The sequence below is a fragment of the Cnephaeus nilssonii genome, assembly GCF_951640355.1.
Source record: "Cnephaeus nilssonii genome assembly, chromosome: 12".
In the NCBI taxonomy this organism is placed as follows: Eukaryota; Metazoa; Chordata; class Mammalia; order Chiroptera; family Vespertilionidae; genus Cnephaeus; species Cnephaeus nilssonii.
In genome coordinates, this window is record NC_137083.1 from 54938945 (window position 1) to 55005778 (window position 66834).

The window sequence follows — 66834 nt, forward strand, 5'->3', positions numbered from 1 at the left end:
CAACTGTTAACATTTCTTTTCTTTCTTTTCACTCATTTTCTCTGCAGAGGTTCCTCTTGTCTATCCTTCATGATTTTTACTTTGCATATACAATGTGAATTCTTTACTTTTCATGTGAAATAAAATAATGCATTTTAACAGAGTTTTCATTCTGTGAAAAGGATCGTTCATCTAAAGAATGCACATATAAGATGTGGCTCCTCTTACAAATAGTCAGAAATAACATGTGCTAAAATGGATGTGTTTATAAATGAGTCCTTGTTCAGAACAGAACCTTTTTCGAATTTAGTGAAGACATTTGGTTATCATTACTCATTTCAGCTCTCTTCCCAATGGCAAAGAGAATGGCTTTTGGCAGCTCAGTTTGTAATATACTGCCAATCACCAGAGGCAATGCCTGACAATGAGAAAATCTCATTGCTTTTGACTCAGAAAAGGAAAGGGATACTTCCCAGTTTATAAATATTTGGCTTATTATTGCATGGGAAACAGAAAACAGATTTTGTGAGGAGGTATTATTTATGTCAAATACATTCTTAGGATGGTGAACAGACATCTTCTGTCTATAGATCAGTGATAGTTACAGCAGACATCTCTTAGGTACAGGCGGCTGTTAAGGTCATTGTATCTACAACTAATTCAAGCATTGACTTGGGCATTTACATTTGTTCTGAACCTTAGTCCAGAGAGGAGTCACTCACTCCATCATGCATTTCCCTTCAAAGAAGTCTAGCCTCCCTGGAGAAAGCCTGCTGTGGAAGGTGTGGCCTTCTCAAACATCAGGGCAAGGAGACTGCTTTGTGCAGCCATGATCATTGATGCACAACAAGTAAAATTAATGCAACTAACCCAAATTATTACTTATTTCTGGCACTGGAATTCCCTTCCCAGAAGTAGAGACCCTGACTCTGTGAAGAATGACAAGTACATCATTTCAAAGCAAAACTCACAATGTACACAAAGCACTGCTTTAGATAAAAGATGGCAGCTGCAGAGGGGAATGGTAGCTGGTTGCCATGGTTACCAAGGCTCTAATTCAGCTCTCATATGCCACCTGGTGTTCTCAGCCTGAAAAAGCAGTTCTGTGGTGTCCTAGTTTGGAGATGGAGTTTTGACCATAGTTCCCCAGGGGAACAGTACTGGCCTTAGGTGTGAGGCAATATTTTTGCTATTTTACCTGGTGATAGAAGATTATGGAGCTACAGCCTTATCAGTTGGGGAAAGGAAACAGATACTCCTCTCCCCTTTTAAAAATTATTTTTCCCCATAGAAACACTGCTATATGAGCATTCATTCTCAAAGGTCATTCTTTACCCTGTTTTCAGGTCAAATTTGCTACCCAAATATGTTAGGTCATGCAATATTACAATAGCAACAAACTCAAAATGTTGGGTACAGTGTTTCAGAATCTTATATTATACCAATGCTCAGGCATCCAGAGTCTTGAGTACTTTTATCTCCCTCTAAAGTACTATATGGCAAGTGACAGCAGTATGGCTTTATTTTAATATTGAATTGTGTCCACATTTAAATATGGATTACAAATCTATATTTTTATACTGTTCCACAATGGAAAATATAGGTTCTGGGCACTTGCCTTGGGATCCTTGAGAATGTTCATAGTCATTTGGTTGTTGTCATTATGCAGAGGTAAGTAAATATACAGCATATCATATATGATATCATAAAAATTTTATTTCTTACTGTATTTTTGGGGACTCCATGTTTTATTTTTATATTTCTGGTAAAGATACCAATGAGGTTTAGATATTGCTAGTGATTCAACTTTGAAATAAACACTTCATGTTACCATTCTCTCCAATTTTGAGAGATATTAAAAAAGTGATGACTGATTTTATACTAATGATTTTGGCATTCAAAATTATATATATGTTATTTTGCTGTCATTTTTAACAGTGCTGAGAAAATAATTATCCACATTAAATAAATAAGCTGGTTAAAATATATGAAAATAATTGTTACTCTTGACAACTATTCCAGTATTGTGTCAGAATTTTTAATATTGTACAATTAAAAATAAATCTGATCTAGAGATTTCTATAATACAGGATGGGGCAAAATAGGTTTACAGTTGTGAGTATACAAAACAGTTTATTCTTATATTATTATTTAATAATCGTTTTATTATTTTTCATACAAGTAACTGTAAACCTACTTTTAGCCCACACTGTATTGAGTATTTTTAATTTTGGTGTTCATCAAGACAGCTTCATTGTCCTAATAATTGACTTTGTAATAAGTAAATGTTACAAATTTGAATCTGTAAACTGCATTATGTCAATTGATATTTCTCTTATATATCGGGGTCCCAAATGCAATTTTTTTGCCAAATGAGTTCTGGTGCTAAAAACAAATCTGAGAATCACCAGACTTGATAACGTCAGGCCCCTGGTCAAATACCTTTATGAAAAGAATTGACACAGTCTCTGTAGACAAATCAATTGAAGGAATTTCAAGAAATTTAGCCTCCCTTCAGAGCCAGATAGAAGTACCAGTAGTTTTAATCACCCCAAAAGAAAATCCATTAGGATTCACTTCCCATTTCCCCCAATCTCCTAACCACCAATGTGCTTTCTGTCTTTGTGAATTTGCCAATTCTGGATATTTCCTATAAATGGAATCACACAATATATGGTATTTTGGGAGTAGCTCCAAAGCACAATGTTTTTGTTTTTAAATATATTTTTATTTATTTCAGAGAGGAAGGGAGAGGGAGAAAGAGATAGAGACATCAATGATGAGAGAGAATCATTGATTGACTGCCTCCTCAAGCCCACAATCCAGGCATGTGCCCTGAACAGGAATGGAAACGTGACCTCCTGGTTCATAGGTTGATGCTCAAGCACTGAGTGAGCTACTCCAGCTGGGCACTTTAAGTCTTTTAAAAAGGAGCCGAAATGGGTTAGTTTTCAGTATTATGCAACAAGATAAGATTGTGACATTAGGAAAACGCACATTTTCATTTTTTCAAGAAAGACTTGCCCTGCCTGGTGTGGCTTAATTGGAGTGTTGTTCCATGTCCTGAAGAGTCTTGGTTGTACTCCTGGTCAGGCACATATCCAGGTTGCAGATTCCATCCCTGGTCAGGGCGCATGTGGGAGGCAACTGATAGATGTTTCTTTCTCACATCCATGTTTCTCTCTCTCTCTCTCTCTCTCTCTCTCAAGAAAGAAAGACTTGTGTTAGCAGAGTTTATTGACACTTTGGCCCAGACGATAACTCTTTGTTGTGGGAGCTGTCCTATGTAGATTTTTAGCATTATTCCTGCATTCCTGCCCTCTACCCAAGTGTCAGTATCACCTCCCCCACCTCCCACTAGTTATGACAACCCAAATGTACCCTGGGGGAGGGTAGGACAGAATGGCCCCAGTTAAGAACCACTGTTTAAAGATTGAACCTCTCACCCAAAAAAGCTGTTCTAATATTAGATGATAAAAGTTTATAACACAGAATCGTAAGTCCATTATATCCAACTCAGTACTTTAAAGTAGAATGTGTCTTGTCACAATCCCAGGAAATACTAAAAACATTGATGCTATCTGAGATCGGCATGGTTAAAAGTAGAATATAAAAGCTAGGGGCGGGGGGGGGGGGGGAAAGCTCCAACACTAAAAATTAAAATAAGACAGCAACTCTTGTAAAAGGCGAAAGATTTATGCGATCTGAAGAGAAACCGGAATATAGCAACTCTTGTAAATAAGTATTAATCAAAGAAGAAAGCAAAACCAAAATTGAGAATGTCTAGAAAATAACAAAATTTGTTTGTGAAACAGTGCTCAGAAGAAAATTTATTATAATCAAGGTATTTATTATATCCTTAAGAAAAAAGAAAGCAAACATCAGTGGCATAGACATTAAAACTAAGAAGTTAGAAGTCTGTAGAAAAACTAAGAAAAATAGACAAGAAATAAGTAAAAGAAAATAAGATATTAATGATTTAGGAAACAGAAAGACAGCAGAACTAATCAATGATTTTTCCTCCCTTTGGGAAATTTGTTGTAAGTGAAATCCAGAAACAAGCAAAAATGACTTACTAAACCACTAATTAATTAACAGGAAAAACAACAAATAGACTTATAAAATAGGAATGAAAGGGGGGAAATAACCACAGGTTTAGGAAAATTAAAGCAATCACAAGAGTACAAGCATATAGGAGAGCTTAGAGACTTTCGTTTACTGATATATCCCAACTGCCTAGGACAGAGCCTAGCAGAGTGGCACACACACAAAAAAACACATGTTGACTAAATGAACAAATATATTTACATTTCCTAAACTATATGATATTGATAAATTTCAAGAAGCTAAATTTGAAAAATTGATCCTAGATGAGATGGAAAGTGTACCGGCTCCCCATGGACAGAGATGAAATTCTCAGGTAAATTCCACCAACACTTTAAAAAACAAATGATTTAAATTTAATTTGTTCTAGAGTGGAGAGAGTGAAAGAGAATATTGCTCTCTCGTTTTAATAATGGAATGAGCACAATTTGATAATGAAGAAAACTACAGAATAGTCTTATATATAAATATTAATACAAAAAATGCTCTGCGGAGCATTATCAAATAGCAGCACAGTTAAAAAATATGTGCAATTATTTCTGTGTGCTCCTGGAAAGGCTGTTCCTCCCTGACCTCTTGTGGCCCTCAGCAAGTCTTAAAGGGAGGTGCACCCAGCCCCCAGTCTTCTGGCAACTTTATTTCTTCCTGACCATGCACACATGCTCCTAAGGATCCCACATAGCCTTGAAGATTTGTCTACATAGGTCCATGTATTTGCTATTCCCTGCCACCATACTCTGCATCTCAGCTCTCAAACTGATTAAAACCCCAGTGCCCATGAGGAGTTTATAATAAAAGTGATTATCTATTCTTCCCAACCCCATGCCTCAACCAAGAGAAGTGAGAACTTGGGGATTTGGTACATGGAGGTAGAAATGTGAAGTCTACAGTTCAGATCCAGGGAGAGTTCAAGGACCAGAGCTCCACAAGGCATCCAGATTTAGTTACTAGTCTACAACTACCAGAAATGGGAGCACCAGCAGAAGCCTGAAATTGCTAGGGAATTCCAGAGAAATACTGAGCCTGAGAAATGATTTTGCTCATCCTTTATTAATTCCCAGACTGTGGTCATAAAGTATGCACATCTCAAAGTGTTGAAGGCTGCAGGCATGGGGTCATTGTTTATGTCCCTCTCATGGCCTCTTCCACTGTCCGCAGTGTCATTGCCTATGGAAGACAGTGCCCAAGAGAGGTGCCCTAGGAGAATAGCCAGGAGTAGGCAAATCAAGAAACATTCTGTGGGCTGGAGCTGGAAGTCCTTGCTGCTCATGTCCCTGTGTTTTTGTGGATCAATGAGCACCATGTGCTTTTGGCCTCTTCTCCTTTTCCAGGCAGCTAATGTCACTATTGACATATCTTACTCCACAGCACATCAGAGGCCTCTGATTAGACTGGAGTTTGCTTTGGGTTAATAAACATCTCTGGGGTTACAAAAGTCCCCAGGAGGGTCAAAAGTATTGGTCAGCAATGCCTGAGCTCAGCAAAGCTTTGACTAAGTCAGGTGATTTTTATCACTGACTTCAGTTGGAGAGTCTGGAAATCTTGACAGAGGGATGGTATTAGTTTGCTAGGGCTGCTGTAATAAAGTGCCACAGATTTGGAGACATACACAACAGAAATTTATTTATTTTAAAATATGTTTTATTGATTTTTTAGAGAGAAATGGGGGAGAGAGAGAGATACATCAAAGTGAGAGAGAGCATTGATCGGTTGCCTCTTGCATTCACCCCGACTTGGGATTGAGCCCACAACCTGGCCATGTGTCCTGACCAGGAATCAAACTGGCAATCTTTTGGTGCACAGGATGATGCTCAACTGAGCCATACATTAAAAAAAATTATTATCTCACAATTCTGGAGGGCAGATGTCCTGCAGAGTTAATTCTTTCTAAGGGCTCTGAGGGAGAATCTGGTCCATGCCTTTTACTGAGTTTCTTGTAGGTTGCTGTAAATCTCTGAGGTTCCTTTATTGTAAAAGCATCACCCAGATCTCTGCCTTTATCTGCACATGGCATTCTTCCTGTTTGAGTATCTGTGTCCAAATTTCCCCTTTTTATAAAGATACCAGTCATATTGGATTAGGGTCTACCCTAACAACCTCATCATCTGCAATGACCTTATTTTGAAATAAGGTCACATTCTGAGGTGCTGGGAGCTAGGACTTCAATATATAACTTTTGGGGATACAAGTCACCCCAAAATAAATGGAAGCTTGAGAGGACTGAGAGTGGAGGGAGAAGTGACATGCAGAAGCACATATCAGACCTTCAGTCTTTCCTGACTTACCTGTTTTCTGTCCCCAGCATCTCTGTTATGACTGAGGATTCCCCTCTTCCAATCTTTAGAAATTTATATTTTTTCCCTGAGTAATGGTGGGGATATTTTTCCAATGCCTGTTTTTAAAAAAATGGTTTGAGTCCTGGCTGGTATGGCTCAGTTGGTTGAGCTTTGTCCCTTGAACAAGAGGTCATCAGTTCAATTCTCTGTTGGGGCACATGCTCTGGTCACGGGCTTTATCCCAAATTAGGGGGCATGTAGGAGGCAGCTGATCAATGTTTCATTCTCACACTGATGTTTCTCTCTCTCTCTCCCCCTCTCCCATCCTCTCTAGAAATTAATTTAAAAAAATGATTTGTTAGGTATGGTCCATCCCCCACCCCAGACCCCTCAAAATACTTTGAGGTGATTTGACAATAGAGATCAGGACTCAAATTTCTGTTCTTTTATTTTCATTTCTGTTCTCCTTTTTCATCCCTCTCTTCCCAGTGCTAAATGTGCAATAGGAACTTGATCAAGGTTTTTTCAGTTGAATTGAATTCAGATGTTTAGTCCCCTACCCCCATAACAAAATGGAGACCCATATGGTGGAGCAAATCATCAGTTTATTAATTTTTGTGAACAAAATATTTTCTAGTGGACAGCATTATAAGTATTAATATTGGAATTAGTGGCAATAATGAATAAAGATCAATTTTTTAAAAAAGGATAACTTCTCAGAAGTGTATATTTTCAGGTCATTGATGATAATCTATAAGCAATTGTTTTGAACAAATACTTTTTAAAGACCTCTCTTGCTCTGTGAAAGTGACCCAATATGAATGAGTAAAATGTATTGCTTTAGTTGAATTGAAAACAGATATATTTCTCTTGCAGAATTCTAATAATCTTCTTATTCACTTCAAAAAACTTAGAGTAAAATTACCAGTGATCTTTGGAACTTGATACGTTGAATTTGACACAATTATCCCAGTAACACTTTAAAAATTTTATAAACCTTTCTTTAGTATATTTCTGAAAGCTTGCTTTTAAAATAATTATCTTTGGACCATCTTATAATACAGGGTTTTATTTGTGTATGTTGATAGTCTCAAGCCATTTTGCATAATGCTAGTTGTATGAAACATGGGAGCAGGAGTGATAGGCAGTAAGTGTGGATCAACAGTTATGTTGAAGCTCAGGCTCTTTAAAGTGTGCAAGAGGAAACTAGCAGTTATCCATCCCTAAAGCTGGGTAAAATGAATAAAAAATGATGGAAACACACAACCACCAAATCATTATGGCTTTGCTGACAATTTAATTATTTAATTCCAAACTATTATTTCAATAGATGTAAACATTTTTTTTCTTCAACATAGCTAAGTCAAAGTCACTTATACAGAAGTGAAGCCCATCACCACTTCATCTGAGGATAGTAAAACCCTTTTCCCTTCCACATGTGGGGGAAGCAACCAGCCAAAGGTCATGGTACACACACAGGGAAAAATAAGTGCAGGAGCTCTCTGAAGTCAGTATTCATCATGGAATGGGTATTCGGGATGATCAGACCACCTGCCAAAACAAGGGAAAACCTTTCATTCCAAAGTCGCACAGCTGTATGTGTTACTGGCATCTTCTGACAATTTCACCGACCACTCCCTCTCTCTCTTAATCATTCCTTAGGTTTCTTACCCACCTCCTCCCAGTTTTCATTAAGCCAGCACTTTTACTAAAGCCCTGGAGAGCACCTGCGTTTCAGTGTGTGTGTTTGGGCATGGCGGGGGCTGGCTGCCTCTACACCAGCATTTTGCTCAGAACAAAAACACAGGAGGTGAGTGAAGCCTGCCTCTTTCCAACTCCTCCCTCCCTTCTGCTGTCCTGATAGAGGCTGCCTCCTGTGTCAATGAACCATAGGCACTTCTCTTCACAGCTCTGTCACCAATCAAGGTCACCCCCTTCTCCGCACAGTGCTTCCTTGCCCTTCTCATTAGGCCTCCTGAGAGTTGATAGTTTGAGATCTAGAAGGTGATGACCAGCAAAGGAAGTTTCTGCTATAATGATGACAGTGATGATGATGAACCTATCTCTTAAATAGCAATGGCGAAACAGTCTTTAAAAGGATTGGAGTGTGTGTGTGTGTGTGTGTGTGTGTGTGTGTGTGGCACCTGTCATAGAGCACATCTAAGACTTAGTTCTTAGAGCTTTCAATTAAAATATACTAGTACATGTGCACAGACAGTAGAGTAGTGATGGGCTGGGATGGGGCCTGAGGGCAGGCTGGAAGGAGTTAATGGCGGAGAAAGGGGACATATATAATACTTTTCACAATAAAGATTTAATTAAAAAATTAAAATAAAATATAAATTAAAAGAGAAAAAGGCTGTGAAATCTAGTCAAGGATTAACTGGATAAAAAACCAAAAAGGAATCATAGCCCAAAGTGCCTAAATAACAGGCACATTTTTTTTTTTACTCATGAGGCCTAATTTTTGTTTCTCGATAATTTTTCTATTCCTGGTATGATGAGTTACTTTTTCAGTGTTTCTAGAACTCGGTATTAAGTATGTCAAATGTCAAACAAAGTATTACCAACTAACTGTCTGAAAAAAACATCAGTACATTGGTAGACTGACTACATCCTACTATCTCTTAATTTAATGATATTTATTCAATAGAAATCATTTATCTTCATATTTATATGTTTTTTATTTCCAAGTTTGTGTTTACTCTTTCATTCTTAAGATTAGATGGTACTTTTTGATGTCGATAATTTTTCCCCTGGAAAATTCACATTAGCAAGCTGTTTTATTCCTTCAGAAATGGATTCAGACTTTTGACATTAACACAGTCACAACAGTTTCTGACTCTTGAAATAAAGTGGGGCCCAAAGTGTCCAAACTTTAGGAACTATTTTAATGAGCATTTATCAATGCTCACTTAAAGAGAGGATTGAAAAAAGAAGATGACTATCCAGGTGATCTGAAGAACTGGAAATACTAATAAAGAATGATACAACATGCGTGTGTATTCTCTTTTTATTTTCAAGGACCCATAATATCTGGAGAATAAAGAGCTACCTCATGAATTAGCTGAATTTGGCAACATTTGAAGGAGTGAAGGAATTTTATTTGTGGATGGATGGAGCTAGAATGGTGGAGCTAGAAGCTTCAAATTTTATAGGTGAGCATTCATCTAAAACTAATTTCTTGAGGTGAAGGGATTAGTCAAAGAATATATATACATAACCCATGGATACAGAAAACAGTGTGGTGATGGCCAGAGGGAGGGGGGGCGGTCTGGGGCTGGGTGGGTAAAAGGGGTATAGGGGTATCTCTAATAGTGTCAACAATAAATAAAATAAAATAAAACTAGTTTCTTGGCTCTCAACTTGATGCTCTTTCTACTACACTCCCATGTCTCTGACCCAGGAATTGTCTTTTGTTGATAACTTTGCTCTAATTCCTGCATTACTTTGATTTTTGTAAAGAAATACAAATGATATGTGAATAATTGTGGTGCAATTGGATTAATTTGAATCGTATTATTTGTACACTATTACTAAATTCTTCTTAAGGTCTTTAGCCTGCTATGCCTTAACTTGTCATGGGATGTGATATAAATGCCAGAAATCTTCTTTTAAATAAACATGTAGATTTGCAGGGAGTTCCTAGAATGAATGTACTAGTAATTTACCCAGACCAATTTAATATTCAGAATATGCTGCCCAGTGGCCTTTAGCCTTGTGCTTTCTGTGAATATAGGTCCAGGTTCATAAGAGCCCTCTTGGTGACACTTGACAATCTAACACCACACTGGGTGGTACCCGATTAAGGATCCCCAAGAACTCACAAGAGCAGATCCACTAAGCGGACATCTTTATTCAAGGCTTCGATGCTCTTCATTTCTTCTTCAGTAAGAGAAAAGTCAAAGATCTGAAATAACAGAAATAAAAGATAGACATTTATAATGATAGAAAATGGGTCAAACTTGGGATCAGGGAGTGGGGACAGCAGTTGGAATCCTTCAAAGATTTATGAACATCTCTGCAAATGTCTAAGAGGAGTTGAATTAGCACTTGGGGTCCACCTAATGGATGTGGAGCAGGAATTCTTTTCTGCGCTTTGGACATCTTGCAAGAAATTCCAAATGCTGTGAAAACATGTTTAGGACATCTGAAATTCCAAGATTGAAGAATTCTTATTATTTCTGGATAAGATGCTGAACTTTTGATTCTGGACTGGAGCTTGTGTACACTTAAAAAATAATCCCTTGTCTCCAAATTTGCTTTTGTACTTTTAAAAAACTTTTAATTTGCTTTGTTTTGTCCTCTCAATCATTTCTCTCATCATTAAAAAATATATATTTTTATTGATTTCAGAGAGGAATGATGACAGAGATAGAAACATCAATTATGAGAGAGAATCATTGATCGGCTGCCTCCTGCATGCCCCCTACTTGGGATCATGCCCAAAACCCCAGGCATGAGCCCCGACCAGGAATTGAGCCATGACCTCCTGGTTCATAGGTCAACGCTCAACCACTGAGCCATACTGGCCAGCCTGAACAGTAGAATTTTGAATACATGCACACATTTGTTTTAGGTACTTCAAAATTTGTTGTTTTAAAAAAATTTTTTGATGAGTCTACACATTAGTCATTCAGTGACTCTCTTTTTCTCCTTAGATGGCTGAAAACAGTGTCAAAGACTTTTTTACTATGAGGTATTTTTGGTAAGTTAAAATACTGTCAGTAATTGATATAACTGTCTAGCATTCTTTCCTCTCTTTGCTAATAACAGAATCCCTTTTTTTCCTTTTATGAACTTCCCTTCCACCACCTAGTAAGGCTGTTTGTCACATGAACCTCAACTCCAGCATGAGAATAGGGAAGACTCTCTTCTTAGGGGTTAATGCAGTTGGTGACTTTAAGTTGAAGCAAATGCTCAATTTGCCATTCTGAAAAATTAGAATTTTAAGAATTATGCTAAATAAACAACAAAGCTGGGATGACAGCATATTTGTTTACAACATGATTTGCTAAATGTTTTGAGCCCACTGTTGACATCTGTTCAGAAAAACAATAAATTTATTTCAAAATATGACAGTGTTACCCAGTCACTCAAGAACTCTGATGGAGATGTACAGTGATATTAATGTTTTCAGGCCTGCTAACACAACATCCATTCTGCAGCTTATGGGTCCAGGAGTAATTTTGACTTTCAAATCTTATTATTTGAGAAATATATTTAAGCCCTAGCTGGTTTGGTTCAGTAGATAGAGTGTCGGCTTGCAGACTAAAGGGTCCCAGGTTCAATTTCGGTCAGGGCACATGCCAAGGTTGCTGGCTTGAGCCCCAGTGTGGGGCATGCAGGAGACAGCCTATCAATTATTCCCTCTCATCATTGATGTTTCTATCTCTCTTTCACTCTCCTTTCTTCTCTGAAACCAATACAAATATATTTTAAAAAATAAATATATCTTATAAGGCAATAGCTGGCATCAGTAGGGATTCTTCTGATGGATCTGGGCAAAGTAAATAGAAAACCTTCTGGAAAGGATTCACATTCTAGATGCCATTAAGAACATTCTTGATTCATGAGAAGAGGGTGAAATATCAACATTACAGGAGTTTGGAAGAAATTGATTCCAACCCTTATTGATAACTTTGAGGGGTTCAAGACTTCAGTGGAGGAAGTAATCACAAATGTGGTGGAAATAGCAAGAGAACTAGAATCGGAAGTGGAGCCTGAATTGCTTATGAAAAAATTGAATGAACGAGGAGTTGCTTTTTATGGATGAGCAAAGAAAGTGGTATCTTGATATGAAACCTACTGCTGGCGAATATGCTGTCAATATTGTTGAAATGACAACAAAGGATTTAGACTATTACATAAAGTTAGTTGATAAAGCAGGGCCTTAGAGGATTAACTCCAATTTGAAAGAAGGTCTAAGGTAAAAGGTTATCAAACAGCATCACTTGTGACAGAGAAATTGTTTATGAAAGGAAGAGTTAACCATTGTTAAACAAGCAAATATCATTGTTTTCTTATTTTAAGAAATTGCCACAGCCACCCCAACCTTCAGCAACCACCAGCAGCCCATCAACATTGAGGCAAGATCCTCCACCAGCAAAAAGATGGCGACTCGCTGAAAGTGCCAATGATCGTTAGCACTTTTTAGCAATAAAGTATTTTTAAAGTATGTACACTTTTTAGATATAATGCTATTGTACACTTAATAGACTGCAGTGTAGTGTAAACAAAACTTTTATATGTACTGGGAAAGCAAAACATTTGTGTAACTTTATTGCAATTCATGCTTTATTGTGGTAGTCTAGAATAGTACCCACAATACTGTATCTCTGAAGTACGTGTATAATAAAATCAGCAAAGCAATCCCCAAAGTGCTAGCAATTGTCTCAAATTCAGCTAAAATAAAATGCAGACATGGGCAGGGTGGGTCAGAGAGCTGATATAAAATAAAATATGAAGGTATTACAAGTTTCTTACTAATCTAAACAGAAAATTCTTTAAATAAAAAATACTCTACATTTTACATTTTTCAGAAGCAGTTCTCTTACCTGAAAGTTTTCTTTGATCCTCTTAGGGTTAAAGCTTTTAGGAATGACAACTATCCCTCGCTGGATGTTGAAACGTAAAGCAACCTGAGCTGCAGTCTTATTGTACTTTTCCCCCAATGAGTTTAGAAGTTCATCATTTAACAAAGGTGGGAAAGATACATTCACCCTTAAAAAAATAAAAACATGCGTGATATTTAGCTAGAATAGATAGATGAGAAGCAGTGGTTAATCACTCCTCCTCATCCTCTGTCTTCCCATTCACCTGGTAACCTACCAGGACATTTCAGTCATCTGTAAGCAATTTCTGTGATTGCTGAGTCCTCAATGAAGAGTTGTTCTTAGTGTGGGAAGATCAAGAGAGGCAAATTTATATTGCTGCCTTTTTGAGAAAGTAAATACGTTTTGATGTGTCTTATAGAGAGGGCTGGGCTGAAAGAAGGCGTATGTGAGAAGGCAGGAAGCCTGAAGTGGAAGAAATAGAGGTACAACTCTTGGAATCATATTAGAGTAGAAAAATTTCCACTTTGGTCTGTGGAACACATCACAGTAAAAGTGTCGCCATTGAATATAGAAATCAAAAAATTCTAAAATTTCGGAATATGGCCATAGAGATTCTATCAAATAATACCTAAACTAACATTTATGGAGCATCTCTGTGTTTTAGGCACTGTTAGGTAATTTCATACATCCTATATAATAAAAGGCTAATATGCAAATCAACCAAACGGCAGAACGACCAGTCTCTATGACACACACTGACCATCAGGGGGCAGACGCTCAGTGCAGGAGCTGCCCCCTGGTGGTCAGTGAGCTCCCACTGGGGGAGTACTGCTTAGCCAGAAGCTGGGCTCATGGCTGGCTAGTGCAGTGGTGGTGGCAGGAGCCTCTCCTGCCTCTGTGGCAGCACTAAGCTGTCAGTTGGACATCCCCCAAGGGTGCAGGCCGGGCTGAGGGACACCCTTCCAGTGCACAAATTTCATGCACTGAGCCTCTAGTCCTATATAATAAAGAGGTAATATGCAAATTGACTGTCATGCCCTCACAAGATGGCAGTGCCCACAGTGGGGGTGAGGCCAGCTGCTCCGCGCACCTGCCACCGGAGTCCCCTCAGTCCCGTCAGGGGCCTTGGGTCCTCCTGCACCCCCCACTGACTGACAACTTGCCCAGGCTCCTCCAATGAGCTGCCCATCCCTCTCTTCCTCCCTCCCCCAAAGCTGAAGCCTGACTGTGGTGTCCAACAAATTGGAAGTTGTAACTCATGTCATTGAGAGTATCCTCCATTCCTCAGCTGGGGCCGGCTGCTCCGGATGCCTACCGTCGAAGTCCCTCAGCCCCGCTGGGGGCCTCGGATCCTCCTGCTCCCCACACTGACTGAGGCTCAGGCAAGCAGGGCTGGCTGAGGTGCAAGCCTCAGATGGCAGCTGCCCAGCCGCCCAGGGCTGGCCCAAGGCACAGGCAAGCCTTGGATGGTGGCTACCCAGCCTACCAGGGCTAGCCTGAGGCTCAGGTAACCAGGGCCAGCTGAGGTTTGCACTGCTGGCAATGGCAGCAGCAGAGGTGTGATGGGGGCGTTGCCTTGCCCTGATCACTGGGTCACCTCCTGCCCCTGAGGGCTCCTGGACTGTGAGAGGGGGCAGGCTGGGCTGAGGGGACCCCCCTCCAGTGCATGAATTAGGTATAGTATAATCAATTCTTATAACATCTAAGTGAGGAAGGTTTTGTTAGCTCAATTTGGATATATGGAGAATGACCTGAAGAGTTTAAGTAACTTTTTTAAAGATTACACAGTGCAATAGAGTCATTTCAATCAAATAATTCACATTCGCTTTATACTCTACATCAAAGGAAACACTTCCAGCATACTTACCACAATGGATTCCTAGCGGTCCCCAAAGGGCTATATGCAACAATGACAATGTCATGTTGTTGGCAAAATTCCAGGAGTTTCCTCTGGGTGAAATATGGATGGCACTCCACCTATGTGGTTGCATTGGAGAGCAGAGCACAAAATTAAGACCTTGAATGCAATTTTATGTAGTTTTTAAAAAATCCTGAAATGAAATTCATTTAAAAGTATTATGGATAATGAGATGAATCCTAAATATTTTTACTAACAAAGAAACTTAACACTGTTTAAATACTAGTGAGGTTAATTACAAAAAAGTTAGTGAGGGCACCATCTGTGGGTTAATCCTAAAATAATTGAGAAACAAATTCAATTTTGTGTCCCTATCATAGTTTCAAACTTGAAGTGAACAGACTCAGTTTTCCTATATAATAAAAGGCTAATATGCAAATGACCAAACAGCAGAATGATCGGTCACTCTGAGGTGCACTGACCACCAGGGGTAAGACACTCAATGCAGGAGCTGCCCCCTGGTGGTCAGTGTGCTCCCACAGATGGAGTGCCACTCAGCCAGAAGCCAGGCTCACGGCTAGCAAGCATAGTGGCAGTGGCGGGAGCCTCTCCCGTCTCTGCGGCAACTCTAAGGATGTCTTACTGCCGGCTTAGGCCCGCTCCCTGGAAGAGGGCCTATGCCATCAGTCAGACATCCCCTGAGGGCCTCTCGCAGGCTGGACTGAGGAACCTCCACCCCCGAGTACATGAATTTCGTGCACCAGGCCTCTAGTTTATAATAAACATCCTAGCAAATACAATTTCCATAACTAACAGTTTCAGTGTTCAGATTATAGTCTTAGTAAGTAGAAGCAACATGTTACTAGCTATCAAACATCTAAGAATATTTTCACAAGAGGAAGAACATGTATAAAACTAAATTTAAAGATGAATTTTATTTTCTTGGATGAAAGTTCTACTTATTTTTTTACATTCAGCATTGAAAACAACAAGTGTACAGAGAGGACAGAGGCAGAATCTCTGGGAGCATCACTGTGGATGCTGCAAACTGTTGAAGATGGCGCTTCAGAAGGGCTGCAGTACTGGTAAGCCATCTTTGCAGTATTGCTATGCTCTGCTTTCAGACAACCTGCAACCCATGAATAGGCTCAGACTGTGATCTTCCAACATGTCTTGCCTCCCTCGTCAGATATATTTGTGAAGCTGATCAACATTCTTGTGCCAGCAGATTAGGGTATTTACTCAGTAGCATGAGGAGACACATTGTCAAATTTTTACTCTCTTTTTCATTCTGAGATAAAACGTTACCATCTTTCTCTGTATATTTGTGAGAAACTTATTGTCATTTCAACATTTAAATGACAAAATATTATTCTTGGGGGTGTAAGAAGGAGATGTGCTGGTGAGGGAAAAAGGAGGAATAAGGGGATGGGTTGAGGTCAGCTAGGAAGTCAAAGGTTGCTCCTCTATGTACCTGAGAGCATATTGTATTATGTTAGCTTAGGTGTCAGTTTGGAGTTGGTACTTGTAAAATAGCAACACTTCTATTTTAGCTGTGGGCTATAGTCATGACGTAGGTAATAATTTATTCTTTCTGTCATGGACTCATGCCAGACTTTTTAAGTTACTAAAAACACTGATTTCTCAATGAGCCAAACCAGAGAAAAGGGGGCTTTGGAAAAAACTCTCAGCAAAGTGGGAAGAGAGGGAGTATATTAGTTTCAGGGGGTTAGCCCAGGTTGAGCTGCCGCTGGCCATTGCAAGTCTCATGGGGTGCCTTAGAGTTTAGGAGATGCACACCTGAGAGGGAAGAAGAGGGGGAAGGGAAATGCGCTGGCATGATCCCAGGAGGGAGAGCATGTCATCACACTTAAATTTCAATTTCTGTAATTACTAGTACAATTACACATTTTCATGTGTTTACCAATCTTGCAATTTGTGTTATGCAAATTTCTATTCATTACTTTTGCCCATTTTCCTGTTGAGCCTTAGTATTTTTTCTCACTAATTTTTTTCATTGATTTTTAAAAATTGTATCATTGTTGTTCAAAGTATTACATATGTTCCCCTTTTTCCCCCATTGGTTCCCTCTAGTCTGCCCCTGCTACTCACCCCAGGCCTTCACCATCCTATTGTCTGTGTCCATGGGTTATGCATATATGCATACAAGTTCCTTGGTTGATCTCTTTCCACCCACCCACCCTCCCCTGCCTTACCTCTGAGATTAAACAGTCCATTTCATGCTTCTATCTGTGTAGCCATTTTGTTAAACAGTTTATATTGTTCATTAGATTCCACATATGAGTGAGATCATGTAATACTTGTCTTTCTTTGACTGGCTTATTTTGCTTAGCATAATACTCTCTAGGTCCCTCCATGCTATCTCAAAGGGTAAGAGATGCTACTTTTTTATTGCTGTATAGTATTCCATGTATAAAAGTACCAAGATATTTTATCTGCTCATCTACTGATGTGCACTTGGGCTAGTTCCAGATCTTAGCTATTGTAAATTGTGCTGTTTTGAACATAGGGGCTTATACATCCTTTCTCATTGGTGTTTCGGGTTTCTTAGGATATATTCCTAGAGTGGGATCACTGGGTCAAATGGAAGTTCCACATTTTTTTTAGGAAACTCCATACTGTTTTCCATAATGGCTTTATCAATCTGCGTTCCCACCAGCAGTGTACTAGGATTCCCTTTTCTCCACATCTTTGCCAGCACCTGTCATTTGTTGATTTGTTGATGGTAGCCATTCCGATAGGTGTGAGGTGGTACCTCATTGTCATTTTAATTTGCATCTCTGATGACCAGTGACTTTGAGCATTTTTTTATACGTCTCTTGGCCATTTGTAAGACCACTTTGCAGAAGTGTCTATGTAGGTACTTTGCCCATTTTTAAAAAATTGGATTGTTTGTCTTCCTTTTGTTAAGTAGTATGAGTCCCTAAATATTTGGATATTAACCCTTTATGAAATGTATCATTGCAAAATATGTTCTTTGATACTGTGGGTTCCCTTTTCATTTTGTTGATGGTTTCTTTTGCTGTGCAGAAGCTTTTTATTTTGATGTAGTCCTATTTGTTTATTTTCTCCTTAGTTTCCTTTGCCCTAGGAGATGTATCCAAAAATATATTGCTACAAGATATGTCTAGTTTTGCTGCCTATGGTTTCTTCTAGGATTTTTATGGTTTCATCACTTACATTTAAGTCTTTTATCCATTTTGAGTTTATTCTTATGTATGGTGGTGGTCTAGTTTCATTTTTTTTGCATGTATCTGTCCAATTTTCTCAACACCATTTATTGAAGAGACTGTCTTGACTCCATTGTATATTCCTGCATACTTTGTCAAATATTAATTGAGTGTAATGTCTTGGGTAGATTTCTAGGGTCTCTGTTCTGTTTTGTTGATCTATATGCCTGTTCTTGTGCCAGTACCTGGCTGTTTTGATTTCAGTGACTTTGTAGGATAGCTTGATATCTGGTATTGTGATCCCTCCAACTTTGTTTTTTTTTTCTTTTGCAGCTATTCGGGGTCTTTTTGGTTCCATATAAATTTGGAGTATTTGCTTCAGATCTGTGACATATGCTATTGTATTTTAATAGGGATTGCATTGAATCTGTAGTTAAGGTTTTAATTATGTTAATTCTACCAACCCATGTACATGGTATATTCTTCCACTTGTTTATATCTTCCTCTATCTCTTTTTTCAATGTCCTTTAGTTTTCTGAGTACAAGTCTTTTACCTCCTTGGTTAAGTTTATTCTGAAGTATCTTAACTTTTTTGTTGCAAAGTAAATGAAATTGTTTGTTTAGTTTCTCTTTCTGAGAATTCATTATTGGTGTATAAAAATGCCATCGATTTCTGGGTATTAATTTTGTATCCAGCTACATTGCCAAATTCATATATTAAATCTAGTAGTTAGTAGTTTTCAGTGGAGTCTTTAGGGTTTTCTATGTACAATAGCATGTCATCTGCAAATAATGAGAATCCTGTTTGGATGCCTTTTATTTCTTCTTCTTGTCTTATCGCTATGGTTAGGACTTCCAGTACTATGTTTAATAAGAGTGAAAAGTGTACATTATTCATGTTCTTAGGGCAATTGGTTTTCATTTATGCCCATTGAGTATGATTTTCTCTGTAGGTTTGTAATATATGGCCTTTATCATGTTGAGAAATACTCCCTCTATTCCCACTTTGCTGAGAGTTTTTTTCAAAAATGGGTGTTGGGGTTTTGTTGAATGCTTTTTCTATGTCTGTTGATATGATCATGTGATTTTTTGTTGTTCAATTTGTTTATGTGATATAATACATTTATCAATTTGCGAATATTATACCAGCCTTGCATCTTGGAATAAATCCCCCTTGGTCATGGTGTATGATCTTTTTAAGGTATTTCTGGATTCAACTTGCTAATATTTTGTTGAGGATTTTGGCATCTATGTTCATCAGTGATATTGACTTGTAATTCTCTTAGTCGAATCTTTATCTGGTTTTTGAATTAGAATAATGCTGGCCTCATAGAAAGAACTTAGAAGTAGTCCTTCCTCTTGGATTTTTTTGAATATTTTGATGAGTATAGTTGTTAGTTCTTTGAATGATTGGTAAAACTCCCCTGTGAAGCCATCTGGACCTGGGCTTTAATTTGCTGGGAGTTTTTATTTTTTTTTTTATTACTGTGCCTATTTCATCAGTTGTTATTGGCCTATTCAAGTTTTCTGTTTCTTCCTGATTCAGTTTTGCAAGATTGTATTTTTTAGGAATTTGCCCATTTCATCCACATTGTCTAGGTTGTTGGCATATAGTTGTTCATAGTATTCTCTTACAATCCCTTGTATTTCTTTGGCGTCAGTTATTACATCTTTGTTTTAGTTTTTTACTTTTATTTATTTGTGTCCTCTCCCTTTGTTTCTTAATGATTCTGGCTACAGATCATCCATCTTGTTCATCTTTTCAAAGAACTAGCTTTTGGTTATATTGGGGGTTTTTTGTATTATTTTTTTAGTCTCTAAGTTATTTATTTCTGCTCTATCTTTATTTCCCTCTCTCTACTTAATATGGGCTTTTTGTTGTTGTTCTCTTTCTAATTCTTTAAGTTATAGTGCTAAATAGTTCATTATTAATTTTTATTATTTTTTTAAGGTAGACCTGATTGTGCTGTGAACTTCCCTATCAGGACTACTTTTGCTGTGTCCCAGAGATTTTGGGTTGTTGTGTGTTCATTTTCACTTGTTTCCAGGAATTATTTTATTTCTTTCTTGATAACCCATTCATTTGTTTAATAACATGCTATTTAGCCTCCATGTGTTTGAGTGTTTTTACTATAGCTGATTACTAATTTCATTCCATTATGATCTGAGAAGATGCTGGATATGATTTCAATCTTCTTGAACTTGTAGAGACTTGTTTTGTGTCCTAACATGTGGTCTATCTTTGAGAATGATCCATATGCACTTGAGAAGAATGGATATTCGGCAGTTTTGAGATGAAATGTTCTATAAATGTTAATTATATCTATGTGATCTAGTGTGTCATTTAGAGTCACTGTTTCCTTGTTAATTTGTCTGAAAGATCTATCCAGTGAAGTCAACAGGGAATTAAAGTCCCCTACTATGCCTGTATTACTGTCTATCTCTCCTTTAAAGTTCTCTAGAAGTTTTTAATATATTTAGGTGCTCTTATATTGAGCGCATATATGTTTACCAGGGTTATATCCTCTTATTGGATTGATCCCTTTAGTAGTATGTAGTGAGCTTTGTTGTCTCTTATGATGGCCTTCATTTTGAAGTCTATTTTGTCAGATATGAGTATTGCTACTCCAGCTTTATTTTCGTTTCCATTTGCATGGGAAAACTTTTTCCATCCCTTCATTCTCATCCTCTGTGATTCTTTTGTTCTGAGATGGGTCATGGAACATGACCCAAAACATGACCCAATTATATGCTTGTAGACAGCATATAATTGGGTCATGTTTTTGTATCCATTCAGCTACCCTTTGTCTTTTGATTGGAGCATTTAATCCTTTTACATTTAAGGTTATTGTTGACAGGTACTTTTTTATTATTTAAAAAAATATTTTAAAAATACATATTTTATTTTAAAATATATTTTTATTGATTTCAGAGAGGAAGGGGGAGAGAGAGAGAGACAGATAGAAACATCAATGATGAGAGAGAATCATTGGTTGGCTTCCTCCTGCACCTCCCCCCCCCCCCCGGCCCCGGGGATCAAGCCCAAAACCAAGGCATGTGCCCTTCACTGGAATCAAACCTGGGACCCTTCAGTCTGCAGGCTGATGCTCTATCCACTGAGCCAAACCAGCTAGGGTGATAGGTACTTATTTATTGCCATTTTAATTCTGTATGCTTATGTTTCTCTATATATTTCTTTATATGTCTTCTTCTAATTACAGCAGTTCCTTTAACATTTCTTTTATTGCTGGTTTGGTGGTGATAAACTCTCTTAGTCTTTTTTTTTTTGTCTGGGAAGCTCTTTGTTTCACATCTCTTTTCAATGCTAGCCTTGCTGGATATAGTCATCTTGCTTTACTTTTTCTTGAATACTTCATGCCATTCCCTTCTGGCCTGTAGAGTTTCTGATGGCAAATCAGTTGACAGCTTTATGGGAGTTTCCTTTGTAGGTAACAAATTTCTTTCTCTTGCTACCTTTAAGATTCTCTCTTTGTCTTTAATTTTTGGCATTTTAATTTTGATGTGTCTGGGCAAGGGCCTGTTTCTTCCTGCTTGGGACTCTCTGCAGCTGCTGGACTTGTGTGACTTTTTCCTTCACCAGGTTAGGGAAGTTTTCTGTCATTATTTCTTCAAACATATTCTCTATCTCTTGGTCACTTTCTTCTCCTTCCAGCTCATCTATTATGCAAATATTGTTATGTTCTAAGTTGTCCTTCAACTCCCTTAAGCTGTCCTCCTGTTTTTGAAATATTTTTTCTTTTTGTTTCTCTGATTGAGTGATTTTTTTCTATCCCATCTTCTAATTCAATGATCTTGATCCTCAGTTTTCCCTAATCTGCTGTGTATTCCTTCCAGTGTGTTCTTTATTTGTGCTATGCCATTCTGTATTTGCTACTGGGTCTTTTTTCATAGTTACTATATCTTTTCTCATGCTGTTGAGCATCCTTGCCATCATTATTCTAAACTCTACATCTGATAAATTTCTCATCTCCATTTCATTTAGCTCTTCTTCTTGGAGTATTCTCTTGTCCTTTCATTTTAGGGTAGTATTTTTGTCTCACCATTTGGGCTGCCTATTTGAGTTTGTGTCTATGTATTAGGTATATCTGCTATGACTCCCAATCTCTAGTGTGGGACAATGTCAGATGCTGTTTCTTACTGGCCCCGAGTCTCCTATTTGAAGCTGTCAGCAATCCATAGCTTGCGGCTCCCTCTGCTGGGGCTTGGTGCCTTTGAAAAGGACCAAGTTGTGAGCCAAGTTCTGATTTTCCTAGTGTTGGGCCCAGAAATATATCACTTAAAGCCTCTAGAGACCCACCTCTGCCTGCAGTCTGATTGTTATTCTCAGTCTTAATTTGCCTCAGGCTATAGACCACAAGGTAGGGTGAGAGATCTTTCAACAGGCTTGGATAACTGCCTTCCCTCTAAACTGCCTGTATAGCAAAGGTATATAGAAGAAAGATGTCCTCTGCAGTGTGAGGGAATGACTCAGCACAGGAGACCGGGGTGGCTGATCTCTGAGTTCCAACCCAGAGCTCCCAACCGTAGACTCTCCTTACATAGCTCCAGCCCACTCTGCCCTCCCTCTGTCATAGCCCAAGGTAATTGGCTGCACACGAAATTTTGTGTGTTGGCCCTTTAAGATGTTGCCTGCATTTCCAGCCATCTCTGGCTGGCAGGCAGACAGGAGCCCTGCTGCTTTTCATAGCCAGATGTTTTGTGGGCACCTTTCTCAGTTCTGGTTCTCTGGGCTGGGGGGCCCAGCTTGGTGTTTAGACCCCAGAGTTCTCAGTGGGAACTCCCCCACAGCTGAGATAGCCCTCCAGACCTTCAGCTACTGTCTGTAGGAACCCAGCCAGCCCTTTTCGCCTTCGCACTTCCTACCAGTCTCTATGAGGTCTCCACTTGCAGTCCTTGGTTATCAGGGGTCTCTCCTGCTTGTCTTCAGTTGATTTTTCATGGTGGTGGTTCTGTATTTTAGTTGTATTTCCAGGTTGGTCCTGGGAAAGTGTCAGTGCAGCTTCTATTTACTCTGCCGCCATTTTTTTTTTTATCAATACAAAAGTTTATTTAATAAAAGCTCAATGCGAAAATGAACAGGACTCTATTTTTATACTGTAGTAAAACAGGTGCTGTGGAGAGGGGACATGTGGAAGCCGTTGATTTCTCTGGTAACTACAGCCATTCTTTATACTTGTTCCAAGGCTTCTAACATGATGATACTATTTCCTTGTATTAACTACCATTCCAATACTGTTCTGTTGCCCACCAGCTGCCATCTCCACATATTCATCTATCACAAGATTCATAAAGGGATCAAATCGCCACAATATTCCTTGGACATGTCTGCCACCATTTAATTTCAATAACTTCTGGCCCATAAACTTTTAACCCGGGAGGGTGAGCTTTGCTCATAGTGTCCAAGCGAGCTCAAAGATACTTCCCTCTACTGCCATTTTTAATCTCTCATTTTTATTAGACTTTTAATTTACAAGCATATAAACTTTTTCTATTATATTTTAAAATATAATTATGTATATTTTCTTGCTCTTTGCTTCTGATATTTTTAAATTTAACTTTTTTATACTAATAAATTTAACATTTTCTTTATAAATTGTCCATGGCTTCCATTTCTGTCCATAGCTTCAGAAAACTGAAATTCTTGTGTAGTCTTACAATGACTTCCTTTTTCTCTTTAACTCAAGACCATAGGGACATTCCTTTTGGAGTATGATATGAGGCAAAGCACTATGTTGTTTCCACATAACTAGGCATTTCCCCCCACACCATTTACTAAAAAAACCCATCCTTTGGCCATTTGTTTGTGCTACTTTATTTTACATCAAGTTTTTATTATACTTGGGCCCGATAGTTATTTTCTAATTATCTGTATTATTGGTTCTTGCACTAATCTTACATTATTGTAAATACTCTATATGTCTTAATATCTGGCAAGTCTTGTTCCTCTCATTATTTTTCTTCAAAAACTTTGGGGGATTATTTTTGTTTTTATTTAATCTTTCAAAACTTTTTTTTTTTTTTGCCTGACCAGAGTGGTTGAGCATCGACCTATGAACCAGGAGGTCACGGTTCCATTCCTGGTCAGTGCACATGCCCGGGTTTCAGGCTTGATCCCTAGTGTGGGGCTTGCAGGAGGCAGCCGATCAATGATTCTCTCTCATCATTGATGTTTCTCTCTTTCCCTCCCTCCTTCCCTCCCTCCCTCTCTCCCTCCCTCCCTCCCTCCCTCCCTCCCTCCCTCCCTCCCTCCCTTCCTCCCTGCCTCCCTCCCTTCCTCCCTGCCTCTCTGGGATCAATAAAAATATATTTGAAAAGAGACATAAGTTGAAAGAAGTTAAAAGACTTACCCAAGGTCTTATATAGAGTGACCACAAAACTTTCTGAATCTTCATGTTAAGTAACTATTGTAATCCCTTGCCACATCCCACCCTCTTGTCAGACTGTACCTGGTTGGAGACTGGCTTATATTTGAGTCCTGGTTTGTTTAGTATTAGCTCCAGCTGCCTTCGGTTAAAATTGGATACGCCAAGAGATTTCACCAAGCCAGCATCTTTGCAAGCTTCCAAAGCCTGTAGAGTAAATGCCAATGAATCAAGACGAAAGCCTCAAAACAAGTAAGAATGAATGTTTATAGGGTTAGTATAAATTATTTAAAAAGGAAAGTCCATGGGTATGTCAATAGTCATTCTGTGAAGAAAAAAAAGTGGGGGAGACAAGCAGGAATCATGTGATTGAGTTTGAGGAGCATTGTATAACATATCTTCCCTCCTGTAATGTATATAACAATCTTATTTCTTGAAATTTGTTGAGGCTTTCTTTATGTTATGGTACCTAATCAAGTTTCGTTAAGTGTCTGATATGTGTAAAAATGTATATTCTCCTATTTTGGGATGCAAATCTCTCTCCTCTGTCTCTGTCTCTCTCTCATACATATATGGATGTGTACACACACATATACACACACATTATATATAACATTAGGTCTAGCTTTTCCTGGCTTCTCAATAATTTAAAGGAATACGTCGGAAATTTCCCACTATGATAGTGGATTTATAATGTTTTCATGTATTCCTTTTTAAATGTTTTCCAAATTTTTGCTTTATATATTTTGCAGATATTTTATTGGGTACATATTTGTTTAAAGTTGATACATCTTGCCCAGCTGACATGGCTCAGTGGTTGAGCCTGGACATATAAACCAGGAGATCACAGTTTGATTCCTGATCAGGGCATATGCCAGGGTTGTGGACTTGATCCCCATTAGGGGGCCGCAGGAGGCAGCTGACCAATGATTCTCTCTTATCACTGATGTTTCTCTCTCTCTTTCCCTTTCCCTCTCCCTCTCCTTTCTTTTCTGAAATCAATAAAAATATATTAAAAAGTAACATTCTAAAAAAAAATAGTAAATTGGTATATCTTCTTGGTAAATTTAATCTTTTATCATGATATGGGATCTTTCCATCCCTAATAATGCTTTTGGTTCTTAAGACTATGTTGCCTGCCTAGCCTGTGTGGCTCAGTGGTTGAGCACTGACCCATAAAACATGGTTTGATTCCCAGTCAGGCCACATGCCCAGATTGTGGGCTCAGTCCCACATAGGGGACATGCAGGACAATTCTCTCTCATTATTGATTTCTCTCTCTCTCTCTCTTTCTCTCTCTCTCTCTTTCTCTCTCTCTCTCTCTCTCTCTCTCTCTCTCTCTCTCTCTCTCTCTCTCTCTCCCCCCCATCTTCTCTCTGAAATCAATTTAAAAATAAATAAAAATAAATGTGCTCTTGGGTAAAGATTAAAAAAATAAAACAAAAAGACTATGTTGTCAGATATTAATATAACTATACAACTCTTTCTGGTAAGTATCAGACTGATAAGATTTTCCCCATCCTTTAAATTTTAACTTTCACATGTCTTTATGCTTAGATGTGTCTAATTTTAATCTGTAAATCTTTGTATTTAGTAGTGAATTTAGTCCATACTTATTGCAACTATAAATATATTTGTACTGTTTCTACCATCTTAATTTCTTATTTCAATTTTTCCCACTTTTGTTTCTTTTTAATACTTTCTTTTCAAAAAAAATTTGTATCTATATCTTTCCTTTAATAAAGACAAGAACTTACATGCTCCCATATTTCTTGATTTACCCCGCCCCTAACATCTATGATGTTAATAGTCTATGTAGAATTTAACTTCCTATTATTATAGGTATATTTTTCTCTTTTTATTTAATATTAGATAATTTTATAGGTAATAAAAACTATATCAAGTTTGATTTGATCACTTTCACTTTGTACACTTTTTGGAGCATCTTTTAAATTTTTGTTCCTCTTATTTAGTAACTAGAGGGCCCTTGCACGAAATTCGTGTGCAGGTACAGTCCCTAGGCCTGTCCTATGATCAGAGCTATCTTCCCAGGCTGCCTGCAGCCAGCCCCACCCCCAACCCCCAATTCTCTGTTCACCATTGGGTGATCGGAGCCTGCTGGCAGAATCGAGAGTTTGGCCGTTCTGCCCGCTCGCCGGCCCCGCCTCCACCGCGGGTTGCCCTCTGTGTGTGGGGTGACTGGTAGGGCAGGGTCCTTGGCCTGACGCCACCTTCGTCCCCTGACACCCACCCCTGGTTCTCCGTTCACCATCGGGCAATCAGAGCCTGCTGGCCAGGGAAAGGGACCAAGAGGTGGTCAGTGCACCTCATAGTGACTGGCTGAACAGTTGTTCTCGTCATTCCGCCATTAGGGTCAATTTGCATATTACCCTTTTATTATATAGGATAGAGGCCTGGTGCATGGGTGGGGGCTGGCCAGACTGGTCTGATGGGGCCCTGGATCAGGATGGGGGTTCCAGCTGGGTGGTGGGGTCGGCCGGGGCAAAGGGCTGAGGTTGTTCTTGTCTCTGGTCATTCTGATCATTCCGCTGTTTCAGTTGCTGGACTTTTATTATATAGGATAGTTTTCAATGTTGGTCTTTATGTGAGCCGTGTGTGGATTAGACAATATTTTTATCATACATCATTTTTGTCTTACAGTTTGACTGGATATAAAGTTCAAGTTCAATGTTCTTTATTCTTTAATACTTTGAAAATACTATTCTTTATCTCTTTTACACCCTGTGCTGCTGATAATAAAACAGAACCAATCAAAACAAAACTGATACCAATCTCATTATATATGATTAATTCTTTTACTGTCTTTCCCTTTTCAGATTTCTTAGTTTATGCTTTATGTATTTTTGGAGTTCTGTTATAAGGTGCATAGATGTTTAAGATTTTATTACTTTTTTATTATAAAACAAACTTCTTTATTCCTGGTAATACTCTGCTCCAAAATCTTTGTTGATATTAAAATAGCTACTCCAGCTTTCTTTTTATTTCTGTTAGCCTAGTATATTTTTTCCTGTTTTTTTTCTCTTTTTTAACCTTTGACTTTAAACATATTTATATGTTTTTATTTAAAGTGGGTTTCTTGTATATAATATATAATGGGGTTTTGCTTTTAGTCCATTCTGACAACCTTTGCCTTTTAACTGTATTGTTTCAACTAAATATATATATATATATATATATATATATATATATATATATATATATTATTGTGACTATTGATACCACTGAGTTTAAATTTCCCATTTTGGTATTTGTTTTTTTATTTCCCTACTTATTAATTTTCCTTCTGTTTTTCTTTTCCTGCCTTCTCTTGGATTATCTTTTATTATTCCATTTTATCTCATTTATTGGTTTACTAGAGGCCTGGTGCACAAAAATTGTGCACGGGGGGAGGGTGTCCCTCAGCCCAGTCTGCACCCTCTCCAATAATCTGGGACCCCTAGAGGGATGTCCGACTGCCTATTTAGGCCCGATCCCACATTGACATCCCTCTCACAACCCAGGACTGCTGGCTCCCAACTGCTCGCCTGCCTGCCTTCCTGATTGCCCCTAACGGCTTCTGCCTGCCAGCCTGATAACCCCCTAACCACTCCCCTGCCAGCCTGTTTGCCCCTAACTCCCCTCCCCTGCAGGCCTGGTCACCCCTAACTGCCCTTCCCTGCAGGCCTGGTCCCCCGCAACTGCTCTCCCCTGCAGGCCTGGGTCCCCCCCAACTGCCCTTCCCTGCAGGCCTGGTCGCCCCCAACTGCCCTCCCTTGCAGGCCTGGTCCCTCCCAACTGCCCTCCCTTGCTAGCCATCTTGTGGTGGCCATCTTGTGTCCACATGGGGTCAGAATCTTTGACCACATGGGGGCAGCCATCTTGTGTGTTGGAGTGATGGTCAATCTGCATATTACTCTTTTATTAGATAGGATAGAGGCCTGGTACACAGGTGGGGGACGGCTGGTTTTCCTGAAGGGTGTCCCGGATCAGGGTGGGGGTTCCCTTGGGGCGTGGGGCAGCCTTGGCAAGGGGCCTGTGATGGTTTGCAGGCTGGCCACACCCCCTGGTGACCCAAGCGGAGGCCCTGGTATCTGGGGTTTATTTATCTTCTACAATTGAAACTTTGTAGCCTGGAGCGGAGCCAAGCCTTCTGTTCGCTCCGTGGTGGCAGCCATTTCTGTTGGGACTTATGTATCTTCTATAATTGAAACTTTGTAGCCTTAAGCAGAGGCCTGGGCTGGCCAGGGTGTGCAGAAAGCTTGGCTTCCTCCATTGCCGGGGCAACCCTAGCCTCCTGCTCTTCCCAGCTCCGTGGCTGCCGCCATTTCTGTTTGGATTTATGTATCTTCTATCATTGGAACTTTGTAGCCTTGAGTGGAGGCCTAGGCTGGCAAGGGCAGATGGAAAGTTTGGCTTCCTCCATTGCCGGGGAAACCCAAGCCTCCCTCCTGCTCTCTGTGGCCGTAGCCATCTTGGTTGGGTTTATTTGCATATTCACTCCTGATTGGCTGGTGGGCGTGGCTTGTGGGTGTAGTGGAGTGATGGTTAATTTGCATATTACTCTTTTATTAGATAGGATTTTCTATGCTCTGGAAGCATTAACATTTCTCTTTATATTTGATATTCTTAAATTTCTCTAGAGTGTGTCTAGGTATGGGTTTTCTTCTCTTCCCTCTTTGGTAATCTATGCCTTTTCAATATCTTTGTTTTCTTCTCCTTCAAATATTTCCTTTTTTTTTCTTTCTTGTTTTTCTATTATGTGAGTACTGAAAATTCTAATTGTATCCTGTACATCTCTTAGTTTTTCTTTCATATTTAATTTTTTTCTTGTCTTTTCCTACTTCATATTGGTAGATTTCCTCATTCTGATCTTTCAATTTGATCCCATTTTCCTTATTTATATCCATTTCACTTTTATCCCATCTATTGCATTGTGTTTTATTTTTCCTAATTATTACTTGCTTAATGCTTGTTTTTAAAAAATGTTTTCTTGTTCTTGTTTCACATTGCTAGTATCTTTTCTTATCTCTTTTAATATATTATTTGGCTAATTTAAAAGTTCTTGGTCTTCTGTTCTGTCTATGTTGGGATCTGTAATTGAGATATATTGTTTCCTTGTGAAATAAATACCTTGTTATTTTGAGCTATGAGCTATTTTCTCCTGGGGATATTGGCTACCCTGACAGGCAGACCCTTAGACGGAAACACCAAATCTACTCAGCTCTGATGACAACAGGAGTGAGTATATGTTCTCTCGGGTAGAGAGCTCCAGGGACCAGAAAACTAGTAGCTGCTTCCTCACCCCTCAAAACAACTCTACCCTTCAGGTCTTCAACTGTTACCTAGAGGGAAACACCCATTAGAAAGAGATACTGTACTTATTAGAGTATATTCCCTGGGAGAGTAAAGGCTGCATCTCTTCGTACTAAATCAAATAGGAATAATCAGATCACAGTTCAAAAATGTAGTCTTTTAAAATAAAAGAATAAAAGGCCCATTTGAACTTACCTCCCAAGTGGTACACAGATTTGAATTGTGATATAACCAATTGCCATACTTATCTTTAGGATAGAATTCATCTCCAGGCTAAAAAAGAAAAAAAAAAAAAAAACAAAGAATAATTCCTGTTATTTATATCTGGGAATTGAAATGATGGAATTTGAATTGTATTTATGCCAATATACCCTAGCCTTGGGGAAGCAATAAAAGTTTAATTATTTGTTAGTATGTTTATATAATTATATAATACATTATATTTTTATATATTTCTCACCTTGGTAGGACTGTCAGAAATTCTTTCATTTTCCCAAAATATGTGACACCGTAATCCCATTATCCTACACTGGCATTCATTTTCCCTTTATTTATCAACAGATTATCCTTATTCTTAATCCATGAACTTTTCTCCTAATGATAGATTTACTCATCAAAAAAAGAGTAGAGGTTGAGAATTAGGACTCTGAGACTCAGTGTTTTGACAGTTGAGGAAAGCACGGCGTGTTACTTCTCAGTCCTGGTGGACTTGCTCACTGTTTTTTTGTTTGTTTGTTTTTTTCTTTCATTTTGGGGCCCTCCAGGAGTTCAGCATTTCTTTTTCCTACTTCACACATTAGTTAGTGTCAACTTTCCTCCCCTGGTTTTTGGATGATCCTTTCCCAACTAAAGCTAACTGGTGTGGAACATTGTCTTTCAATAAAAATTCCTATTATCAAGGTCTACAAAGACTTGTATGCTGACAACCATGTGTACAGGATGACCAAATGACTGAACAGCAGGCTGTGTGGGGCGATCAGGCCGGCGGGGGGGTGGGGCATGAGGGGTGATCAGATTTCTCCTTTTTGGCTGTATCTAAACATGGGACTCATTTCTTATGGGCTTGAAAATAGAATAGAGAGAAATGAAAGATGATTCCTAGGCTCCTGGGGTGGATGGTAGTAATCATTTCCTGAGTTTGGGTTAGCAATCAAGAGGTTTTTTTAATGAATATTTTGAGTTTGAAATGTTCAAGTGCTTATTTGAGGAGGCAATTGAATAGGGAAGTCTCAGAAAGAGGCTCAAAAAGAGGTCATGGCTGTAGACAAAATTTGATAGCCCTTACATATAAAATAGTATTCAATCCTTGCAACTATATGAGATCACTTATAGACACTTACAGTGTGGCTCAATTAGACAAAAATATTGAGAATAGAAGTACTATTCTGGGCATAACAACATTTGGAGGTTGGCAGAGAAGCTGCCAAAGATTCAAGAGAGGGTGGTATTATAGAAGTCACAAGAAGAAAATGTGTACAGGAGATAGTGGTCAACTGTGTTGAAAGGTATCAAATAATATGAGGATAGTGTCTATTGGGTATGGTTGTCAGCAAACAAGTCTTTGTAGACCTTGATACCTTGATAATAGGAATTTTTATTGAAAATCAAGCAATTGGACAAAATTTATCCTCTCTAATAAAATGGTAATATGCAAATTAACCATCACTCTGCTACATAAGCCACGCCCACCAGCCAAGCCACGCCCGCCAGCCAATCAGGGCGAGTATGCAAATTAACCCCAATCCAAGATGGCTACAGCCACAGTGAGCAAGGTTTCCCAGGTAACAGAGCAAGCCAAGCTTTCCATAGCCGTTGCAGGCCTAAGCCTCCACTCAGGCTACAAAGTTTCAATTATAGAAGGTAAACAAATTCAAACAAAGGGCGGCAGAATGGAGCTTGAGAGAGCAGGCCAGGGTTGCCGGCGGGAACCAAAGCTTTCAGCACACCCTGGCCGGGCTCACCCGCTTAAGGCTACAAAGTTTCAATTGTAGAAGGTGAATTAACTGCCACAGAAATGGCTGCCGCCCCGGAGGGAGCAGCAGGCTTGGCTCCGCTCCAGGCTACAAAGTTTCAATTGTAGAAGGAAAATAAATTCCAGATACCAGGGCCTCCCCTTGGGTTGCCAGGGGGCATGGCCGGCCTGCAAACCACCACAGGCGCCTCGCTCAGGCCTCTCCACGCCCCAAGGGAACCCCACCCTGATCTGGGACACCCTTCAGGGCAAACCAGCTGGCCCCCACCCATGCACCAGGCCTCTATCCTATCTAATAAAAGAGTAATATGCAGATTGATCATCACTGCAACACACAATATAGCTGCCCCCATGTGGTCAAAGATCCTGCCCCCATGTGGACACAAGGTGGTCACTATAAGATGGCCAGCAGGAGAGGGCAGTTGGGAGGCACCAGGCCTGCAAGGGAGGGCAGTTGAGAGGGACCAGGCTTGCAAGGGAGGGCAGTTGGAGGTGATCAACCCTGCAGGGGAGGGCAGTTAGGGGTGACCAGGCTGGCAGAGGAGGGAAGTTGGGGGCAAACAGGCTGACAGAGGGGCAGTTAGGCATCAATCAGGCTGGCAGCGGAGTGGTTAGGGGGTGATCAGGCTGGCAGGCAGAAGCGGTTAGGGGCAATCAGGAAGGCAGGCAGGCAAGCAGTTGGGAGCCAGCAGTCCTGGATTGTGAGAGGGATGTCCGACTGCCCGTTTAGGCCCGATCCTAGTGGGATCGGGCCTAAATGGGCAGTCCGACATCCCTCCAGGAGTCCCAGATTGGAGAGGGTACAGGCTGGGCTGAGGGACAACCCCCCTGCCGTGCACGAATTTCGTGCACCGGGCTTCTAGTTATATATATATTGATTTCAGAGAGGAAGGGAGAGGGAGAGAGAGATAGAAACATTAATGATGAGAGAGAATGATTGATTGGCTGCCTCCTGCATGCTCCAACTAGGCATCGATCCCGCAACTGGGGCATGTGCCCTTGTCTGGAACCTTATGTTCAGTCTGCAAGCTGACACTCTACCACTGAGTCAAACCAGCTAAAGCAAAATTCATTATATTTAGAAAACCTTTTTTTCGTCCACTATCTCACCTGAACAAAACTTTCCCCTGGTGATAACACTTTCTTTAGCAAACACAATTTTGACTCAATTTCCTCCTGTCTCACTTACAGTAGGAAAAAGGCTCCTTAGTCCTCAATGCCACATAATCATTCATGTTAATTACCCTTTCTGTCTCTGCTTCCCAAGCTCTTTGAACTTCTCAACACTATGGCCCACATTTCCACTCCAGTCTCCCTCCATATTTCTTGCCTTTTGCATTTCCCAATTTTACTTCTGTTTGGAATAGTTTTATGACTCTATCATACACTGTATTAAATACTTTTTACTTTCCAAGACTTTAATTAAGTCCTTATCACCCCTGAACCCCTGTTAGCTATTCCTCTTAAGCATGTTCCTCTTAAGCTTCCATTGTGCCTACTTTACTCACCCCTTATCTGAATCATTCGATGGTTTCTCCCTCCACTCCTGCTCCTACTGAAGACAGTATTAGAAGAATAATTCAACTCTCTAAAAATCTATGCTATTGATTCTCATTCCTGTTCATCAGTAACTTCATTTATTTTTTTAAATGACATTCATCATTAAAAAAAAATAAGGCAGAAGGGACTCTATATTGTTGGAGAACAAATATGGGAATGGCATCAGGGGATTTAGGATCTGATCCCAGTTCTGATGGATTTTAAACCTGAGTTAGCTATTTCATTGCCTTGGGCCTTAACTTCCTCTTTGGTGAAATGAAGATATTCTATATATTGGAATATATATTTCTACCAGATCATTTCATAATATTATTTTTTATTTATAAAATGTCAGGCATTGTGTCAGTAATTTCACATTATAATTTTAATGACTCCTCACAACACTAAGCAAGTGAGTTATTATTGTCTCCAATTTACCAATAATGAAATTGAAGGAAAATTCAGAAATATCAAAGACTCTATGCTAATCCTATATAATAAAGAGGTAATATTCAAATTAACCCTCACACCCTCACAAAGATGGCTGCCTACGACCAGGCCAGCAGGGGGGTTAGTGAGGGATGACCAAACGACTGAACAAGCAGGCTGCGTGGGGTGACCAGGCCAGCAGGGGGGCAGTTAGAGGCGACTAGGCTGGCGGCGGGGGGGGGGCAGCTGGGGGCAACCAGGTTGGCAGGGGGGGTGGTAAGGGGTGACCAGGCTGGCAGGGGGGTTAGTGAGGGATGACCAAATGACTGAACAGCAGGCTGTGTGGGGCAATCAGGCCGGTGGGGGGGGGGGCATGAGGGGTGACCAGGCCAGCAGGGGGTGGCAGTTGGGGGTGACTAGGCCAGCAGGGGGGGCAGTTGGGTGTGATCAGCCTGGTGGGGGGGGGCAGTTAGGGGCAATCAGGCTGGCACACAGAAGCAGTGAGGGGCGATCAGGCCAGCAGGGGGAGGGCAGTTAGGGGCAACCAGGTGAGTGATTAGGAGCCAGCGGTCCATGATTGTGAGAGGGATGTCCGACTGCCGGATGGGGCCTAAACCGGCAGTCGGACAATCCCCGAGGGGTCCCCGATTGGAGAGGGTGTAGGCTGGGCTGAGGGAACCCCTCCCTCCGTGCATGAATTTCGTGCACTGGGCCACTAGTAAGTAATAAAGCTGAAAGTCAGTCCCTCTTCTGTGTGATTCTGAAGTCCATACTCTTTCCGCTGGGCCATGTTGTAAAGGGATGTGTAAAGGAATCAGGTAATAACTTGACCAAGTCATCTGGCTCACATGTGACAGAGCTGGGGTTCAAACAAGGCACCCTGGTTCTGTAGCCCATGCTTCATACCACTATGCTTGCTAAGTGACCTCTGATTAATGAGTGCAGTGGGAATCTGTTATTTTGCTTCCTACCATCCTTATGCCTTCTTCTATAGAGGGGCTCATTCTACAATTATAACTCTTGGCCATAGATGTCAGTCAGCCATGTCCTTACACAAAGATTAGTCAGCAAAAGTTACATGACCCAAGCAAGGCTGATCAGTGTTTCTCTATGAGGTTTAATGTGTATTCTCTCTTCCTCTGAATTCTTAAGTTGTATTATAAAGTGGGATTGGCATGTCAATGGGCATTTTGCCACCATATAGAAAGGAATTTTTGAGAATTAAGCCACCAGAACACAGGGATAGAGAAAGGGCCAGACTGTAGATACATAATTTGAACTTATGGATCCAGTCATTCTGGAATTAGATATGCCTTGGAATTCTTAGTTCCCCTTTTTGCTAATGCCAATTTGAGTTGGGTTTCTGCCATTTATAACAGAGCCCCGACTAAAACAACGGTGTTGGGTATGGCAAGTAATGAACAAAGAGTGTGGGATTGGCTAGGTCAGTATGGGGTTGTGGATAGTGAGGATTTTCCAGCTGAGAATTGGATATTCTTGCTATGCAATAGCAAGGCATCTTGTTAAAATGTTGCCTTGTTGTGTCTTGAGACTCTGACAATGGGCATACTAAGATTGAAGCTTTAGGGGACTTAGTAGGAAAATGTTGGGTGTTAGAATTTGTTGGCCATTTTTGCAGTCTTCAGTCAAATCCTGAAGAAATAGAAATGTGTCTATTGCTCCTTGGCTTGTAAGATGAGTGGTAAGATCATATTTTGCTAAAACAGGTACTTTCTGCTTCTATATGCCTCCCCAAATGGCAGAAGTTCAGCTCTGAGCCTTCTAGAGTTAGAAAAGTCTGTGTCAGCCAAGGCAGGAAGGTAAGAATCCTAGAGGGAAATAAGAATCCTTGTCTATTTCTATCTGAAGGCAAGATCTCAGGCCAATGATGCCATACCCAACAAAGGAGCACCATCCAATGAGATGCAGAGTGGGTGCAAAGAATGCTTTATTTGTGCCTTCCTGTTTTGTATTATTTCAAGCCGGATGGGGGCAGTAAGCTGAGGACTGAGCAGATGAGCAGAATAAGGAGGTTCTGCACTAAGATGCAGAAACCACAGCCAAGGATTAGATGTAAGAAAGCTACTTTATGAGATTTCTAGTTTTAATTACTCTTTCAGGGAGCTGACTAAATGTGAATTTACTGAAAGCCTAGGAAAATGTTAAGGGATATTGTCATGTCCATGAAATCCCAAACTGACCATTAAAAGCCTTTGATTAACCAAGGCCATTGTGAAGCTGCAAACTCCTATCTACATGAAGTAGGGTGCAAAAGGGAAATCTTTCCCCAAGTCCCTCCTGCATGTGACCACAGAGAAGAGTCATCACGGAAAGAGCTTCCAGAGAACAGAACAGGGGCAGCAGGTTGCTTGTGTAAAGGAAATCGGGCCACCTCAATGGCAGAGAGTCCTTGTTCTTCCTGAGCAGCAGGATCTGGTTTGCCTCGCGCATAAGTGCCCAGTTTCATTTTCAGTCTCTCCTTCCCTCAGAGACATTTTAAAGCAATTACTTCTCTTCTGCAGTGTATATGGGATGTGTTGTTGGTGGTTAAATTACCACTGAGTCCATAGATTGAGAAAGTTTAACCCTTTGCACTTGCTTGCTTTTTTCTCGATTCCTTTATTCTAATGCTAACCGTGTCGAGTCACACTCGACATCCGAGTGCAAAAGGTTAAGGAAGAAGTGCATTTGAACTAGAGGAATAGCTATCACCATGATCTTGTTGCTGACCTCCCAAAAACCTGACCATTCTTTGGGTTATGTCCCTTGGAGCAGTGGAAGGTGAGTAAGTTTTCAGTTGTATACATTATTTTGCATTATTTCATGCAGGAACATTTTAATGACTATGTGAGTGGGAAGAAGGGTGTGTCTGGATGCTGGACAGGTAAAATATGGACTACTGTTTGGGGACTACTTGATGGTTTGATGGAGAGAATTTAAACTACCATTGTAAAGATGTGCTATAATAAAAAGTGCATTGGATTAGGAATCAAGAAACATGGGATCCAAGCCTGAGTCTGATACACATAATCTTTCTGGGCAATTGTTAGGCTAGGTCAGTGCTGCCTGACCTACAGTAACAGAACGATAACATTCTGTGGTGGTAAGTAATGAACTAGCTTTGTGCACATGGCTGCTGGCTCGTGGCTGCCAAAGAGCAGAGGCCAAACCTTTAGGTGTCTGAACTCACCTTAAGAGCCATGGGCATTTCAATGATGTAAAGATCAACATAATCTAGCTGGAGGGTCTTGAGTGTCTTCTCCAGGTATGGGCGGACCCTCTCTGGTTCAAAATGCGTAGCCCACAGCTGAAAGAATAAAAAGGGGGTAGTGAACTAACATTCACGCTATTTAAAAATAATAATAATGTAGCTCTTTATTCTTTTTCCTATAAAATTTTTTTTATTGATTTCAGAGAGGAAGTGAGAGGGAGAGATAGAAACATCAATGATGAGAGAGCATCATTATTTGGCTGCCTCCTGCACGCCCCCTACTGGGGATCGAGCTTGCAATCTGGGCATGTGCCCTTGACCAAATCAAACCCAGGACTGCACCCCCCTGCTGGCCTGCTCATTCCCAACTTCCCCCACCCTGCCAGCCTGCTCACCCCCAACTGCTCCCTCTGCCAGCCTGCTTGCCCCCAACTGCCCTCTTTTCTGGCCTGTTCACCCACAACTGCCCCCCCCCCACCCACCAGCCTGATTGCCCTCAACTGTCCCCCCCCCCCCCCGCCGGCCTGCTTGCCCCAAACTGCCCCCCCTTGCCACCCTGATTGCCCCTAACTGCCTCTGCCTCTGCCCACCACCATGGCTTTGTCCAGAAGGTCTCCTGGTCTAATTAGCATATTACTCTTTTATTATATAGACTAGTGGCCCAGTGCATGAAATTCATGCACGGGGGGGAGGGGTGAAGGGGAGGGGGGAGTGTCCCTCAGCCCGGCCTGGACCCTCTCCAATCTGGGACTGCTGTGGGATCGGGCCTAAACTGGTAGTCGGACATCCCTCTTGCAATCTGGGACCGCTAGCTCCTAACCACTCACCTGCCTGCCTGCCTGATCACCCCTAACTACTCTGCCTGCCAGCCTGCTCACCCCTAACTGCCCCCCGTACCAGCCTGCTTTCTCCCAACTGCCCCTCCCCGCTGGCCTGCTCACCCCCAACTGCCCCCCCTGCCAGCCTGCTTGCCCCCATCTGCTCCCCCCCCACCAGCCTGATCACCCCCAACTGCCCTCCCCTCCTGGCCTTATCGCCCCTAACCGCCTCTGCCTTGGCCCCGCCACCATGGCTTTGTCCAGAAGGATGTCCGAAAGGTCTCCCGGTCTAATTAGCATATTACCCTTTTATTAGTATAGATAGCCAAGGTATGGAAGCAACCCAAGTGCTCATCAGTAGGTGAGTGGATAAAGAAGTGGTGCATATATGCAATGGAATATGACTCAGCCATTAAAAAGAATGAAATCTTGCCATCTGCAACAGCATGGATAAACCTACAGGGTATTGTGCTGAGTGACATAAGACAGAAAGAGAAAGGCAAATGTTATATGATTTCACTTATATGTGTAATCTAGAAAACAAAATAAATGAACAAGCAGAAATAGAAATAGACTCAGATGCAGAGAACATTTAGATGATTGCCAGAAGGGAGCAGAGTTGGGGGGATGCGTGAAAAACATGAAGGGATTAAGAAGTACAAATTAGAATGGTAGTTACAGAATAGTCATGGGGGTGTAAATAATATCAAAGGGAATATAGTCAATATGGAAACATTTGGAGAGCACCAGCTTAAGATTTAAAGTTTTACTCTACTGAGAGACTGTTTAATAATAAAATCTTTAGGCATTATAACTGTAAAGCTATAATAAAATGAAAGCTTCAAATTGATATTTTGGGACAGCGGCTCCATGTGGCCCCTTGGAATCATAACCCATAATTGGCTGGTGATTTGAAGAGTTGCAAACCCCTGGAGAACTTAGACGGAGACTGAGTGGGGAGCTGGGAGGAGGGGAGATCTAGGGAGAGGGTGAAATCAGAAGCAGTATCTTTTTTCTTTAGGTTCCTCAGGAGAATTGTATTACAAATTCTCTAAAGTTCTACAGCTTTATTCCTGCACAGCCGGGGCCTGTGAATATACATTCTTTATTCCCACTGGCTTTCATTTTAATCGTGATGTTTTATCTTTCTGAATGCTCTTCAATGGATAGTGGTATATAACACTGGAAGTTTAAATTACTCACAAGGTAGTGATCTAAACAAAAGGTGGTATATCCATACAATGGGATACTATTTGACCATGAAAAGATACATGTTACAACTTGGATGGACCTAGAAACATTATATTAAATGAAAGAAGCTAGACACAAATGGCCATATTGTATGATTCCATTTGTATGAAATGTCCAAAATAGGAAAACTATAGAGACAGAAAGTAGATAATGGTTGCTAGTGTCTGGGGAGTGGGAAAAACGGGAAGTGATTGCTAGTGGGCATGGAATTTTTTTTAGAGCGATGAAAATATTCTGAAATTAGGTAGTGGTTATGGTCATGCAACTTTTATGAATATACTGATAATTACTGATTCAAAATGGTGAACATTATGGTACATGAATTATAGCTCAATAAAGAATTGGTGATCTATGAACAAATAGGCACAAAAGAAAAAGAAGGCAGCTCATTTAAAGAAAACTTCAGAAAATGCTTCTGTAGTATGAACCATCTCCTCCTTTCCCTCCACTTCCCTAATTTTTGCTCCATAGACTTGATTCTTTGCATATTGTTCTAAATCCATGCCCAAGTATGAAGAAAGAGCTTTGCCTGAAGCCCACTTCAAGGGGCTTATTAGTCCCTAACATCTTGGCAAGAGTAAGGAAATTGGCAGTTGAAAATTCACTCCTCTTCTAGAGTCCAACATTCTTGGGCAGAGAAACGTGACATCAGGTCCATCATTAATATGAGGGGGTGAAGGGTGAAGGGAAGCTCTCACCTTTCCGCAGTAGAAAATATCCTCTCTCTTCACCCTTCCTTCTGCTATCTTCTCTCTGATGGCCTCCCCCACTTCGTCCTCATTCCGGTAGATGTAGGCCCCATCAATGTGCTGGTACCCAACATCGATGGCCATCTTAACTGATGTCTTACAGCTCCCCTTAGAGGTCTGAAATAACAAAAGGTTGAGGTTTGGGAGAAAAGGAATTTGTCTTTAGTCCAATCATTATCAATCAAGACACTTGGCTGTACATTGTTTTAGAGTGAAAATGACAAATTCCCAGTTCCATGCTGTTGTGATTGGAAGATGGTATCTAGAGGCTGGAGAAACTGACCTTCTAGGGAGTGTCCCATCCTCAGTGGGAGACTCCATCCATCCCAGGTCTGCCCTTAGCTTTGTGGTTTCAGAAATGTGACTTGATCAATGTTACCAGTGATAAGAATTTTCATGGTATCCATGCTATAGGATGGCACAGTTCATTGACAAAGGCTCAGTTATAAATCAAAGGTTTGGGTGAATAAACTGAGATACAGCCACAGAATGGAATACTAACAGGTGGTAAAAAGGAATGTACTATTGATACACACAGCAACCTGGATGATATCAAATAAGTATACCGAAGAAAAGAAGCAAGACCAAAAAAGAATACTTTATGATTTCATTTATAAAATGCTAGAAAATGAAAACTAATCTATAGTGAGATGCAGATCAGTATTGCCTGGGGTGGGGGTTGTAGACATGGAATCACAAGGAAACTTGGCAGTGATGAATACATTCAACCGTTTTGATTGTGATGATGGCTTCATGGGTGCATACATGTGCCAGATGCATAGATTGTATACTTTAAATATGTGCATTGTTTTGTATGTCAATTATGCCTCAATAAAGATGGGGGAGAAAGGTTGTTGAGCAGCATCCTAGATTTTTCAGTATATATACTTACCAAATTTGGTAGCCAAAACTTTGTTCATTTTATTAATCTGCATGAAGCAGAGTGAGAATATCCTCTCCCCTGTACATTGACAGGAATAGAAACAAAACAAACAAAAAACACCTGAAAAATTCTTGACACTTGAGTTATAAGTTATCCATTTTTCAGATTACACATAAATTACTATTCTTTAGTTATGAAGACATTTTATTTATTTTTATTGAAGTAACATTGGTTAATAACATTATATAAATTTCAGGTGAATAACCTTATAATTTGGTACCTGTATACGCTATTGTGTGTTCACCACCAAAAGTCTAGTTTCCTTTCGTTATGATATATTTGACCCCTTTTCCCCATCTTCCTCTCCCCCAACCACCTTCCCTTCTGGTAACCAACCATTCTGTTGTCTGTATGTATGAGTTTGTTTTTGTTTTGTTAGTTCATTACTTTTACTTTTTTTGTTTTATATTCTACATATGAGTGGTTTGGGCCTTTTCTGTCTGACTTATTTCACTTAGCATAATACCCTTAAGATTCATTCATATTGTGAAAAATGGCAATATTTCATCTTTTTTATGGCTGAGCAATATTCCTTCATGCTTATCTACTATGTCTTCTTTAGCTATTTACTCACTAATAGACACTTAGGTTGTTTCCAGTCTTGGCTATTGTAAATAATGATGCAGTTAACATATATATATATATATATATATATATATATATATATATATATATATATATTCTTTAGATGAATACCCAAAAGAGGAATTGCTGAGTCATATGGTATTTCTATTCTTAATTTTTTGAGGAAACTCCATAGTGCTTTCATAATGGCTGCACCAATTTACAATCCCTCCAACATTGTACAAGGGTTACATGTGAAGGGTTTTCTTCATATCCTCCTCAACACTTGTTATTTCTTGTCTTTTTGAAAGCAGCCATTGAATAGGTGTGAGATGATATCTCATTGTGGTTTTGATGTGCATTTCTCTAATTAGTGTGTTGAACATTTTTGTTATTGGATCCTTTTTCATAAATTAGCTGCCCATACATCCATACATATGTGGATTTATTTCTCAGATCTCAGTTATGATCTCTTGGCCAGTTTTTTCATTTTTAAAAATTCTGAGTTTTCTCTCCTCTTCCACGTGAATCATTTCTAGATTTCTGTCTTCAGCCTCACTAATCCTCTCTTCCATGTGGTTTGTCCTTTCCTAATGTTTTCTAATGCATTCTTCACTTCATTTACTGAGTTCTTCGGCTCCAGACTTTCTGTTTGGTTATTTTTTATAGTTTAAATTTCTTTGGTAAATTACTCCTTTGGTTTGTTAATTTTATTCCTGAGCTCATTGACCTGCCTTTCTGAGTTTTCTTGTATATCACTGAGTTTCTTCATGACTGCTATTTTGAATTCTATATTATTTAGATAACTCTATCTTCCATGACTGAGTTTGGTTTCTGGAGAATTGTTATTTCCTTTCTGTGTTACCATGTTACCTTAATTGTTCATGGTACTCGATGGGTTGTTCATCTGCTGGAACATTTAAAGTAGTGAATATCTTTCTTATTTAGGTACTGTTTTGACTTTAACAATTCAGCAGGTTGATAATTAGAGGTCTTTGTTTTGTCTTCCAGTAGATGGTGCTCTAGTACAAGCTTCTGTTTTCTCTTACCGATTCTACTTGCCCCTGGGGTGGGGGGTCATCACTATGGTCAAGGGAGTTGCCACCTCTGGTGATTGTTCCGCTGTGTTCTGTTCCTCTGGGTCTGGAGGCCCTACTACTATGGTGTGAGGATGTGGTGGGTGAGGGGAGAGTTTGCTTTGTGAATCCAGTGCTAGGTTACCCGGTTCCCTTCCTGGCTGGTGTCACTGCGCTATATATAGCTGGGAGACCAGAGACATGTCTTTGCTTTTGCTACCAGGCTCCACTGCAGTAAGCGGGGAGGAGGTAGGTTCAAAGGTGCCAATGCTGTTTCTATCCCTCTTACTCTCCACTGGGCCATAGTGTGAGGGCTCCACCCTGACTCCTCCACCACTACCCCATTAGCTGGGGCCACAGGCTAGCCATGGTGGCTGTGGAACCACATCTTCAGACACCATCCCTGCTTTCTCCCTCATCTTGCCTCTTTAAGTGTTCCAGTACACCCTCCTCCAGATGTACCAATGTGTGTATCTCTCATGCTTGCTAGTGTGTTGAACAGAGTAACTTTTGTTGCATTAAAGATGTCTGATTAGTTGTAGATTTAAGGGAAGAATTACATGGGTCTATATATTCCACCATGATGCTCTGTGATGACATTTTAAATATTAAAAAGGTGTGTCTCAATAAACAGATGGCCGATAGATATATGGAAGGATGCTCAGTGTTACTAATCATTAGGGAACTGCAAATTAAATCACAATTAGATATCACCTTGCACCTGTCAGATTGGCTATCATTAAGAAATCAACAAACAACAAGTGTTGGCAAAGATGTGGAGTAAAGGGAACCCTCATGCATTGTTGGTGGGAATTGCAAATTGGTGCAGCCACTATGGAAAACTGTGGAAGTTCCTCAATATAATAAAATAGAACTGCCTTATGACCCAGTAATTCCATTTCTGGGTATGTGTCTGATGAAACCCAAAATATTGGTTCAAAAAGATAAATGTATTCTTATCTTCATTGCAGCACTATGATTCCATAGCCAAGATATAGAATCAACCTAGGTGTCCATCAGTAGATGACTGGATAAGGAAGATGAGGTACAAATATACAATGAAAGAATAAAAAAATCCAATAAAAAAGAATTAAATGAAAGCCATAAAAAAGAATTAAAGTATACCATCTGTGACAGCATGAATGGATCTAAAGGGTATTTTCCTAAGTGAAATAAGTCAGCCAGAGAAAGCCAAATACCATATGATTTCACTTAAATGTGGAACCTAAAGAACAAAATAAATGAACAAATAAAATGGGAATAGACTTAGAGATACAGAGAACAAATTGATGGTTGCCAGATGGGAGGGGTTTTTGTGGGGACTGGGTGAAAAAAGTGAAGGGATTAAGTACAAATAGGCAGTTACAAAATAGTCACAGGGATGTAAAATACAACAGAGGGACTATAGTCAATAATATTGTACTAACTATGTAGGGTGCCAGGTGGGTACCCAGGTGGGTATTATTGGGGTCATCACTTCAAAAATTACATAAATGTCTAATCACTATACTATACTCTTTTTAAAATATATATATTTTATTGATTCCAGAGAGGAAGGGAGAGGAAGAGAGAGATAGAAACATTAATGATGAGAGAGAATCATTGATCGGCTGCCTCCTGCACCCCCCTCCCCACTGGGGATCGAGTCCACAACCCAGGCATGTGTCCCCAGCCGGAATCGAACCTGGGACCCTTCAATCCCCAGGCCAATGCTCTATCCACTGAGCCAAACCAGCTAAGGCACTATACTATATTCTTGAAACTAATATAATATTTAATGTCAACTGTAATTGGAAAAAAAATGTCTCTCTTATTTAGTTTCATTTTTTCTTAATGAGAAACAATCCTTGATGGAGAGTTCTTTGAAGATAAACACATATCCTCATCAAATAAAATTTTCAAATTATATTTTAGGTTTTGTGTATGGGAGAGGTTTAATCCTATTTGTTGATTTTTACTGATCTCAAATTAAGATGATCATTCTCATCTCTTTCACAAATATTGAGAAGTACTTGTGCTTGCTTCAAAAATTTCAATGTTCTCACCAAATGCTTGACAAATCATATCAGACCTGTGAAATCTGACTCACAGCTATTGATTTGTTGTAAAATGAGTGAGGCAAGAAATTTCTTGTATTTCTAGTGGCTTTTTAGTCCGCGGCTGACATACAAGGTCTTAGGGAGCATTAATTATATTTCCCCCCCTATTTTAGCAGAAAGTTAGTATTATTGAGAAAATAAGTGATATGAAAAATGAACAAAGTGGCTGCACAGATGGTATTAGACAAAGGATTCATAGTAACAAATATCAAATAGTTGGAGAAAGAAACACACCTTCTAGAACCTCTTTGATTGATTATATAATTAATAGGGCTTGAACAGAAATTGAAGCCAAAAAGAACCCCAAACTGTAAAATAAGATGTTATGAAAGACAGCCCAGAAATAAACTCATGCCTTTATGAGTCAATTAGTATTTCACAAAGGAGGCAAGAACATACAATAGTCTTATACAATAAATGGTGTTGGGGAAACTGGACAGATACGTGCAAAAAAATGAAAATAGACCACTAACTTACACTACACACAAGAATAAACTCCAAATAGATTAAAGACTTAAATGTTAGACTCGAAACCATAAAAATCCTAGAAGAAAACATAGGGAGGAAAATCTAAGACATTTCTCATAGCAATATTTTTTTCTGATATATCTCCTTGGGCAAGGGAAACAAAAGGAAAATAAACATATGTGACTACATCAAACTACAAAGTTTTTGCACAGCAAAGGAAACCAACAGAATGAAAAGATAACACTCTGCATGGGAGAACATATTCACCAGTGATACATCTGATCATTTGATACATCTGATAAGGGGTTATGTCTAAAATTTATAAAAAACAGAAAACTCAACATCAAAAAGCAATCCAATTAAAAAATTGGCAGAGGACCTGAATAGACACTTCTAAGGATGTACAGATAGCCAAGAGCTATATGAAAAGATAGATGCTCAACAGCACTAATCATCAAAGAAATGCAAATTAAAACCACAATGAGATATCACCTCACACCTGTCAGAATGGCTATTATCAATAGGATCAAATTTCATCCTCTAGGATATAACATATATTCTAGGGCCATGGTCGGCAAACTGTGGCTCGTGAGCCACATGCAGCTCTTTGGCCCCTTGAGTGTGGCTCTTCCACAAAATACCACGGCCTGGGCGAGTCTATTTTGAAGAAGTGGCGTTAGAAGTTTCAGTTTAAAAAATTTGGCTCTCAAAAGAAATTTCAATCTTGTACTATTGATATTTGACTCTGTTGACTAATGAGTTTGCTGACCACTGTTCTAGGGCAACATCTTTTGTATAGTGTTGTGCCCCCAATAAGTACAATATGTGAGTCTGAAAACCCTGTAGTGGTGATTCATCTTAGCATCACTCCCTTTTACCCACTTGGAAAATGTGTGCTTCCCATCCCTAAATTTTAGGCTCTGAGGATCTAAAGGTCCTAATTCCCAGGTGAAACCAGCCTCCTTATTGTAATGGAAAGAGTTGCCATATGGGAGGGGTAAGATACCCTATCATCACAAGGTGATAGGTGAACCAATGATACACTCATAACCAATTATGATTGTTAACGGACAGGGCAGCAGCCATGACTTGAGAGGGTAGTTGACTAGGGATTCAGACAACTCAGGGATGAGGATTTGGGACATAATACTAGGTAAGTCACCCAGACTAGCAGAGATATTGGCTAAGGGTACAGGGAACTTAGAATGGGTATTCTGGGAGGAAGACAATAAGTAGAAGTTACAATTGAAGACAGCTTTAGTGGCAAGGGCTGTATTCATCCTACTAACCTACCTCTTTTAAATTTTTCCCAGGAAACAGACCAAACAGAATTCTGGGAGAGCTGTTCCCAGGGGCGAATTTAGCATATAAAAGCAGTAGGTGCAATTGACAGCAGGGATAGAACATAGAACATAGAACATGTCATAATGAACGGCATGTCCTCAGTCATCAGAAGTGTTGGCTGCTCATTACTCACATCTGGTTCCCTCTGTGGATGACACAGGTATAAAGGCCTGATGCCCTTACCTGAACTCAGCACAACTCTGTGGCACCATTCCCATTCCAGAACTCCCTGTGGTATTGCTGAGCAACTGCATCGCAGTTCAACTGTCCCCACTGCACGCACCCTTACAGGTCTGGTCTCTGAGAGTACTCTCCAATAAGCCTCCTGCGTGCGAATCTCCTTCTCGGAGTCTGTTCCCAGATTTCCCAATTTAACACTTGGGTAGAGAAGGATATCTTAAACAAGCCACAGAAAGTACTAATGGTAAATTAAAGAGTGCTAAATGTGAGCACATTAAAATTGGGAATGGAAATTATATGACTGCTTTGGAAATTATCTCTATTGACATTATCTACTAGGAATGAAGATACTGATACTCATTGGCATAGCATTTCCACTCCTAACAATATACCTTAGAAGAACTCACACGCAGGTCCAGTAAGATCTGTGTGAGATCCTTTGCAGCAACATTGCCTGTAAAGTCCCAGACTGGAAGCAATACAAATGCCCACCAACAGTAAAATTGATCCTGGTAAGTTATAATTAAATATTATATAGCAATAAATATGGTCAAAGACATGATTAATAACATGGGTGAATCTTATAGCATATTTAGAAAAAGAGGCAAGACAAACAATAATGCATTCAGTATGTTTCCATTCATAGAAAGTCTAAAAATTATCAAAATTAAAATGCATTGTTAGAAATGCATATTAAAATTGTGCCACCCTTAGAAAAGAGTAAGAGAATAATTGCCATAAAAGTTATGAGAGCAATTACCTCTTGAGAAAGAGAGTGTTTTGGACTAGGAAGGGCACAAGAGAGCTTCTGGGGTTTGGGAAATTCTGATTTTGAATCTGGATGGTGATACACAAATGTTAGTTTTAAAAGTATTTGCCCCTCTCTAAGTGCATATATAATTCAAAAATTTAAATGTTAAAAAAAAAGGTGGTAGATAAAAAGGGGGGGTGGGGAATTTAAAAACTTTAGATCCAAAGAATGTAGTATCCTTGGCCTGAAACATTACTTTTTGATCTTAAATATAGTACTATTCACTCTCTCTTTTGCCTGAATCCAATTGGTTGCCAAGCTTTGTAGAGTTTATTCTAATAATTTGTAGCCTTCAGCCAAGTTAGTTCTTTCCTAGGCTTCAGCCAAATTACTATCCTCCTAGCCAGCAACCAAGTTGAAGTCTTTATTTTTTGCCTGATTTATTATAGTAACCCTTTCACTTGATCTCTATATATTCTATATCTTCTCATTTTAATTTATTTTAACTTATATTTTCTTCCTGATATTGTTTCATGACTCTGTACTCCCTCCCCCCCCCACAACCCCCCCACCCCAAACCACATTTTGTAGCTTGTTGGGCGGCATTCGTTGCTTCCGGAGAGGAATGACATAACATGCAGAAGTCAGTTTTTGGTGTTTGATTTCTAAAAGCCAAGGCTGCCGTGGCAGGATTGTGAGTGTGAAGGGGTCCAGGTACCGGAAAGGACTCAGGATACACCCTACCCTCTAAGTAAAAATAAAACACCAACTGATTTTTTTTCTTTGTTCCTTGACCCTTAAAATATTAGATCATATTGCATTTTATAAAAATATAAATAAGTTGCCATTAGTTAAAAATTACTTTACAGTATTCTCTGAAAATAAATATTTCTTGAACTGAATGGTAAGGTGCCTGGGGCAGGGAGAGGAAAGGGAAAGGGAAAAGCCCAGGTGTGCTCCCTGGAGGGAGAGCCCCTGGCAGATTCTTTCAGTGATCCAACTCTGAGCAGGCTCCCTGAGCTCTTCCAACATGCACTTCCATGCTCATCTCTGTATTGGCCAATTTGAGCAAAATCCTGCTAAGTCACTTTAGCAACACACCCCATCCTCCATATCTGATCACCTTTGATGTCTAATCAGGTTTCTTCCTCATCCTCCCCCATTCCCCAATGATTCTGGTCACCCAGCTTTGTCTTCAGCAAGAATCCTGTTGGGTCAGTTTAGCCAGAATCACCTTCTTACCCCTGATATTTCCTCTTAGTCATTTTCTATCCACTAACCCCCATCCTGCTCCTTGGCTATAGATTTCCACTTGCCTGTGCTGTGTTCAGAGGTGAGCCCACTGTCTCCTACTGCAAAATTCCATCACAGTAGTCTCTATATCCACCAAAACAGTCCCTCTCCCGAGTCTAATCTTTCTTACCATGCTTTAACAAGTGCCATTGAATAATTATTTTCCTTTAACACCCATTCCCAGTATAAAAAAATAATACTTGACATAAGAACAACACTTTGCCTTCCCCAGCTGAAACAGGGTTCCCTGGATTGAGAGGGAGAGGAGAATTAAATGAACATTGAGGAGAACGCAAGGAATATCTAAAGGATGGCATAATTCTGAGGAGTTCTGAGTCGTGTGCCCCCTCCTCCAGCCCAGGGGCAGAATGGACTTGATGTTTCAGGTTGGTACTCATTAAGGGCTTGGACTTCGTGTGCCTTTGCCCCATATGCAAAGCTTTTGGCTCTCTCTCCAGAATGTGAACACTATTTGCATATACAGGAATCTCAGCCAGGGCCAGTCAGGAAGAACTACTGGATCAATTATGACCCAATCCACCTTCCTGAGGCCACTCCTTTCCCTTAGCTTCACATTTCTTGAGCCACCCCATAACTAGATTTTTCGTTGTTACTTTTATCTTTGAACATGTGTTATCCCTCTTAAAGTGCTTCAGCTTTGTCTTCTATGTTGGTTATATGTGTATTTGTTTTTGCTGCCTTAGTCATCCATGTACAGATTTTAAATTCCTTATTTCTAGACCATTGTTTTAATTCCCGTGTTATGTACAAAAATGTCTCACATGTGGTAGGCACACAATAAATACTTATTGAACTGAATTATTGGCCATTTTCCAAAATATTTACCATTGGTCCTGGAGTTGTATCCCTTGCACACCTATTAATATTCTTGAGCTTTACTTGGAGTTTGTTTTTTATTAATATTAGCTATTAACTCCATGAGCTGATATTGATAAAAAGTGAATTAATTTCTGCCCCATCAGAATGGCTCTGTGGTTGAACATCAACCTATGAACCAGAGGTCACAGTAGGATTCCCAGGCAGGGCACATGCCTGGGTTGCAGGCTCAATCCCCAGTGCAGGGCATGCCGGAGGCAGCTGATTGATGATTCTCTCTCATCATTGATATTTCTATCTCTTTCCCTCTCTGTTCCTCTCTGAAATCAATAAAAATATATATATTTTAAAAAGTGAATTAATCTCTATCAAAGCAAAAAAAAAAAAAAAAGAAAAAAGAAAGAAAAGAAACAAGACTCAAGACTCTTGCCTATCAGACTTACCCAGATGGAACTATGGGGAGAGAGACAGAAATAAGGGAGATTTGTTGGAGGCTGTTATAGATGATTTTACCCCTGCATAAAAGCATTCATCCCTGAGTGAAAGCATTTTGGGAAGCTTTCACAGAGAAAAGTCACATAGATAATTTGTACACTTTTAGTTTTTTTTCATTAGTGATCATCAGATGAGGTAATGCACAGAGTGCCTAGTGCCACTAAACGTTGGTTCACCTCAAATTCCCTAATCCACAGGCATGAAACAAACACCCTTAGAAGAAAGTTGGTAAGAAAAAAAATATTTGTAAGTCAGGAGAAGCAGGGCTGGTAAGCCTCACACAGCTCCATAAAACTGTCTTCCCACAGTTCCAGTGAAATGTAAACCAGGCAGAAGCTGAAGGAGACAATGTAGGTCTTCCTTATTTTAGCCTCCCATCTCTGCTCCCACCCCATCTACCCCTGAAGACAAACCCAAATCTTTGCTGGGTTCCCTGCTGCCCTCTAACTTCTGTATCACAACTGAACAGGATCCCAGGACAAATATTGACTGGCTTGACTTTGTACACAAAACATGAATGAGTTCCAGTTAAAGAGTTACCTCAACCCAGTGTTCATTTTGTATCACTTGTGGAATGAAAGGTTTAGAAAAGGCTCTCTGGCATGTTTAATGGAGAAAGACTAAATTTTGTCGTCACCTCTAGGAATAAGACTGATTTTGAAGTTAAATCTAATTTAGTACTTTCATGTCAGGGTGACTGACTTGGGGACAAATGGTTCTAAGCCTCTACCTCATCAGCCCTGGGTAGATGATAAAGGAATTTTCATTTTTTGGCTTGGAAGCCATGAGCCTGCTCTATCTGAGATACTCCGTTCTCCCCACTCCCATCTTGCCCATTAATCCCAGCTCTACCCTTTTCCTCTTCCCTAAATCTTTTGTATACATCTTGTGTATTTTTCTTCACATTAGAGTTTTTGTGAGACATACCATTAACTCTATATTATTTTAAAACTGGTAATATTTCTGATCACAAATGTGGTTTGTGCACACATGATTTTCATTTCTAGTAGTATCCCTCTTATGTCATATTCTTTAATTGGTATATGTCATACCTTGTGAAGTAACTTCCAGCTCTTTTTGGAAAATGGCACATGACTGCTTTTGAATGTCTCTAACTCATAGCATTTATATATCCTAGGATACATATTTCAGGGCATATATTCCTAGATACTTTCATATATAGAAATATACACAGCCCTGATGGGTTTGGCTCAGTGGATAGAGAATCAGCCTGCAGACTGAAGGGTCCCAGGTTCGATTCTGGTCAAGGGCATGTACCTTGGTTGCAGGCACATCCCCAGTGGGGGGTGTGCAGGAGGCAGCTGATCGATGTTTCTCTCTCATCGATTTTTCTAACTTTCTATCCCTCTCCCTTCCTCTCCATAAAAATCAATAAAATATATTTAAAAAACTATAATTAAAAAAAGAAATATACACAGAAAGTCATAGTTAGAAATATGCAGCTTCATTGATATAAGATATATTCATAACAGGCAATATTGTATAGGGATTAGACAGAGCATACAATCTGACCCCAAACTTCATTGGTTCAAATCCCTATTCTGTTCCTTTGCATTATAAATTTGGAGCAATTTATTTAATCTCTCAGTTTTCTCATCTATATAATTGCGTAAACTGGTATCTCATTCATAATGTTGTGAGAATTAAATTAGAAAATGCATCTAATGTGAAGCACTTCCTGGCACATGCTTAAGTGTTCAGAAAGTTTTAGCTATTATTATTGCATCCATTTGCATTTCATGTTCTCTGATGCTCACAGACATATGCATCCCCTTTCACAAACTCATTCCCTAATTTGACAAGCATTAGGTGAACACCTGTTACCTACTAGACACTATGCTGGGAGTACAGACCTAAACAAGACAGTCTCTTTCCTAATGGGTTTCAGTCTTGTGGGGAAGATCGCAGAGAAACAATGATTACAATACAGTATGATTAGTGCTACAATAGAGTTGAGCATAAGGGGCTGTGTGAACAAGCAGGAGGGGCAAACTGTGGTGGCTGGGACATGGGATTCTAGGCTGTGTTACATTTACACAATGGAAAATTACTTGGCCATAAGAAAGAATGAAATTATGCATAAGCCTAGAGGATATTATGCTAAGTAAATAGGTCAGCAGAGAAAGACATACCATGTAATTTCACTTACCTGTGGAATATAAAGCATAAAAGAACAAACAAAACAGAAATAGACTCATAGATACAGAGCGGGGGTGGGGCTGCTGGGTGAGAAAAGTGAAGGGATTAAGAAGTATTAATCAGTAGTTATAAAATAGTCACAGGGTTATAGAGTACAGCATAGGGAATCCTACTTAATAATAGACAAATATAATAGACAAATACGCAAATTGACTGTACCTTCGCTATGCCCACGATTGGCCAGGAGGCGCAGGGGGGGGCGGGACTCGGGGTGGCCGATTGGGCTGGCGGAACGCTGAGCTCTCAGTTTTGCTCTGAGCTCATCATCTGCGCCATGGCTGTGCTGCGGCACAGAAGGGGCCTCTAGGGCAGCGAGCTCACGTCCCGCCGCGGACCATCAAAAGCGGGGGAGCTGGGTGCCTGTCCACTCTGGCACCAGGCGCGGCGGAGGCTTCTGAAAGGCCTGGTGCACCATCGGACAGGCACCCAGTTCCCCCGTGATCGAAAGCGAAGGCGTGTAGGGGACCCTACACGTGCATGATTTAATCATGCACTGGGCCTCTAGTATAATCAATAATATTGTAATAACTATGTATGGTGCCAGATGGGTACTTGAAATATCAGGGAACCACTTTGTAAAGTGTATGATTATCGAACCACTATGCTATATACCTGAAAGTAATACAAAATAATATTGGATGTAAACTATAATTGAAAAAGAAAATTAAAACCAACAAAAAAAAATTTAACCATTTCCTTTCTTGTGTTTTCAGAGCGATCCTTTTTGTATTTTTAGGGTACCATTTACTCTCATCGTCATTGTCCAATAATTAATTATTAAAAAGTGTACTTTTCACCCTGGTCCTGGTGGTTGGGTGTAGTCCCATGCACCAGAGGTCACAGGTTCAATTAATAGTCAAGGTTGATGGGTTGCTGGCTTGACCCCCAGTAGGGGACATACAAGAGACAGCTGATTGATGTTTCTCTCTTATCATTGATGTTTCTATCTCTCCTTCTCCCTTCCTCTCTCTCTAAAATCAATAAAAACGTATTTTAAAAATAAAAATAAAAAGTGTGTCTCTCCTGTTAGATTTTTAATTCTCAGGCAGCAAGACTATTTTCTTCATATTTGAAGTTTCTGGAGCTTAGTGCTTCATACATGGTAGGTTTTCACTGGATGTATTTTAGACTGAACTATATGTGCTCAAATATGAACTTAAAAAAATCACAGGCCATAAACTCAGTAATTTCACGTGCCTAAGATCAATAAAATAATAAGCATCCAGCTGAATTTTAGTAAATAAAGCAGAAAGGTCCCATTCTCTAATCCAAGATCATTTTAAATCACAAATTGATTTAGTTTAATGTTTGGCTCAATACTCATTCAGCCAAACAATAGCCCTTGGAGGTTGCTTTCATTATTACAAAAAGTGAATCAATGAGATCTATTCAAAATGAATTGCAGATTATACTTTAGAAAAGTTTCTTATTAAAAAACAAAACAACACAGAAAGAGAGAGAAACTTACCAATTTAGGCTCTGAGTAAGTACCAAGCCCAATGATAGGAATACTGTTTCCATCACTTAGAGGTATGCGGTGATTTGCTGCTGTGAGGTCCATTCTGGAGAGCCTAGGACTTCAGATTTCTACGAGTGATTCTGAACACTTTTGAACAGGTGTCCTAGGGCCTATTTAATCAAAGAAATGAGGGCCAGAGGGAGGAGCAGTGGGAGGGAAGAGAGATTGACAGATCTATTTCTCAACCTGTTTTCTTCCAGGTTGTTATGGAAATACTGTGATTGTCCTTTGAACTTTACCAGAGACATAAGAATAACTCATTGAGAGTTTATGCTTACTTAAGGTGACCAGATTTTAACATTGGTAAAGTGGGACACCATTGACCGGGGGGGGGGGGGGGGGGGGGGTGTTCTTTTTAGATATATTTTATTGATTTTTTTACGGAGAGGAAGAGAGAGGGATAGAGAGTTAGAAACATCGATGAGAGACAAACATCGATCAGCTGCCTCTTGCACACCCCCTACTGGGGATGTGCCCACAACCAAGGTACATGCCCTTGACCGGAATCGAACCTGGGACCCTTGAGTCCGCAGGCCGACGCTCTATCCACTGAGCCAAACCGGTTTCGGCCCAGGGCGGGGGGGTTCTTGATTAAAAATTTGGTCTATATTGTAATCGCTTTTAGTTTTTTTAATAAAAGGAAATTCACTTCTTAGATCATCATTGAATTTGCATCCTCTTTTCTTACTCATTATGTTAAAAATCTAAAAATAAAATTTAAAATTATATTATAAATTATTATATACATATTGCTTAAAAACACAGTAAGTAGGTACATAATTACATGAACATATTTTATTGTTAGTTTATAAATTAAATTAATTTGATTGTTATAAAGTAACTATATTTTAAAAAATATTTTAATCCTATATTTCTTTCTAAATAATAACAATACTCACTTGTATTATTTTTCCTCTGAATTTGCCATAACGTAAGTCATAAGTGTCACTTTCAAGGCCGGCGCTAGACTTTTTGCTGACACTATAAAATATAAATAATACGAGTACTGTCTGCTAAATTCAAGAAAATTTATGTATTTATGCAATAAATAAATAAATTACTTACCTAAATTACCTGAATAGCTGATTTGTAATGACATCACTTGTTTAACTAGCTTACTAGCACGCAGTACGATGTGTATCATCTGAGAGACAGTTACAAAATGTTTTCGTCGTTGCCAATCCCCAAAAATGCCATTGTTCATCAAGTCCAAACAATGGTGGTCGAATTCTAACAACTGATCAACAATGCAAACTTTGATAAGCATTTCTCGATAATCAGTTCTCAACAATTATTTGTTATTATTAAAGTTTAACATTATAAAATTAACAAAAATAATATAAAACTCATATCCTGGCTAAATAGCCACATGGCCGCCGAAAACCGTCTATTCCCTTCCCATTCTCCCGCTGTTCCCTAGCTTGTCGTGCATTCTTTCCAGAAATCGGGACTTTTATAAAACGCCGCGGGACAAGGGACAAATTGTTAAAAATCGGGACTGTCCCGCCAAAAGCGGGACATCTGGTCACCTTATGCTTACTCCACTGCAAAGAAAAGATTGAACAACAACAACAAAAAGGGAAAGGAATCGAGCGGGGTTCTATCAGTTAGGATGCTTTTGTTACCAACTAACAGGTCTATCTCAAATTCTCTTAGAATATAAAGGAAATTTATTAGTTCATATTCCTGAAAACGTCAACATTAGGACTAGTTTAAGGTGAGACTAGAGTAGTTCCTTTCCCAGAACTTCCCTGGAGATTCTGATGCAGCAGGACTGGGCAGGGGTCTGGATTGCTACCACGTAGGTCAACTGGGAAACATTGGGCCAGAGGAACAAAGGAAAAGCCAGCAAACAGTTTCACACCCTCTGCCTCCTGGCTTTCTCAGCTGACTCTGCCCTCATCATTGAAAGACAGGAATCATCCTTGAAGTGACTCAGCTCCAGCTTAAAGCCCACTGAAACAGAGAGCTTACTTCCTCCATAGCTCATCTACTGATGGACATTTGGACTGCTCTCAAATCTTGGCTATTGTAAATAACACTGCAGTTAACACAACCTGTCTTCTAACCATGGAGGGATTGAGCAAAAAAGAAAAAAAGAGAGAAAGAACTCATGGACACAGACAACAGTGTGGTGATTGCAGGGGGAGGGGGTGGAAGAGAGAATGGTGGGGGGGAGAGAAAAAAAATACAAACTGTCCATCAATGGGTGGATCGATAAACAAATTGTGGCATATTCATACAAAGGAATATGTTTCGTTGCTCCTCAGCAACACAAAGAAACCAGTTCCTTAAGCAACAGCATCAATGTATCTCAAAATCATCATGCTTAAGAAAAAGAGAGACACAAAAGAGCACACAGATTATAATTCCATTTATATGAAACTCTAGAAAAGACACCTCATTTACAGTGATAGGACACTGGTCAGTGATTGTCTGAGGTCGGGGGTGGAAGGTTGGAATTCACTGGGAAGGGACACAAGGAATCTTTTGAGATGATGGAAATGTCTCCTGTATCTAATTGTGGTGGTGGGATATATTTTGCCAAATATTATCTAACTATATTCTTATATGTGTACATTTTATTGTATGTAAATTATACCCCTATAGAGTTTATGTAAAATGTATTATTTGTACTTTTAACCTCTTCTCAGAGGTTTAACTTGAACTCCATTTATCACTCTCCTGAGTTTTATATCATTGCTATCATGTATTTTATACATATATTAATAGCTCCCACATTTTTTGTTCTTTTTATTTTCAGTCAATGATTATTTAGATTTACCCAAATGGTTAATTTTGGAAAGCTCATTTCTGCCCTTCCTTCCTTCCTTCCTTCCTTCCTTCCTTCCTTCCTTCCTTCCTTCCTTCCTTCCTTCCTTCCTTCTTTCCTTCCCTCCCTCCTTCCACCCTTCTCTTCTTTCCACCCTTCTCTTCTTTCCCTTTCCTGACTTTACCAGCATTGATTGAGTTATTTCAGTTTATTTCTTTTTCCTTGCAGTGGTTGCTGACCTCTAGGTCCAACCTCATGGAAGGCTGAGTGTTTATCTTTGTCTTGGCTTTATATTACATTTAGCAAGTAAACATGAGATTGATCTGGGATAAATCTGAACCAGTTCCAGAAATCTGGGGCCAAGGTGAATCAATGTACTTTTGAAGGCTCTTTCCATAAAACCTGCTGAAAATTGCAATATTGTAGAAGGAGAAAATGCATTATTGCATAAGGCACATTATAATGTGATTATTATTGATGTATCTGTTTCTTCTAGACAACGAGCTCTTGTAGGTGAGGTACTAGCATAGCATAATGTAATAGAGGCTGAAAAATGTTGAAATTCAGTTTGTATGGATAGTGTAGCCTCCAGATAATGAAGCCAAGAACTTCAGAGTTGGAATAAAGTTTGTAAAGATACTGCAGTATTAACAGAGTAACACAGTATTAATGTCCTAACTGCACTATTTGTTTAATGGTTTGGCACCCTTATTAAAAATCAGTTGAGCATGGACACATGAATTTAATTTTTTTTGGAGTCTTTCATTTATTTTTTGGTTATTGAATATTGTTTAGATAGGTGAAAGTGTGACTGTAGATTTCAGGCACCAATTAATACTTTGGTACTGTTTTTGTTTGGCTAGATTGGCAAATATCAAGATGACATATACTCTTGTCCATAAAATGCAATTAATTTACACTGAGAAAATTTAAATTCTTTCCCTGATTCTGTTATTTAATACTAAAGTAATTTGTAAAGCTATTATGTGGCTTTCCATGATCATGTCTTCCACAAGGCAGTACTTCACAAAGAAACAAAGTTTTAATAACCACTTTATATGGATTGCTGGGTGAAATAAAACTCCAAATTACTATATCTTAGAACTTTGGAGTCTCTTGCAAATGCATTAGGAAAGTCATTTTTTAAAAAATTCTTTATTGTTTAAGGTATTACATATGTCTCCTTCCCCCTGATTGAGGTTTAAGGTAATACATATGTCTCCTTCTCTCCCCAGCCATTCCCCGCCCCTGCTCCCCGAAGCACATGACCTCACCCCCCTAGTGTCTGTGTCCATTGGTTATGCTCATATGCATGCATTCAAGTCCTTTGGTTGATCTCTTACTCCCCTATCCCTTCGCTCTTAGGTTTGATGGTCTGTTCAATGCTTCTCTGTCTCTGGATCTTTATTTTTGTTCACCAGTTTATGTTGTTCATTATATTCCACAAATGAGTGAGATCATGAGGTATTTATCTTTCTCTGACTGGCTTATTTTGCTTAGCATAATGTGCTCCAGGTCCACCCATGCTGTTGTGAATGGTAAGAGTTCTTTTTTTTCTTTTTACAGCAGTGTAGTATTCCATTCTGTAGATGTACCATGATTTTTAAAAAAATATATATTTTATTGTTTTTTTTACAGGGAGGAAGGGAGAGGGATAGAGAGTCAGAAACATCAATGAGAGAGAAACATCGATCAGCTGCCTCCTGCACACCCCCTACTGGGGATGTGCCCGCAACCAAGGTACATGCCCTTGACCGGAATCAAACCTGGGACCTTTGAGTCTGCAGGCCGACGCTCTATCCACTGAGCCAAACCGGTTAGGGCTGTACCACCATTTTTTAATTCACTCATCTGCTGATGGGCACTTAGGCTGTTTCCAAATCTTAACTATTGTAAATTGTGCTGATATGAACATAGGGGTGCATATATCCTTTCTGATTGGTGTTTCTGATTTCTTGGGATATATTCCTAGAAGTGGGATTACTGGGTCAAATGGGAGTTACATTTTTAATTTTTTGAGGAAACTCTATACTCTTCTCCACAGTGGCTGCATCAGTCTCCATTCCCACCAGCAGTGCAGGAGGGTTCCTTTTTCTCCACATCCTCCCCAGCACTTGTCATTTGTTAATTTGTTGATGATAGCCATTCTGCCAGGTGTGAGATGATACCTCATTGTTGTTTTGATTTGCATCTCTCGGATGATTAGTGACTTTGAGCATGTTTTCATATATCTCTTGGCCTTTTGTATGTCCACTTTTGAAAAGTATCTATTTAGGCCCTTTACCGATTTTTTAATTGGATTGTTTATCTTCCTTTTGTTAAGATGTATGAGTTCCCTAAACATTTTGGAGATTAGACCCTTATCCGAGATAATATTGACAAATATGTTCTTCCATGCAGTGGGCTTTCTTGTTGTTTTGTTGATGTTTTCTTTTGCTGTGCAGAAGCTTTTTATTTTGATGTAGTCCCATTGGTTTATTTTATCCTTAGTTTCCATTGCCCTCGGAGTTGTATCGGTGAAGATATTGCTACGACATATGCCTGATATTTTGCTGCCCGTGGCTTCTTCTAAACTTTTTATGGTTTCCCGTCTTACATTTAAGTCCTTTATCCATTTTGAGTTTCTTTTGGTGTATGGTGTAAGTTGGTGGTCTAGCTGCTGCTGCTGCTGCTTCTTCTTCTTCTTCCTTTTTTTTTTTTTTTGCATGTATCTGTCCAATTTTCCCAACACCATTTATTGAAGAGACTCTCTTGACTCCATTGTATGATCTCGTCTCCTTTGTCAAATATTAATTGGGCATAATGGCTTGGGTTGGTTTCTGACTTTCTCTGTTCTTTCTAATGTATGATCTTTCTAATGTATTGCTGAATCCGATTTGCTAGACTTTTGTTGAGGTTTTTAATCATCTATGTTCATCAGGGACATTGGCCTGTAGTTCTCTTTCTTTGTAATGTCTTTATCTGGTTTTGGTATTAGTGTGATGCTGGCTTCATAGAAAGAGCTTGGAAATGTTCCTTCCTCTTGAATTTTTTGGAATAGTCTGAGGAGGATAGGTTTCAGTTCTTTTTTGAATGTTTGGTAAAACTCCCCTATGAAGCTGTCTGGCCCAGGGTTTTTGTTTGCTGGAAGTTTTTTGATTACTGCTTCAATTTCCTCCATAGTTATCAGCCTATTAAGGTTTTTTACTTTTCCTGATTGAGTTTTGGAAGGTCGTATTTTTCTAGGAACATGTCCATTTCTTCTAGGTTGATCAGTTTGTTGGAATAGAGTTGTTCATAGTATTTTTTTTACAATCCTTTGTATTTCTGTGGGGTCTGTTGTTATTTTGCCTCTTTCATTTCTAATTATGTTTATTTGGAGAGCCTGGCTAAGAGGTTCATCAATCTTGTTTACCCTTTTAAAGAACCAGCTCTTGGTTTTATTGATCTTTTGTATTGTTTTCTTTTGCTGTCTATGTCATTTTATTTCCGCCCTGATCATTATTATTTCCTTCCTTCTGCTCACTCTGGGCTTTTCTTGTTGTGCTCTGGGGCAAGTATTGAACCGTGACCTCCTGATTCATAGGTCGACTCTAAACCACTGAGCCACGCCAGCCAGGCTGGATACAAGTTCTTTACAGTATCTTTCTTGCAGCGAAAGTTTTAAATTTTAATGAATTCTCACATATCAATTTTTTCTTTCCTGGATCTTGCTGTTGGTGTTGCATGAAAAAACTCATCGCCAAACCCAAAGATTTTCTCCTATGTTGTAATTTAGAGGTTTCATAGTTTTGCATTTGATATTTAGGTCTATGATTTGTTTTTGAGTGAATTTTTATGAAAGGTCTAGGGTTTGTGGTAGATTATTTTTTTAAAATTGATTTTGATAGAGAGTGAGAAACAGCTATGTGTTGCCCACTGGCAACATGCCCAGACCAGGGATTGAATCCGCAACCTGGGTATGTGCCCTGATTGGCAATCAAACCTGTGACCTTTTGGTGTACAGGAGGATGCTCTAATCAACTGAGCCCTACTGTCCAGAGCAAGATTCTTCTTCTTCTTTTTTTTTCTCTTTTTGCATGTAGCTGCTCAACTGTTACAGCATTACATAGTATTTGTTGAAAAACTATTCTTTTTCTATTGAATTGCCATTGCTACTTTATCAAAAATTATTTGAATATGTTTGTGCAGGTATATTTCTGGACTCTCTATTCTGCTCCATTGATCTGTTTGTCTAATCTTTTGCCAATACCATACTGTAATCATTATTGTAGCTTTACAGTAAGTCCAGTAGTGTCAGTCTTCTGACTTTATTCTTATATTTTAATATGGTATTGACTATTCTGGTGCTTTTGTCTTTCCATATGAACTTTAGAATCAATGTTTGTTATTCACAAAATAACTTGCTGAGGTTTTGATTGTGTTGAATCTATAGATCAAGTTGCAAAGAATTCACATTTTTGAAATATTGAGTTTATGTACATGGAATATCTTTCCATTTATTCAGATCTTATTTTATTTTATTCATCAGAGTTTTATAGTTTTCTTGGCCATATTTTGTTAGTTATATACTTGAATATTTCATTTTTTTGCATGCTAATGTTAATGCTCTTGTGTTTTTTTAAATCAAATTTCAACTGTTCAGCCCTCGCCAGGTTGCTCAGTTGCTTAGAACATGTCCAGATATACCATTTGTGGGTTCGATCCCCAGTCAGGGCACATACAAAAAGCAACAATTGTCTGAATAAAATAAGTGGAACAACAAAATTGATATTTCTCTCTCTCTCTCTCTCTCTCTCTCTCTCTCTCTCTCTCTCTCAAAAATCAATTTAAAAATTTCAATTGTTCCTTGTTGGTGTATTAGAAAGCAGTTGACTATTGTGTATTCATAACCTATCCTGCAGCCTTAATTGCCATAATTACTTGTTAATTCCAGACTTTTTTTTCCCTTCAATTTTGGGGGATTTTCTGCACAGTGAGTCATGGAATTTACAAAGAAAGTTTTATTTCTTCCCTCACAATCTGTATCTTTTCTTTTCTTTTTTTTATTTTCTTTTCTTCTCTTGTGTTATTGCTTTATCTCGGGCTTTCAGTAAAATGTTGAATCAGAGTGATACAAGGGAATAGCTTTGCTTGTTCTCACTGATCTAAGTAGGGAAGCATCTAGATTCTCCCTATTAAATATTTGTTAGCTGTAGGTTTTGGTAGAAGTTCATTATTATGTTAGAAATTGCCTCTATTTCTAGTTTGCTGGTAGGTTTTTTGTTGTTTTTTTTTTTTTTTACCATAAAGAGCTGTAGAGTCCCAGACATGTCTCTTCTCTCTTCTACGCATAAGGCATGGAATACACCTTGAGAAGTAATGGCAGGGATGCTAAATCCAAAATGTAGCGAGGCCTGCCATTTTTGTTTCTTAAGCCTGTGGTGGCTGCCTGATGGGGTGGCTGTGTGCAGGAGGATGCCTGTCCCTTCCTGAAGGGTTGGGGAGTGGCTGTTGGGATGAGGACATGGTGGCATAGGTGACAGCTACTGGTCACAATGGACAGCAAAAGCTTAAAGGCGGCCTGTGGCAGGGGTGGGAGGGAGGTGCGTGTGGTTCGGACCCAGGCGGAGGCTTGGTTGAGGATGTGCAGGTCTTAATATAAGACAGAAATGGGCAGCAACGTGACGCTATGGCAGGGCGGTGCCCGGAGTAGCCGCGTGCTACATTTTTGACAGCTCCCCGGGGAAGCTGCTGCAAGCGGCTGTGTCAAGGGCAACTTTGTCATGTTCAAGTGCATTCCCATATTTGAGAGCAACTTCTTCCAGGTCAGCACAAGAGGAGAAGTGAGCGATGTGCACAACAGTGTGCAGATGGTCACTGTGGGCATTGCATACACCAGCCCCGACCTCACGATACCTGTTGTTATGCTGCTGGCACGACCAGCTGTCAGCGGTGCAGTCTGTGCCAAGCATGACTGACACACCCAGGCAAGGGGACTCCAGTCAGAGACGAGCTTGGAGCTGACCAGGCTGCTTCCTTTGAAGTTTGTAAAGCTCTGTCTACAGTCATGAGAAATAACAGCTCACTTGAAGCTCGCTACTGGCTGCTCCTTTTACCTACAGTTATGCCCCCTTCAGATGCAAAGGAAGCTCTGTTTGCACACTGGGAAGACCTGAGACTGCCCGTGGAGGCTTAGAGTGGTGACAGCTTGGGACATGATGGACATGCCTGTGTTGGAGGCAGAGGCAGGAAGAGCCCAGCAGTAAGCTTTGGCAGAGACTCTCAAAGGGGAGCCTGAGTGCTTCAGGAGAACAACGAAGGCGCTCGGGCTGCTCTCCGAGGCTGCCCGGGAAACACTGCCCGTGGAAGGGCCCAGGCCAGATGAGCCACCCTGTGGAGGCCTTGCCGCACTGCGGAGGCTCTGGTTGTGTCTGAATATGCGAGGTCCCTTAGATGTCTGCTCCCCTGACCCCACACCTCATGTTGTAATGCTGTCAGCAGCATCCTGACTGTCCTGTCGGTTCTGGAACACGCAGGTACTGCTGTGGACTCAGGCAGGCTGATCTGCCATGGGACACTTTTAATTATGAGAAAGCCTTTTATTTGTGCCACGAACTGACTTTTGCATAAATCTGTGGCATTGCAGCACACTTTGCACACAGATGCACCATTTGTTAGTAGCTACCAGGATGTAAAATGGGCATAGCTTTTGACCAGCAGTCTCCCATGAGGAATCAGTTTTGCAGACAAGTGTATAAAATAAAAGTGTGAAGATGCTAAAAAAAAAAAAAAAAAAAGGACTATGGTGGTTTTATCAAAGAATCACAGGTCTGTTTAGGGGCAGTAAAATGATCAAGAAAGGGATGTGCTTACACTAGGAATTCATGGGGTAATGGGTTGAGTTATGTTCCACAAAAAGATACATTGAGGTCCTAAACCCCAGCACTTGAGGGAAGACTGGCAAATGGGCATTTCTGTATGCTTCCTCTGCACCAAGCACTGGTGTGAAGACCAATTAAGAGCTGTTACTTTGTTTGCTACTGTCCCATTGAATGTGTGACCAAAAGGCCCAGTGGCTATTCAAGTAAGGATGTCATCAAGGGACGTGTCCTCTAGGTGGCAGCCATGGAAGCCAATGAGCTAGCCGTGTACATAAGCTCCTTACCTAGAGGCACCCGTGACCTGTGATGCAGCAGAGGAAAAGCATGAAGATGATGCCCACTGGCCTCCTCAGTCTCTGGAGAGGATTGTAGTCAGTCCCTAGATATGTGTTTTATTAGAAGCCTGCAACTCAGGACACAGTTATGAAGGTAAGTTATAAGCCCTTTCACAGAAAGATGGGGTATGCGTTTTAGTCTGTTGTCTACACTGTGCTGGGGGCAGGAGAGGAGAGTGAGGCTGGTTAAGGACTCTTTCTCCATTTATTACCGTCCTGTGGTACCCACAAACATAAGTCCCATGGGCACCAGAGCCAGGTGATCACAAGGTATCTTTGGGTGGCAGCCACAAAAATTGAGTTAAGTTCACAACCTCCTTTCCAGAAGATACTGGAGTGAGGCAGAGGGAGAGTGTGAAGATAGCACCTGCTGGTGTCTGTCTTTGGAGTGAATTTCAGTAGGATCCTTAGATGTGTGTTAAATCAGTTGCCTGCCTCTCACTTCAAAGCTTTAAGAGAAGCAAACAGACCTATTTCACAGAATGACTGAATTCATTTCATGGACTGCCTCTTCACTGGGCGGGGGCGGGGTGGGGAATAGCCAGATGAGTCCATATGAGTCCTTTAAGAACTGTTTGTTAGTTCAATATAGCCTTGTGGGTGTTGTGACCACAAGCCCCATTGGCTTTCAAAGCTAGATGTTTTGGGATTTCATTTCTCAGGTTCAGCTCTTAAGAACTGGGGCTCAGATATGGGATTCAATCCCTTTGTTCCTCAGGGAGAAGCATAGTATTGTGAGTTCCCTCCTGACTGTGGGTCACTATGCCAGGTGTGGTGAGATTATGTGTCAGCCTCTCCTACCCGTTTTGATGTGGATTTTTTATCGTTCACCCAATGCACAGAGTCACTCAGTTAGTTCTTTCAAAGGAGGTTGTTCTGTATGTAGCTGTAGATTTGGTCTTTTGGTAGAAGGAGGCCAGTTCAGGATTCTCCTATGTTGCCATCTTAAGCCAGAACCTCCCCTGCCTGCTCTTCATTAAAAAAATGGCATATGCATGATTGCAAGTCATATTTTCTCATGAAACAACAAGATATTCGCCTGGCCTGTGTGGCTCAGTGGTTGAAGGTCAACCCATGAACAAGAGGTCAACAGTTCCATTCCTGGTCAAGGCACAAGCCCGGGTTGTATGCTGGATCCCCAGTAGGGGGCGCGCAGGAGGCAGCTGATTGACGTTCTCTCTATTCTCCCTTCCTCTCTAAAAATATCAATAGAAACACATTTTAAAAATATTAAAAAGATATTTTTCAGATTTTTTGGGGTAATATTATTTTCTATCTTTCCATGTGCCAATCTATTTACAAATCTGCTCTAATGTTTTCTAAACCTTTGTCATAATGATTGAGACAAATTATATCCAGAACTTAGATATAATTGATAGATTCCCACAGCATAAAAACATAATCCACCTTTCAAAATGGCATGACCCTTGTGTCTGCATCCTTTCAATTTGACTATAAATAGTCAATAAATATTAACTTATTTTGAATTTTCCCTTTTTGTGTCCTATAATTTATCTGTAAGGATTTGTTAAGTACCTGGTGAATTCCAGACATACTGTATCCACATTTTTCAGGTCTGAAACTCTCTTAAAGAAAGAAGTAGTCTTGCCACTCACCTTTTTCTTAGGAGGGAAAGGTCACCTTCAGTTCAAGTATGATGTGAAACCAAATGGCGGAAAGTCAGATGCATTCCAGTCAGGTTCTTTGTCAGGCTTTCCTGGAGTTGGAGATTAACTTTAACCTCAAAGCTTAGCCAGTAAATATCACAGCAGCCAAGGCAATTGAAGTTGGTGGTAGAAAGATATGATCATCTTGGTTCTCCTCCCTCAACTGGAATCTTTCTTGGGGAGTCAGTCCAGCTAACCTATGAATTGAAGAAAGTGCTCAGTAGCAAGCTTATCGCTTTGGTTGAAAAAACTGTGCAAAATAATAGGCAAAAGCATGCTTAGAGTAGTATCCTGACACCAATATACGACACAAGCCTCAAAGACTTGGTCTTCCCAAGTGAAATTGTGGGTAAGAGAATATGTGTGACACTGGACAGCAGTCAGTTTACTGAATGGTGAGAATTATGTGAAGAGGAGGGGCAGGCAAGAGAGGATACAACAGATGCCTAACTCTTAGTTTCCTAGGGCTGCCGTAACAGAGTACCACAAACTGGGTGGCTTCAAACAACAGAAAATTGTCTCACAGTTCTGGTGGCCAGAGGTCTGAAATCAAGGTGTCAGCAAGGCCAGGCTTTCCCTGAGGCTACAGGTAGCCTCCTTCCTTGTCTGTTCTTAGCTCCCGGTAGTGACTGTCCATACTGAATTTCCTTGGATTACAGCTACATCTGTCTTATCTCTGCCTCCATCATCACATGGCTTCCTCCTCTCAGGGACTTATGTCTTCTTATGGCATTCCCCTCTCTTTTTATGGACACCAATCACAGATCAGGCTTACAAGAAATATTAAAGGGACTTCTTTAAGCTGAAATGGGAGAGTAAAAATTAGTAACAGGAAAATCTGAAAGTATAAACCTCACTGGTAAAGGTAAATATATAGTAAAATTTAGAGTCATCTACTATTTTATAAACATAGTATGAAGTGTAAAAGTAAAAGTAGTAAGACAAACTATCACTAAAATAATTTGTTAGTGGATACCCTAGGGCTTTAATATCCTACTTCTATCAATGGATAGACCATCAGGACAGAAAACCAATATGGAAATGCTGGCCTTAGACTGTAGATTGGATCAGATAGACTTAACAGACATATACAAAGCATTCCACCCAAAAGCAACAGGATGCACATCCTTCTCAAGCACACATGAAACATTCTCCAAGATAGACCATATGTTAGGCCACACAGTGTTAATATACATAAGAAGATTGAAATCATCAAGCATTTTTTATGACCACAATGTTATGAAACTAGACATTAACTATAAATGAAAAACTGTAAAATTCAGATATATGTGGAGATTAAACAACATGCTACTGAATGACTAACAGTCAAAGAACAAATCAAAAGAGAAATAAAAAATACCTTGAGTCAAATGAAAATGGAACTAAAACATACCAAAATTTACAGCAGCAAAAGCAGTTATAAAAGGGAAGTTCATAGTGATAAATGCCTACCTCAACCAACAAAAAAAGATTTCTACTAAGTAATCTAACTTTGCACCTTAAGGGAGAGGAAAAACAATAACAAACAAAACCCAAAGTTAGTAGGAGGAAGCAAATAACAAAGATCAGAACAGAAATAAATAAAATAGAGATTAAAAGACAATAGAAAAAAAATCAATGAAACTAAGAGCTGTTTTGTTGTTGTTGTTTTTTTAAAGATAAGCAAAATCGATAGGCCTTTATCTAGACTCACCAAGAAAGTGAGGGCTAACTAAATAGAATCAGAAATGAAAGCAGAGATGTTATAACTGATACCACAGAAATACAAAAGATCATAAGAGACTACTATGAACAATTA

The 66834-nt window shown here is 39.8% G+C and overlaps 1 protein-coding gene and 1 pseudogene across 3 annotated transcripts; both read right to left on the minus strand.

Moving 5' to 3' along the window:
- Positions 1 to 7828: 7828 nt before the first annotated feature.
- Positions 7829 to 53494, minus strand: LOC307108414 (aldo-keto reductase family 1 member D1). 2 transcript variants are annotated; one of them, XM_079786397.1, is made up of 9 exons: positions 53369 to 53494; positions 39580 to 39747; positions 36792 to 36908; positions 29857 to 29934; positions 24433 to 24555; positions 14784 to 14893; positions 12917 to 13082; positions 10187 to 10269; positions 7829 to 7910 (listed from the first exon to the last, which is right to left on the minus strand). In XM_079786397.1, the coding sequence occupies exons 1-9, from the start codon at positions 53459 to 53461 to the stop codon at positions 7868 to 7870; spliced, it is 981 nt and encodes a 326-aa protein (XP_079642523.1). In that variant the 5' UTR covers positions 53462 to 53494; the 3' UTR covers positions 7829 to 7867. The 2 variants fall into 2 exon arrangements, with proteins under 2 accessions (XP_079642523.1, XP_079642524.1); XM_079786398.1 differs by lacking the exon at positions 24433 to 24555.
- Positions 23154 to 23380, minus strand: LOC307108415 (small nuclear ribonucleoprotein G-like; annotated as a pseudogene). The gene has a single exon. The product of its transcript is annotated as a small nuclear ribonucleoprotein G-like (transcript).
- Positions 53495 to 66834: the final 13340 nt, after the last annotated feature.

Excerpts from the sequence above, each read along its gene's own strand:
- LOC307108414 (XM_079786397.1), bottom strand. The coding sequence starts at position 53,461 with ATGGACCTCACAGCAGCAAATCACCGCATACCTCTAAGTGATGGAAAC. Across the intron at positions 24,556-29,856 it reads ATCTGTGTACCACTTGGGAG|GCTTTGGAAGCTTGCAAAGA; the intron begins GTAAGTTCAAAT and ends TTTACTCTACAG. Across the intron at positions 13,083-14,783 it reads ACCGCTAGGAATCCATTGTG|GGTGAATGTATCTTTCCCAC; the intron begins GTAAGTATGCTG and ends TATTTTTTTAAG.